This window comes from Adiantum capillus-veneris, chromosome 14, assembly GCF_014529385.1.
Source record: "Adiantum capillus-veneris isolate H3 chromosome 14, ASM1452938v2, whole genome shotgun sequence".
NCBI classification, from domain to species: domain Eukaryota; kingdom Viridiplantae; phylum Streptophyta; class Polypodiopsida; order Polypodiales; family Pteridaceae; genus Adiantum; species Adiantum capillus-veneris.
Genome location: NC_140944.1, coordinates 104,804,387 through 104,876,475, shown reverse-complemented (window position 1 = coordinate 104,876,475; position 72,089 = coordinate 104,804,387). Strand labels below are relative to the sequence as shown.

The following is a 72,089-nucleotide window of genomic DNA, read 5'->3' as shown; positions in this document are numbered from 1 at the left end:
CCTGGCCCCTTGTCCGAAAGTAGCTCCAGTGGCACCCCAAACTTGCAACATATTTCATCATACACAATTTTTTCCATATCCTTTGCAGTGATCTGTTTTACTACTATAGCCTCTGCCCATCTAGAGAGATAGTCCAGTGCAGTCAAAATATAGCTTTTGCCCCTGCTTGTGATAGGTAACGAGCCTATTGCACCAATCCCCCACTTTTCAAACATATCAAATGCCAGAATGGTTTTTCGTAGCTCTGGCTTCAACACTCTCTTCCCAAATGCTTCAAACCTATTGCAAGACCTACACCAATGGTGAACATCCTTATGCAAAGTACTAGGCCATACATACCCCTCTTGCAAGATCTTCTGCAAGGTGATCTTTAGATCAAAATGTCCGCCACATGCACCTTCATCATTCTCTTCTAGCACTATAAAGCTCCTCCCGCCAAGGTACACGTCTCAACATGAGATCAGACCTTTTCATGTACAAGACATCACCAATCAATTTGTACATGGATGCTCTACGCACAAAACTATACTTCTTAGACTTCTGAATGTCCTTTGGGATGATTCCTGTTAGCAAAAACTCCTCTTCTTGAGCCAAACGTTCTCGGCCATAATAAAGAGGTAAAGTGGTCCTCAACACAAGTAGCTCCCCAATCATGCTTTGAGCTGCTTCATGTGCCTCGCCATTTAGAACACGTTCAATGTGTCTGATTCTCCATGCTTCGAACTTTTTTAATAGGCCTTTAATTCTGAAACACATTTCCTTCAATGAGGTGTTCTTGCTTTTCCACACACCCAGCACTTGCTTCACAACTAAAAAGGCATCACCTTTTATGCTCATCCCTCTAATCCCATGCTTGAAACAAATGTGTAATCCAACTTCCAAAGTAGCATATTCAGTCTCATTGTTACTATGCGCATCCAATTTGAAGCCTCCCTTACATACTAGCTTCCCCTCTGGATCATAAAGTGTTATACCCCCTGAAGCCGCATCATGGCTCTTTTTGTATGAACCATCAAAGAACAACACATGTGCATTGATGATATGTGGCACTTCTTCAACTACCTTTCTCACCACCTCTTCTTTAACAAGAAGGGGATTCTCCTTGTAAGTCAACAAATCAGCTAGGGTAGCTCTTGTACTGACTTCCACTAGGAAAGAGAACTCAAACTCTTGCAGCTCAATTACCCATTTCTTGACCACATTTGACATGTTAGTGCCATTAATTAATTGTGGAAAAAAATCATAGCTCGTCAAGAAAACAAAAGGTCATGGTAACAAGTAATGACGAAATCATTGACAAGCAAATATTACACTGGCCATCACTAGCTCTACTTCCGAGAACTTTCTCTCTGCCACCAACTTCACTCGGCTTGCACAATACACTGGCCTCATATAATGGATGCCCTTCCCCTTTTTCAATAGCATGGCTCCAATGGCATCATCCCCTACTGATGGATTTACATAAAAAAAATTCTCCCAATCAGGAGCCTGCATGGTTGACAGCCCCCCTAACACCTCTTTCACCTCTTGAAACACGTCTTCACACTTGTCATCCCATAGCAATGGATCATGCTTTGCCACTTGTTGTAATGGATAAAGGAGCTGTGAAGACAATGGAATAAATCGTGCCATGTACTTTACTTTGTGTATAAAGGTTGCCAATTTCTTTGTACTTGTAGGTGATGGAAGAAGAAAAATAGACTTAACCTTGTCTAGATCAGCCTCAATGCCATTTTCTGACACCATGTGGCCCAATAACTTCACCCTTGGCTGTGCTAGATGACATTTCTTTGGATTTACTTGTCCTCCATATTCATCATATCGAGCCAATACCATCTGCAACTTCTCATGGTGTTCAGCCCTACTGTTGTAGCCACAGAAGTCATCCATAAAAGCTTTAACACAACTACCAATGAATGGTTCCAATACCCAATTTGCTCTCTCTTGATAGAAGGATGGTCCATTTGAAAACCCAAATGGCAATACTGTGTAGCAATAGCAACCCCATGGCGTAATAAAAGTTGTCTTTGTGCGGTCTTCAAGAGCAATCTTCAATTGAAAATAGACTGAAAAACCATCACACACACTGTACCTCTCATAACCTGCCACTGAATCCAAGATCTGATCAATGAATGGAAGAGGATATGGGTTCTTCTTAGTGGCTGCGTATAAGGGTTTAAAATCTACACAAATCCTCCACTTCCCATCCTTCTTTGGACTGACTAATACTGGACTCACCAATTATGTGGTCTCCACTGGGACTATGAACCCTGCCTTCGATAACTTGTCCACCTCTTCCCTCAAGGATTCCATCTGCTCATGACCCATCCTTCTTAGCCTTTGCTACACTGGCTTAGCACCTTCTTTCATCTCTATATGCATATCTTCGCCCTTGAACACTCTGATCTCTTCATATGAAGTAATGAACAAATCAGGGAGACTAGCCAACATGTGCAAATATATCTCCTCCACAGCTGAGGTCTCCACTGATCATTTGTGTCATCAATTCCTGCTTCTTTGAGAATTCAACCTTGGTTTGCATCAACCTTTCAATCACTTCATAAGGCCCTTCACTTTCATCTTCAACCTCATTTGAAAATGCGACTAAACCAGACTCATGGATTTCTTTGTCCATCAAAAGAAATGCAACATCAGCATCCTCATCACTGCTGGTAGTGCTATCACTGTCCTCATCAGTCATTGTAGAATAGTCTTCATCAGTAGACTCATCTTCATCTTCATAAAGCTCCTCCAATCGTTTCCTTGTGTCCATATTGTATAGCTTCTTGGCACCTGTCTTTCCATAGAGGCTAATTGTACCACTTCCTTCCTTGTCCTCTGTGGTCCGCTTCCCAATAGGCATCACTAATGTATCCTCTAGCTTTGATGCCTTCTCCAAGGTGACTACACTTATCACTTTTTTCTTTCCCTTTTCCTCCTGGGTTAATCCACTGGTTCCTTCTTCCCCCTTAATTTCAATGCCATAACCATTTGACCTAGTTAGCATCTGTCTTGGCAATGGATACATGTCTCCCCCCATCCTTGGTGGCTTATCACATTGCGGGCTGATGTGGCCCAACTCTCCACAATTATAACATGTGGGCGTCTGCCTCCAGAACCTACCATTGCTTTGTCAAACACCATTCCTAGGTCTTTCTTCACCTCCTGGCTGATTTGCAAACTTCCCTCAACCTCGATTATTTCCCACTTGACCTAGCATGTTTAGGCTGAGATTATTCATTAAATCTACCACTTGCCTCATGTCTTCCCTTAGCCCATCATCTTGAACTGTTGTAGTGACCACTGCTGGCATAACCTGAGAAGTAACAGAAACCAATGGTTCATGATGAACCCCTACCATGTGACCTTGTAAAGATTCCACAGGCTGAAATTCAAACCTCATGGGCAAAGACTCCACCCCTAACTGGCTCATTTTCCTCAGCTTCCACTCTTTGTTCCTTGCTACCTCTAATGCATCTTCATATGTTCAAGGCTCCTTTAGCTCCACTCTCCAACGTATATTCTCCCAAAGACCAGCCAAGAACGTGTCTTTCTTCATCATGTCAGACGGGGGTACTTGTGGTGCTAAGGCCTTGCACATCCTCTCCCATGCCAATGAAAACTTAGGTATGTACGCATCTACTGGGTCACCTTCCTTTTGCACCAAACCCTGGACTTCTTGCCACACTTTGTCAGGATCTTCTGTCTTCACAGACTCCACTTCTATTCCATGCCTTAGATTGTCCCAACTCAATCTTACGGGTGGATAAGCTGCACGCAACTCCTCTTCAAATGATTTGGACCAAACTCGTGCATCACTCTTCAAACAAATTTGGAGAACACGTAACATTTGCGCAGGGTCATGAATCTAGTTGCTAATGCAAGAAACCTCCATCTTTTCCAAAAAGTCTTCCACATCTTCATCACTTCTTCCATGAGATTCTGGATAAGATAAATCCATGGCTACCCAATTTTCAATGCTTTGAGACCCCTTTGAACACATGTGCAAGAACCCAAAACTTTTGATTGACTCAATCCCTAGAAACTTCAATGGATCTTGTCTTTAGATGAGGACAAACACATGCACATCAAATGACTTTTCATAGTTGATCATCGGAATTACAACAAGCAAAGGATATTCCAATATCTCTCTTAATCTTCATGGCCCAAACATAAAGACTATGCGTTGCTGGAAAAAAATCTTTTTGGACACATGAACATTTATCTGGATTCTTTGTGTTAAATGGAAAGGAGTGAATTGAGGGCCATTTTGATCATCCAATAAAGTCAACCATGCAGCTCCCAAGAAAGCACACCTATCTTATCCTCTGATTTTGCCAAAATTTCAGCAGCATAACAGGATAAATGGCTCAAAAGACCAAAAAACCAGCCATCACAACTTGGAAAAATTTTGGCAGAGTTTTCCCATAAGTAGAACAGTAAGAATCCAAAATATAGATTGTATATGTATGCATAAACTGCCAACAATAAAACCCGAGCATCAAGTAGGAATCACTAGTATATAGCCTATGGCGAGGTCACGAAAAGGGTGCTCCAGCTACCTGTATCACCGAAAGGATCTCACATTTGAGAATCCCCTAGCTCAATAAAACATCACGCTATCGACCCTCTCACGAAAGCTTATGCAAATCTCGTATAGTCAAGTCTCAGAAATGACTATCTTCCAGACCAAGTCTCAAAAATTGTTGGGACTGCCAAATAAAACCAAGTATGGCTCCACAAAGGCGTACAATGGCAATTTCCACAAGTAACGTACAATACCAACAGACAATGCGCTCAAATAGGCGCCAAATGATGCATACCCACGGCAACTGCAAGTGACTCCCACTTGCCAGTGTATCACTCTACTCCAACTACCTGTACCTATGTGAATCACCTATACCTGTACCTGTCCCAATAACCTGTAACCTGTAGTCTGCATCCTGTAATCCCGAATCTCGAAGCTTGAAGCTCGAAGCACAAGGTACTCGAAGAACACACTCTTGGGATGATATACACAAACACACTATGGGGCACCACTCAGCTTACACAACCCACCTGGCCGAGACAGGGAACACACCTATGGAGTGAGAGGAGAGAGACTACCCATTTACCCACTCCACACAGAGGGACACACACACACACACACCCAAAAACCTCAACTCAAAAGAGTATAATTTCTGATGTTTATATACAATTGAGCTTGGGCCAACACCAATGGGGCAAATAGCTCACACAAAATTGGTAAAATATGCCAAATACAATCACAAATAGGAGCAAAAGCTTCGCTCATAGGAGAAACTTACACAGCCAAAACAGCAAAAAAATAGTGAGGAATTTGGCAAAATGGACAGCTCCATCGCATCTTGAACGACCCAAAACCCCAGTCTACAATGTCAAAGTGCTCAAATCCGACCTCGGATGAGCAGTTTATGGCCAAAACAGGCTCCAAAAACAGCAAAAACACAGTTGCGGTTGTTCCTCCTCTTCTCTCCACTTTTTTTATGGTCTTCTCTCGGGTTTTTCATTTCCCACACTTAGCTTTGTTACTTGGTCACCCTTGGCCGTTTAGTTGACCTCAAACGGACCCCGAACAGGCCAAAAAGTAGCCTCGCAGTGCATAGTTGTCACCTTTTTGCGTCATCCGCGCATCTGGCACTTATCTTTTCTGAATAATGCATCCATCAACCACGTGAAGTGGCCCCAAATTATGGTCCTCATGATGACCTTTCTGCATAATTATCACAAGAAAACATCCACTTTGTGTCCGTACTTATCCACGTGCAGATATTGACCCCATTCGACCTCCTGATGCCACTAGATGCCATCTGAGGCACTTGCTTACCTCATGTCATCGGTTCGTGGATAGCTTCCTTGAGAATTTTTACAAGCTACCAACTCCTCATTATTATAGAAAAACACACTGGTACTGGTAATAGTGAAAATAGATGCACTATGTACATGTTGTCCTACCTGTACACATGTGGGTCCCACGTAACCGCCTGGCTCTGGAAAATGGGCAATTCTTTATTTTATGCACCATGCATGTGTATGTACATATGTGAAATCCCTTGTTCCAAAAAACTCCTAACAACGTTTATATTTTTGTTTTGTTTTAAGTACTAGGTCATGCATAGACCATGGATAATGGACCAAGAATAGAGGTTTTTCCCTTTCATTTCCCTCCACACATTAGAATAAACGTTGCAATTAGTAGGAAGATCCATTTTCAACGACGTATGGTGTTCATGTTTGGTGCCCAAAGAGTAGGAGAAATTCTTGCATCACCAAACCCTGTCATCTTGCCTCTTCTGATTATCATAGATCATTTGATGTGCATATTTTTATTTTGTTGTAGAACAGATTGCAATTTAGAAAACATTATTGTGTAAATCTTTTTTAATAAGAAAACGAAAAACGTGTTGTCACTTTGAAATTGATTCAATGGAGGCCCAACACCAAATGTCCGGATATCCTCTTTTCTTTGGAGAGCGGGAAGAGGATGCATAATTATTCTTAGCAAATTTCAAGATGACTTGCCGTATCAAGAGGATAGTAAGTGATCAAGAACGTGTAGAAATGTTTGAGGTGGCACTTGGTTTAACTCTTTGCTTGAGGAAGTTATGGGGGATTACACGGAAGTTGTAAATCGTTTCAAGCAATACTTCTTTGATCCTCAAAACACTCAAAAACTATGGCAAGACATTGTTTCTCATAAGAAAAAATACTTAGATGACTACTACTTGTACAAGCAAGAGTTTCTACATCTTTGGGATCTATGGATATGAAATGTTGCTAACCCTGGTGATGGTGCATAATTTCTAAAGAAGGAGAGCTTTATAGCTAGGCTCTTCCCTGATCTTAAGGTAAAGGTGGAGGCGGGTGTACCTGCTACTTATGATGCAGCTGAAACTAGGGTTGTTGAGAAGTATAGAAAACTCAAGTGCCTAAGGGGAGAGGTTTAGATAGAAGGTCTTAGACCCAAAGGTAAGTCCCAAGCATCAACATCTAGGGAGCTTCCTGAGGTAACGACAGAAGTGATTGAGAAGTTAAATGAATCTTTAAGCAGCTTGTCAATTCACCTTGCACAAGCTGTAGGTCCAAAGGGACAAACAAAGAAAGTCGAGGAGAGAGAGCCATGACCTGGGAGAGTCTTGCAATGTTGGAATTCACTACAAGAGGCTCTTCATATTAGCGACGCTCACACAGCGACGCTCAAAAAAAAAAATTCCCAGCGTCGCTATGAGCGTCGCTATAAGCGTCGCTATGAGCGTCGCAAATTTCTTTGTAAATTTGCGACGCTCATAGCGACGCTTATAGCGACGCTCATAGCGACGCCAGCTGGGGTAAAAAAAATAACCGAGCGTGCCCAAAAACTCAGATCTCAGATCTGAGTTTTTCGGCGCCCTCAAGCAAAGAGCAGGTAACGCTCTCCCTCACTCTCTCTCTCTCTCTCTCTCTCTCTCTTTTTCTTTTATACACACACACACACACACACACACACACACACGAGGAGAGGAAGGAGAGCCAGGTATGCTCCTTCCCTCTCCTCATTCTCATGTTCCCTTCCCCTCTTTCTCTCTCCCTCTCTCTCTCTCACACACACACACATACACACACACACATAGTGTTTTTGAGAGAGAGAGAGAGAGAGAGAGAGAGAGCGAGAGAGAGTGCAAAAACGCACACACATACATAAACAAAGAATGCACACACACATTGAGAGAGAAAAAGAGAGAGAGAGAGCATGCATAAACAAAAAACGCACGCATTGAGAGAGGAAAAGAGAGAGAGAACATGCATAAACAAAAAACGCACACATTGAGAGAGGAAAAGAGAAAGAAAACATGCATACGATCCAAAAAAACGGACACACATTGAGAGAGAAAGAAAGAGAAACTAAGGGAGCGTCGTAGGAAACTAATTAAAATTAAAAGACCTAAAGATCTAGCCGACGAGGAGTTGAACTGAAGACCTATTATTCAAGAGAGAAATGGCATAATCAATCTATCATACTTGGCATGGGTGATAGAAAGGTTATACCATTTATCTCTTTTTATTGGCACACACATCCACACACGCGCACACACACAGGAAGAAGAGAGTTATAACGTCGTAGGAAACTATCTTAAAAGACGTTAAAGATTAGGTTATATGTAGACTTACATTAAATTAGATTTAGGTTTATTTTTAACTAGATTTACGTTTATTTAAGCTAGATTTAGATTTACGTTATATTAGATTAGATGCGGGTCTCCATAGACTGCGATGCCTGCATGAAGCGGGTGAAGACAGCCCTCAATGGAATATAGGGTATTGCTGCCTTCACTCATGGTGGGCTCCGTCGATCCAAAAGTACTGGTGAAATGTCTTCAGAAGATAGGGAAGAAGGTGGATCTTCAGGGCGGCAAGAGTCACTACATCCCCGACACAATGACCATCTAGACAACCTCTAGTCATTAGACTTACGTTAAATTAGATTTAGCTTTATTTTTAGTTAGATTTACGTTTATTTAGATTTACGCTTATTTACGTTAGATCGAGTCCACGCAAGAATTACTTACGGTTTAGGGTTTAGAGTTAGACGAACAGTGAAAAGATCTACTGTGAAAAGATGTTAAGATGAAGTGAAGTGCTACAGCTAGAGAAGAGGCAAAGGGATTTTGTCCACTACATGCAGTATCATGTAGACGTGGGTGTCTAGATTTCTTGTACCCACAAATATAGGTATTGACCAATAAAGACGAGATTATAACCCGGTGGTTCTGATCTCCGTGCACCTCTAGACCGAGGTGTGCGGGGATTGGACATGACTAGAGAATGTGAGGTAAAGAGAGAGAGAGAGAGAGAGAGAGAGAGAGAGAGATAAGACGAAGAATGCCAATAGAATATTAAATTTGTTGTCCAGGTTATAAGTTTTTTATCCTCATTATGAGTAGCGACGAGGATGTGGGACCGTCCAACCGAAACACCTATCTCTCAACGAGGGTCTTATGTCCTTGTAATCAACGCAAGCATGCTGTGCGACGGACAAGACGTGTTTCTTTGCAGCACGTTCGCGAATTTGGCGAGTTCGATCCATCTATTATAGATCGAGTTGTTGCCAATTATAACTCGTCGGACTCTGACGCTGGCCAACAAGCAGCAATCTTGCAACCCAATAGACGTATTCGCAGGCGCTTTGGTCAAGCAGCATATGTGAGGCCACAAGATGTAGCCTCTGACAGCTCGGGGGATGATCATGCAGAGCACATTCCCAACGAGGCAATGTTTGAGCCCGAGATTGATGAAATGATCGAGACGATCATGGATTCAGAAAGGCTTATCTATGATGATATGAAAAGTGAATCCGATACATCATTGTATAATGGAGCACGTATGTCTAGATTGAAAGCACTCCTGGTTCTTCTCAACATGCAGGCAAAGTTTGGATGGAGTGACACTAGCGTCACAGCGCTTTTCAGGTGATCTATTACAATTAGTTTACTTTAATAGAACTCTAAATGTATAATGATCTGATAGATTTTTACACGACTGTATCATATTTTTATGTTGTGTAGATTGCTGAAAGAGCACATTCTACCAGCTGACAATGTGATGCCAGATTCCCGAGATGAAGCAAGAAAGATTTTGCGAAACTTGGGGATGGATTACAATTCTATCCACGCTTGTCCTAATGACTGCATTCTTTTCAGAGGGGAATACACAGACATGGAGAAGTGTCCGAAATGTGATTCCGAAAGATATCGAGTAGATCTCCACGGGACAAAAATTCCACAAAAGGTTTTGCGACATTTTCCTTTGCTTCCTCGCATCAAGCATTTCTTCGAATGTAAGTCCATGGCCGCCCTAGCATCATGGCATGAGGAGAATAAATCTTCGGATGGTGTGCTACGAATTCCTGCAGATTGCGCAGCCTGGAAACATATAGATGGAACATGGTCGGATTTTGCCAGGGAAGCTCGAAATTTGCGCTTAGGCCTGGCTATGGATGGCGTAAATCCATTTGGTCAAAGATCAACATCTTACAGTGTATGGCCCGTTGTCATCGTCAACTACAACATTCCCCCGTGGTTGACTACGAAGAAGGGGCACCTATGGCTAAGCTTGATTGTGCCAGGGCGATATAAAGTGGGGAATATGGATGTGTATCTTCGTCCACTATTGGAAGAGCTACAACAATTGTGGATTGGCATAGAGGTGGTGGATATGAGCCGACACACAGGACGACGGAATGCTTTGATCAGAGGTATTCTAATGTGGACCATGCATGACTATCCCGGGCTAACAGAATGCTCAGGTGATCTATTGACACTCCTCTCTCAGACACTGTAAATCTTGTTTTTCCCATAGTTGATCTATTATCATGTGTATACATGCAGGGCTTCAAACAAGCGGATACAGAGCATGTGTCACATGTGGACCTAGACTGAATGCACGTAAGGCACCCTCACTGAAGAAGCAAATCTACGAAGGTCATCAAGCGTATCTTCCGGAGAATCATGTGTTACGCGACGGCTTTTTGGGAAGAGAGCCACCAAGGATGTCTGCACAAGCATGGTTAGAGCAGAAGGAGATGTGCGATGACGGATTGCCTCCAGGGATGAAGAGACTATCTCTATGGTACGAGTTACCATACTGGCCCCGGCTCGTGATCAATCACTTGCTCGATCCAATGCACATATTCAAGAATGTGGGTAATCTACTATGGGACCATTTGACCGGCAAGAAAGATACTTTGGGAGCCAGAGTTGACCTTAGAAATGTGGATCGTATGGAGCAATATTGGCCGCAAACAGCGTCTGATGGATCGATAAAACTTCCTAAAGCACCATGGATTTTCACAGGAGCCCAAGAACGCAAAGTAAAAGAGGCCATTCGATCTTTGCGGACCCCCACTGGCGTAATGCACTCGCTCCGAACGTGTTTTACTAAAGAAGGAAAGCTTACCGGTTTGAAGTCACACGATTGGCATAAAATGTGTCAGGTACGTTCATAGTGGACTTTAATATCATTGCATAAAATGTGGACTTTAATATCATTGCTGCACATACTTTACAGTTTATTTTACCGGTTGCCATTGAGGGATGTTTGTCTCTCGACATCCGTAACACAATCTACAAACTTGCAAAGCTGGTGCAATGGATCTCACAAAAGGAGATCGACGTAGACTCCATACCATTCGCCAAACTAAATGCTGCGGAGCTTGTGTGCATGTTTGAGAAACATTTTCCTACTACAATACTAACCATTCAGGTGCATCTTCTTATTCACATAGTTGATGAGGTGGAAATAGCTGGCACAGTTCATTCCAGATGGATGTTCTTCTTAGAGCGTTTCATGAAAACGCTTAAGGGATATGTGCGTCAAAAGGCACGTCCGGAGGGTAGCATGGCAGAAGGTTGGTTGGTATCAGAGTCCCTAGTGTACATTGGAGAGTGGCTAGACAGATTTGATAAATCCCGGGACACGCTATGGCGAACCATAGATGATGAGCGCATATCTGGGATTGTCATGTGCAATCTCGGTGTTGAGAAGAAGATGACGGAAGATCTAGAGGCTAAAATCAACCGATTTTGCATGCTTCACAATCCAGTGATGCAAAAGTGGATTTCACAATATGAGGATGCAAAGCAAGAGCGACAAAGGGCACGAATCGAGTGGAGACGGGGAAGACGACCACCGATGCACTATCCAGCGGTTCTGGAGAGCCTACCAACCTTCATGAGCTTAAGATGGTTGCACAACCAATTGAAAAGCGCACAACAATGCGGTGACGAAGTGACTGAAGAAGAGTGGGAGTACTCTCGGGGTTGCGCGACCAAGGTAAGTTTGCAATGTACGACTAGCAAGTGACTTTATTTATAAACGTTTGAACGGCCACTCATAATCTTTGTTCGTTGTAGTATAAGTCATACACAGCAGCATGGTGTAAAGGTCGACATTTTAGGGTGGAACGAATCGACAAAAAGCGTTTTACTCAAGATTGTGGAATCATGGCAAAATTTGAACAGTCTAGTCGACGACGTTCCTCTGATGCAGATCCCGTGGTGGCGGAACTCACTTACTTCGGCACGCTGCAAGAGATTTTGAGGATCGATTACAGAGGATTTTTTGTCGACTTGTTCGACGTGCAATGGTTCAAGATAATCATGGAGGGTCGAAACGCCACTGTGCGTAGAGGAGACTCTGGTTTTCTTGAGGTGGATTCTACTAAGAAATGGACTGACCTAAGAGACACTTTCGTACTGTATTTGAACAATTTTGCTCCGTGCTGTAAAAGCTCTAGCTCTCTAAGTAGCTTCCATGGTGTGTAACGCTCTTTTCTACTCGCGCTCACATCTTTTGATTGAAAATTCTGAGTTTTCGACTTGCCTCTTCTATCACTCGATTCATTGCGTCATTGTATTTATATGCGTCATTACGTCATTGTATTTAATGGTCTTTGCGTCATTGTCTACTCTATTCATTCAATATTAAGTTTAAATATTCGTGTATTTAATGCAGGTATGGATGATGAGGAGTTTCTTTCTTCTTTGTCACCGCAGCAGAGACAGTGGTACGTGGAGCGTCATCGCTCTGGCGCATCATCGCGCGTTCCTACACCATCCGCATCTCCCTCTCTTTCGGAGCATTCGGCACGCTCCGAAGCTTCGGCGTCGACGAGACGAGCGTCACACTCGTCTAGACACCGGCGCTCTAGTGGTGGCGGTGGCGGTTGTTGTGGGGATTCCGCCACCGATGCCTCCACACCGCCTCGTGTTCGACGAGGCTCTTTACCCTCCCCTTCTTTGCCCGCCCCCACACCAGCCACAGCATCGCCGTCTACGCCAGGTTTTGCACGGCTGACTGTTCCTAGAAGCTACACACCTCTACCTACTCCGCCAGGAGCCACCCCACTCGACACTCCTCGCTTCGGCGCCCAGACGCCGATGGAGACACCTGACGTCCGTACCCCCATCGACACGCCGCTAGAGACCCCTGCCGGGACACCCAGGTTCACGCGTCACCGGCCAGAGGGCTTGCCTTACTCCGTCGACATCAGCGGCGGCATCATCATGGATGATGACGGCAAGAAGGTGATCTCGCACATGCGTGGTCTTTGCTCTCAGCTGTTTAGACACTATATACTAAACAAATGGAGTGAAGTACCAAGTGATTTAAAAAACAGAGTCATCAGCATACTTCATGATGAGTTTCCCGTTCCAACACGGGATCAGCGCTTCAATGAAGACCTGATGAAGATTCGAATGCGCGAATACTGCAAACACAAGCGTTCCGAAGTGCAAAAAGCAATCAAGAATGGGTGGAATAGGCCAGATTGGCTGGCCAAAGAAGATTGGAAGAATGCGAAGAAAGCAGCGCGCGAGAATCCCGACAAGTGGAAGCAACAAAAGGATGCAGCCAGAGCGCGAGTAGAGGCAGGGAGCTCGCACCACTTGGGGAGCGGTGGATGGGCATCATTTGAGGCCGATTTTGTAAGTCTTTTCACATTGCTCTTTATGCATGTTCGATAGTTTAGGGTTTATGAGTTTTTTAGTTCTAACATAATGAAATCTTTGTATGTTTTGACAGTGGTCGATGACAGGACGTGATCCCACACCGTACGAGCGCGAGTACGCAGGCAGGAAGGGCTTAAACGCCCTGATGGACATTCTCAGTTCTCGCGGCGGCATGGTTAGTATTAGGGTTTACTCTTTTTTATTTTTTGTATTGTTTTATAAATGTCGTTATATGTTTATATTTACTGAAAACTGTCTTATTGTCTTTTTTTGCAGAATCCGACAGATACGCCGCTTGGACGCGATGAGACGTCTGATTAAACGACGTCAGTTTAGCCGTAGCTAGATAGCATTAGTTTAGGGTTTCTCATAGCTTATGTATCATGAGACGGATTTTATACGTCTTTTTGAACCATGTATATTATTACATTTGTCACCGCAATTCTTTTGCCAATCAATTCTTTATGCCTATGATGTTGTACAATTGTCATTATTACATTTGCCAATCAATTCAGTTTGTCTATGATGTGTACAATTGTCAATTTTGCAAACAATGCGTCTTGTGGGTGACTATTTTGGGTCTATTATTTACCTTTGCACTTTTTTTAAAAAGTGAATCAAGTACAATATGGTTGATGGGTGGCAGGGCATTCAATGCCCTGCCACCAAAAAAATATTCTCTCAGGCGTCGCTATAAGCGTCGCTATTTATGGCTCTGTAGCGTCGCTATATGCGTCGCTATACTCTTCTGTGAGAGCGTCGCTATCTGCGTCGCTATAGGCGTCGCTATGAGCGTCGCTATATAGCGACGCAGATAGCGACGCTCTCGTAGCGACGCTTTTAGCGACGGTCATAGCGACGCCGGGGGTTATAAAAACCCAGTGTATTTCCGTCGCTAAGAGCGTCACAAGAGCACACAACCTCTTGTAGTGATTGTGGAGAGTCTTGACATGGGATGTATAATTGTCCTTGCCCTCATGGGAAGCCAGGGAGACCTATCTTGAATTATCCAGTGTTGAATGCAGGTGAAGGAACTGGTCAACAACCAAGTCTTCTACAAAGGCCAAATGGACCAAGACCACCTTCACAAGGGGTAGAAGGAGTTCCACCTTTGCCAGATCCAAATTTGCATGTGGTAGAGGTGACGAACTCAAATGAGGTTAGCATGGAAGTAAATGGCATTAAGTGTGGCCGAGGGAAAGGTAAGGAGAAAGAAGGAGTAACGTCATAAAGTGACAATGGACGAGAAAAGAAGGCGAAGGAGACCAAGGAATCTAAGAGGAATCGACGTCGTATCAACCTCCAAGACTTCCCTCTTAGACATGGTATGGATCCATATAACCTGTTGGAAGACATGAGAGGTAAGGGTCCTGATATCTCAAAGCCTCAATTTCTTGCATTATGCCCACAAGTTAGGAGGGATTTAACAAAGGCAGTTAGTACTAGGACAAAGGTAAAAGAGAGTGTGGCTATTGTAAAAATCATATAAGATAAAATGAATGAGGATATTACACCTATGCTAGATTGTTACATCAAAGGAAGATTGGTTAGGAAAGGTCTAGTGGATGGGGGTGCACAAATTTGCATCATGACAGAGGGACTCATGCAAAGACTAGGCATGCACATCCATGAGACACCTGAAATCAAAGTAAAAATGGCAAACAATAGCAAGGCTAGGTACGTAGGCATTTGTAAAAATATTTTTGTGGAGGCCTTTGGTATTAAGAAGGTAGTGGATTTCTATGCTATGTCTAGCAAAGGAAACAGTTACCCATTTATCCTAGGAAGACCATGGCTAATGAAAATGCAAGCTTTGCCAGATTGGGAGTGTGGAAAATTAATTTGCAGGAATGAAAATCATAAGAAGGTTGTCTTTGACATGAAGGAGCAACACCAAGAGGAGCTCCATGAAGAATCATCACAAAGTGAGACGGAGGAAGGATGGACCGATAGCACTTTAGAAGAAGAAAGAAGCGGCATCAAAGTCATGGGGGTAAGGTTTAATCCAAACAACCAAGAGACCTCTTGCCCAGGTTTGGAAGAGGTAGGTTCCCGAGAGAACCAAAATGTGGAAGATGAAGGAATGCTAGAAGGTATGTTGTCTACAACACTTACAAAGGATGAAAGAGAGGAGTTCAAAGGTGTGTTAAGGAAATTTCCTAGGATTTTTTCTAAAGACTACACCAATGTGCGTACAGTAGATGTTGTTCAACACAAGATTGAGTTGAAGCCAGAGGTCACACCTAAGGCTCAAAAGCTAAGAAGGCTAGGAGTCATCAAGGAGCAGGCTTTACTCAAGGAGGTAAGAAAGCTTCTAGTAGCAGGTTTCATTTATCCAGTGGAGAATTCAGAGTGGGTCTCTCACGTTGTTGTCACTCCTAAGAAAAACGGAAAGTGGAGGGTGTGTGTGGATTACCGTCCACTCAATGAGGCAACAAAAAGAGATCACTTTTCTTTTAGAGTCATGCCATTTGGCCTGACAAATGCTCCTGCAGCTTTGCAACGTTTCATGAACATGGATTTTCAAGCATTCTTTGGAAAGTCAATTAGGGTGTTCATTGATGATTTCTACATTTATAGCTCGAAATCATTGCATCTACAAAAGGTAGAAGAAGGTCTAAAAAAAATTTACGACATGGGAGGTCAGCTCAATCCCGACAAATTTCACATAAGTGAGGATGAAGTGATCTTGCTCGGTCACAAGGTTTTCTATAAAGGCATTGAGGTGGATCCTTCAAAGGCAAAGACTCTTATTGAGCTCCCATCACCCAAGAATCTCAAAGAGGTCATCTCATTCATTCAAAAGGTGAAGTATATGTCACGCTTCATTCACTTAGCTTTGGAGTTGCTTCACCCTTTGCAAAAGTTGACACAACAAGTAGAATTTGCATGGTCTAATGAGCTTGAAGAGTACTTTTGGAACATTAAAGTCATCCTGTCAGAGCTACCAACACTCATGCCTCTTATTGGGAGTACACATTCTTTGTTAGCTCTAGTGTTGGGAAAGAAACAATTGGTGCGGTTTTTCTACAACAAGCTCCCCATAGTACCCGGATGCGACCCATCTACTTTGCTAGTAGGGTCATGAATGCTTTGGAGAGAGGCTACACAGAGACGTAACTCATGATGCTTTCTCTCATGTTTGCGGTGAGAAAGTTTAGATCCTACTTGCTACCAAAACCTTTTGTAATTGTCACTGCATAAATTTTGTTTCCTTGGGTGTCATCTCAAATGAATCTTAGTACTAGGATCTCAAAGTGGATTATGGAGTTGCAAGAGTTCCAATACTCTTTCAAGGAAGAAGATAGTGTGTGTGCACAATTGGCAGGGATTCTCACTTATAGGGTACATGAGAAGGAAATTAAGGTGCTTGAAATAAAAACCCTACCATTGACACCACCAAAAGGTATTCCTAATGCCTTTACCTTGTTCTTTGATGGAGCTTTTCGACGAGCCACGGGAAAAGCAGGGGGAGGGCTAGTGTTGATCAACCCAAGTGGAGAGGTGGTCATGAAAGACAAGGTCAATCTACCAGGTTCAACTAGCAACAATGAAGCAGAATACGATACAATACTTCATGGTTTAAAGATATGCATTGTCCAAGGTATACAATGTCTCATGATAAAAGGAGATGCACTTCTCATTGTGAAGCAGATTTTAGCCATTTGGGCATGCAAGGATGAAAGCCTAAAGACAAAAGTTCATGCCATTCGTAGATTGTTTAAGAAGTGCAACTATATCATATTCCTAGGAAACAAAATGAAGATGTCGATTTACTTGCACAACAAGCAGTTATATGTGTTGAGAAAGAAGTACAAGTCATCATGGTGGCAGCAACTATCAAGAAACCGAGGTACCAGGGATTGGAGTCATTTACTCCCATTATTGGCTACATTTTGGAGGGTGAGTTTCCACAAGACTTCACAAAGGATCGGAAGACAAGACTCATGAAGATGGCAAGTGTGTATCTCTTCATAGAAGGATCCCTCTATCAAAGAGGGAAGGATCAAGTGTGCAGAAGAGTACAAATGTTGAGGAGATTCCATCCATTCTAAAAGGTTTGCATGAAGAGGCATGTGATGGTCATTTTGCCCAAGAGTTAACTGTGAAAAAGATTTTTCTTGCGGGGTATGTTTGGCCAAGTTTGCATGTGGATGTCCAACATTGGTATAAAAGTTGTCACAATTGTCAGGTAAATGGGAATAGAAGATTGTTTTATGCTCCAAGGCAAATCATGCTTGCAAATGGACCCTTTGAAAAGTGGGGCATTGATGCTATGGGTCCTCTCCCTAGGACAAAAAATGGTAAACTCTATATTCTAGTGGCTGTAGACTATATGACTAGGTGGGTGGAAGCACAAAGTGTGGCAAAGGTAAATGGGAAGACAGTGAGCAAATTCGTCTACACTCACATTTGTTGTAGATTTGGCACACCTTTGGAGATTGTTTCTGATAATGGCACAGGGTTTAGGAAGGGATTGCTCACAGAATTTTGTGAAGAACTTCACATTCTGCATTGTCACAGTACACCCTACTATCCCCAGTCAAATGGTTTGGTAGAAAAAGCTAATGGTGACATTGCAGGTATCATTAGAAAGATGGTGAAAAACAAGACAAAGTTGTGGGATGACTTCTTGGATGGTTCCTTGTGGGCGTATCGAAGCACTTATAGGGAAGCCACGGAGTTCACAACGTTTCACTTGGTCTATGGTCAAGAGGCTTTACAACCAATTGAGCTCAATGTTCCAACAATGCGACTTCATGGCAAAGCAGCTCAAGATGATCAAGAATCATGGATGGATCGACTTCGTACCTTAGTTGAGCTTGAGTGGAAAAGAGAAGTAGCATACTAGTGCTACAAGAGGAAAGCTACACAGGCAAAGGAGAAGCTTGACAAGAAACTGAAGAACAAAGGCATCAATCAAGGAGATCTTGTGCTAAGGTATGAAAATCGACTTGATAATTGTTTTGATGCCAAGTTTAAAACTAGATGGCAAGGGCCATACATAGTCAATAAGGCTTTCAATTCAAGTTACTACCAACTTATGGACTTGAATGGGAAAGAGCACTCCAGGAAGGTAAACGGGTATCGCTTGAAACCCTATTTGATTTGCCTTTTACCGAAGGATCTACCAAAGATTTGTCAAAAGGCAGCTCTCTCATGTAAGTATTGTTCCATAAAGCATGAGTGTAACTCGATCCAAAATACCAAGGGGCCAAACAATGAAGATCTTGTCAAGGACTCTGAAGCACTCTCTTTGGAAAAGATGTTTTATGATGGTGCATGAATATACCATCATCATGGGGGAGGGCTAATGATAGATGTTTTTCGGCTATTCAAAATTACCATAGTGAGCTACTTCACTCTATCAAATCACTCAAACATTGTGGTTATCACTACCATTCCACTGTACATAGATGTGTGTGAATTAGGGGACTTTCCCCATATCTTCTTAAAAACCCTCAATTAGCTAGTCACTGGGCTAGTTGAGCCAAAAAAAATAAAAAATAAAAAATTAAAGCATATTATAGCCTCTATGTGTAAATATTTCATTGTATATAGAGCCTAAATATAAGAATTTTTCATAATTATTTTGGTATCTATTTAAATATTAATACTTAGGTGTGCGTTATTTATGCCATGTATACTGACTCACCATTACCATATCTTTTCTTACCATTTTGCATACTCTTTATTCCATATAGAAATAATTTCATTTTGCAGGTTGTGAACAGATTCTTGACGATATTATACGCCATTTGTAGTCATGATGGAAGTTGGTGCTATCAATTTGAACAAAATGTTTAGGGAATTGTGGAAATATCGACAAATAATAGGTTCAATGAGTTGACATACACAAATTATCACAATCGATTGCTACTTTCATGAACATTGAAACAATTAGATGTGGAGAAGGATGTTTTTTCTTCTTCTGTAAGGATAATCTGAAGCATACATATGAATCTTTTGTTGCCACAAGGATTAGCTAGAGCTGATGTGGATCTTTCATCTTGTGCAAATTGGCATACATCATGCTTAGTTCTCTCCACCTCACAAAAATCGGCAAAGGAATTGTATGAGAGTGCACATAGACTTAGTCCTTGTCCTTGCCTTCAAATGATTGATAGAAAAGGCCTTTCTCTTAGTCCTCGCAAAAGGAAAAGAAGAGCTTTACAGAGTTGGGAGTTTTTGAGCTTGAAAAACTATTGGAATCTAGGAAACCTTTATCTTGAAGACATTTCTTATTCAAGGGTCCATATGCATGCGAACGGTACGAAGTAAATGATAATGTAATTGCCAATCTCTCTCCTGGTGCCAATACAAGTCTTAAATGTATATCAAGGGGTGTATGTAACATTCACAAAATCTTATCACATGAGCATAAAAGGAACATTGAGCTCTTCTTTCTCGGAGAGTTTATGAATGCAGGTTGTGCAATAGATGATCTCCAAGATGATAAAGTGACAGGAATAAAATTAATCAAGCACACAGAGTTTTTGAATAAGAGGTGGTGTTTATTGCCAACATACACAATTCTACACAAATGCTTCTTCCTACCTTTGAATAGCGCCGGCGATAAAGTGTTTTAAGAAATGAGTGACATTCACTTTCGTACACATTTATTAAAGTATGGATTTGCAGGATGTGCTTGGCCTTAGATGGAAAAGGGAGACATAGTGCTGGTTTCAAGGCCACACTGATGTTGAATCTAATTCATCTACTAGAAATGTTGTGGAAATTGATGTTAATGTGCAACAACATACCTTCAAAATAGGTTTTCTACATCAAGATCCTGAGAGTGAACACTGGAACATAGAGGGTGAAGTAAGCACACGACAAGATTGGAGCACATGTTTGGATATTTTACAACAAGGATGGTCTCCGATCTATTATTCAAATCTTGTAGATGGCATTCCTACTTGCTTCAAAGCAACAAATTAAACATTGACTTATTAAGAGAACTTCTAGATCTTTTTGAACAATGTTTGAAGACAATTTTTTTCTATTCAATAATATTATAAAGTGCACAGGAGGACAGGACCAAACACGGCTTGCCTCTTGCATCCGAGAGCAGCTCCTTATATTAACATGAGAGGTAGTTACAAGTAGGTTCATACTCGAGCCTTCCAGACACACACCAAACCTCCCCCCTTAGGGAGAAAAAAGATGGACATCTTTTTTACAATCTGGGCTGAGAATGGACTCGACGGGAAGGGATCAACTCCAACGCCTGATCCGGGGGGAGTGATCATGTAACAGCTTAAGGGCTAGGGACTGAATTTGGGGTCTAGACTCATCATCATGCCGAACATCATCAAGGCATGGAACTCGTACATCTCGCTTGCGTATCGACATTAGGTCGCTATCCCAATGTGAATGAGCAAGACGAGGAACACCTAGCTGAGGACTGGGGACTAGGGACTACATCATAACAACAAGTATGTGATCTTTTTGAGAAGTCATCTCTCCGAAAACGGGTTTGGTGTTAAAGGATTATTCAACAAAACTAGAGTGTGATGAATTGATGGGAAAAACTGACTATCACTAAACACATAAAGAAAGGATGAACTGCAAGGCTGCAACTTTGCATCATGACTATGGAAGCGAAAAGACTGGGCACCTCTACAACCAAGATGCAGCAACTCCCGTGTCTTTGATTATGCTGGAACCAAGGACCTTTGACAACCACTTGTAAACCAAGAGAACAAATTATCCCCAGAGGATGGGTTGCATAGAGTCCGTTGAGTGTAGGTTGTTGCAAAAAACACTCACAAAAATCCAAATGCATCAACATGTGTGCTAGTCCTTTGATCTGACTTTTTGCCTCTTTGCATAAAACTTCATTCTACTGCTTTGTTCAAGAAGGGTTCTGGTACAGGTTTGCATGACATGAGCATAGGGCGTACGGTGATGGTTGCTAATTCAACATACTGCATGATGGAAATGGTACATTGCAACATATTGGATTCTCTATTGAGTGTGCCGCATCAAATGTCGAGGTTTCCATGACCGTCTCTGCATCTGAACATGAGGTTGCGGCCTCTATGGAAGACCTCCTTGTTTTTGAAGAAGAGAAAAGATGCGACAAAGTGTAGCTGTGTTGGTGCATCCGCCGATGTAGGAGAGCAGAGGGGCTACGAGGCGAGGATAGGAGGACGGGTAGCAAAACCACAGGAGGGGAAGTGGCTACAAGCTCCACAAAGGTTAGAGACATGCCAGTGTGTGTGGCGACTTTTCTCTTCATGTCTTTCAAGGCCTCGCACAGGCGTCCTCAGGCAGAAGAGGAGTCACGACTCATAACGGAGTGTTCTGTTTAATGCTGTGTGTGAAGGACAATGCTTTGGCGATGAGAATGGAGTTTTCACATGAACCTGCTTTATCTTGCTTTTCTTGCCCGCCATCGAAATGCACCGTTCACAACATTGAATCAGCAAAAGAGAAGGGCTGATACGCACCGTTAGGAATTGGTGCTCCACACACCAGCAAAGTGAAAACGATCAGCAGGAGGAATCAGGGCTGGCGACATGGGTGAGAGAGTAGGGGTCTATGAAAATATACCCCACTTAGTCCTCTCTCTCTCTCTTTCTCTCTCTCTCTCTCTACCCAATATCAAGCAGGAAAGCCATCGCTGCCCTAGAGATCCGCCAAGAAAACCAAGAAAGGGTTGTTAAAACTAACCCTTGCTCGTCTCCTCCACCAATGTAAAGTGCACGGGAGGACATGACCAAACACGGCTTGCCTCTTGCATCATCCGAGAGCAGCTCCTTATATTAACACTAGAATGGTAACAGGACACTTTTATGTCCTTGGACACTTTTGTGTCCTGTTAAGTGACCATTTTGCTTGAATTATTTGAAGAGTATGAAAATGAATTTTTAGGTGCTATATATCCACAAAGTTGCCTTATGAGCTAAAAAAAACTTAGCATTTTTTTTTGAGTATCGATCTCACCATTAACCTTACTCTTGCACAACATTTTTGAACCTAAACTGTGTGAAAAAAAGGGTCATGTTTTTGGTTTTTTTTTTATTTTTGGCAACTATACCACTCTAAACTTCATGTTTGTGAGGTTTAGATGGCTAGAGGTTAGGCCTTCATAGTTATCAACATGTTTTGATGCTTGTAGGGAGAGCTAAGTGTTAAAATTGAAAGTTATGACCAATTTACAAGAATTGCATAATCCTGTTTTTTAACCAAAATTAGCACTTTTATGATTTTTTTGGTGGCTTTCTTGATATCCAAATTCAATTTTGATTGTGCAAGTGTAATGTATAACATAAAGCTAATCTTCCTTGAGTTTTGGGGGACCTAATATGCTATATAGCATAGTATATGATGATAGTTGAGTTTTTTGATTGCTAAAGAATGCGATACATTTTAGAGTAGCAAGTATAACTTTCTCAATATTGCTAGTTTCTTAGGCCAATTGTGTGTATTTTGTAGGTAGTAATCATATCTAATCATAGACTACAAACTTGGCTAGATATTGAGTAGTTTCTATGGGTTTCTAGAGGTCATAATGCTAAACCCAGTTTTTTCATGTTTGCTGTATTTAGCACTTTATCATTGCCCCCAAGGTTCCAATTGTAAGAGATCCATTATCATTTTGACATGCTCCATGGCTCCTTTTGAATCCAGAGGCCCAAAGGGAACTAAGAAAACATGTATATAGTATCTGTATTGAACATGACTATAGAAACTTTGATGATAGGTCAGCAGAATGGCAAAAATGCAACTTTTTTGTACCCATTTTTTTGGCCAAAAAAAACTTAGTGAGGTAAAAGCAACCATATGTTTTGGTCACCAACCCATTGAAGTTAACAGGGCATTTTATCTCATGTCCTACAAAAATCTCCACTCTTATTTATATGCAATCAACCGTAAGAAATTGCTGTTTTGGGCAAAATACACTAGTCCATCAACTTTGGAGGCTTGTAGTGACCAAGGGATGAGAAAAATTACAAGTTTCTCATTTTTTCCATATGTAGTAGTTATTGAACTATAAGCTCATGAAAGGATTTTTCAAAATGAGTGGATCTGCTGTGGTTTTGGAATTTTTTCCCAAAACCCTGAAAGGACACTTTTATGTCCTATTAGGTTACCATTCTAGTGTTAACATGAGAGGTAGTTACAAGTAGGTTCATACTCGAGCCGTCCGGCCACACACCACAATATTATTGTATTTTTTGCGACTATCACAGAATGAGATTCCTCTGAATCGATTATGTTGGTTATTGTGATTTTTAGTTCTTACATATTGCACATCATGAAGAGTACAATTTTAAAAAGCACAAATTTGATATTCTTTAATAATTAGTGATGCCAATTCGACATTCCTTAGTATTCGAATGAAGACATTCGTTTACACTACAAGTTTCAGACTTTTTCACTAGTTGAGAAAAAGGGCGTTTTCCCAACTCATTTTCACACTTCATCACAGAATTTTGCAGCGGGTAAAAAAAATTCACAATAATTTTTTTTAAAATCCATAGAAAAAATGATCTTTGGGTTGTGAATGCTATGACTAAGTATTAGAACAATCACGTCAATGCCGTGAGTATACGTAATGTTCCAAGAGTGAGAAATAATTGTTTTTGAATAGAAAAGTTGCTTTTCATTTTTGGAATGTATTGAATGTGGACTAATTTTCCGCTAAGTTTTGGAACAGTCAAGGCATTGTGAGTACTGTTCCAAGAGATAGAAACATAATTTTTTTCACTCGAAAAGTTACGTTTTACGCTCAAAATTCTCAAGGTCGCACGTGTGAACATGTCGTTTTCTCACTCACTAGGTGCGAATCTCGATTTTTCCACTAAATTTTGCAATTGGAGAAGGTTCTTGAACTTGTTGTGCGCGCATGTACGTTGGTTTGCGTGTAATATCTTACCATCATAGACATTATACGTGTGAAAATTTTTAAAGTGAAAAAAATTATGATCGAAAAGGACTTTTACTTTTTGTATGGAGAAATTTCTCGACAAAAAAATTATAGCAGAAAATTTAGAAGTTGCATGCTATATGTTGACAATATGTTAGATTGTAAAAGATTTATACTTGTATCACCTATAGAAATGTTTTCAATGTTGCAAAAATTATAGGTACCGTTAGAAATGAGTCATAAAGAAAAAATCTTAATGTAAAGTACAAGGGTATGAATAATATTTGAGAGTGAAAATATCAAATTTACATGGAGTTTTGGAACTTTAATTGATTAAAAAGAACATCAGTGTAAAATACGAGCATAAAAGTTAATACATAGAAGTGAAAACATGGCTTCTACATAAAAATTCATATTTTTTTGCTATAAAAATTGGGTTTCACAGCATAGGGTGTGAAAGCTGGAATTAATACCCACTTTTTATTGGTAAGAAGAAGTCTAAGACGGCGATTGACCACACACATTGTCCGCCCGAGTTAAAACGAGTGTTGGCATTGTGGCTGCCACGAAGGACGACGGACCTGCCCCAGCTGGGTCTTCGTTGCTCCTCTTTAAAATCGAGCGGGCCTTTGTTGGTTTGCCAATTTGACTCTCTTCTTCGTGGTGCCGCCAATTTCACGTCTTCGCCATCGCCGATCAGCAGGTATATCCACCGTCTTCTTATTCATGCCTTTCCATATATAGCTGCATGACTTGCAGATGCTGATCTCCTGTCGTGCCAGCAAGTCTGCCATAGCTGCCTATTTTCAACCTATCGCAATAATGAAGTGTTGCCCTTCCGTTCAAACTCAAATTAAAGCAAACATAGCTGATCACTTCTAAGCAGTGGCTCTACTTAGTTCTGTGCGAGCTTGTCTGCCATAGCCATACTGTTTCTGTGTATTTACTTCTCTGCAATTGTGCCAGGCAGCTTTAAACGATCCTAGCCATTCTCCTGTTTCGTTAGAGCATAGCCTGCTTCTCAGCGATTTAAATAAGCCCTTGGTTATTTTGATCGTCTGCTACGATTCCGACTTCTTAGCGTTAATGTAATGCTAGCATGCAATATAGTTCTTCTTCTACGATTTATTCGCTCTCTTCCAGCTAGCGTATATATAGTTTTATAGCCTTGCATATTGCATTGAAGAATTGCAAATCCATGAATGCATGTTGATTAATCTAGATCACATTAACCTGGTCAGCTCTCCTCTTTATTAAAACTCGTGATTCTGAGGAATCATCAAAGCAGGATAATCTGGCTCAGAAAGATCTGCAGCGAAAAGGTCTGGCGAGGAAGAAATCCACGAAAAAGGTAAACTAGGAGAGGCCTAGCTAAGTTGGTGCAAGCTCGAGGCCGTCACTGATCACCAGAACAGGGACAACATGGCGCTCCAAATGCAGGCTCAATATCTATATCGTCCCGTTGCTGGCTTCATCCTTATCTGCAATAATCAAACCAAGCACGAATGCTTTAGGGAGAAGGTCTTCGGTCTTCATAAGACCAAGCAGGAACTCGCAAAAAGAGTGAAGGAAGGGGCGAAACTTTTCTTGTTTAACCATGATCTGAAGACTGTGGAAGGAATATATGAAGCAATATCAGATGGTTACTTAAATCCGCGACCAGCTTACAATCAGCCCTTTGGCGGCCAATATCCAGTTCAGGTACTGAAAATTAGTATTCATGTTGTTGACCACGTCTGAATCTCATCTCACATTCGCTGTAATGATGGCAGATACGTTTTCGTTTTTACAAGGCCTACAATCTCCCACTGACGGAAAGTGAATTCGACGGTGCAGGCATCTCCTCGAACTATGATGCCGACTATCGAAGGGTGATCAATCAAAAATTATCTGACGGACAGGTCCTTACAAGCTGCTATCCTGTGATGCAACCTATTATATTATAATTTAGGCTAATTGCCAGCAGCGCTTGTTAATTATTTGATCAAGGTCGCTTTTGATTGGCATCGTTTTCCCCCTTCCTTACAATTACCGACTGATTAGAACTGCAGGTTCGGAAGTTGAGCGCGGCTCTTCGCACCAAGTATTTTGCTCAGCGTTCGCGTGTACAGCGCCCTCTGCGACCAGCTGCGAATCCATATACCCGGCCAGGCACAGCTAGTTCGATGGCAGGTCAGTTACATGCTGCATTTTTCTTAGGAGCCAGCTTTAATTTCCTTCTTGGAATTTGATCATCTTCGCCTAATTTTGACCCTCGAATTCCATATATTGACTCAGGCGCACGTCCCTCCCTTCGCAATATTCACTTCCAATTACTGCCATGACTTGCTGGTATGGCACCTCTGTTGTCACAACGGATATGATCAATTTAGGACATGAAGAGCATGCGGAGGCGGAGACTTATAAACGAAGAACAGAGATTTGCAGATCAGAGATGTACGAGTATCGAGTATCGTAACGTTTTGTGGACATCTAGATCTTCGCGGTCTCAAGAACATCAACTTTTAGGAAATGAGGATAGAGTTAAGACCTGAACATTGATTTGACATATTAGAAATTTACATGTGAAGATTAGCACTAGCTTTAATCTCCTTTTGTTTGCACTAGCTCATTATCATTTAATGTCATCCATTTTTTCATTCCAGCTGGTTAATTGAGACAACACCTGCAAACGACAACAGTTTACATAAGCTCTCAGCTCTCTCTCTCTCTCTCTCTCTCTCTCTCTCTCTCTCACACACACACACACACACACACACACAACTGTTAGAAGCAGATCCAGAGGAAACATTGTTGGCATGCCTATAATAACATTGTTGCTGATATCTTTAACGTCTGTTTTTGCCTATAATGAACATTATGAATTAACGTACCAGTAGAAACTTTTGTTACCATATTCACTAATTTAATGCGTAATTAATCAAGCTATTCTTTTATTTTTCTTTTTGAAAAAATAACTCAATTAAATGACACCTGCAGTAAAGCCCCCCAGAAATACCAAACTTTTTGACCTTAGCACATGCCCATAACCCCTAATGAAGGATTAACCACATGAGACAACTCTGCTTGATAAAGGGTAAGCCCACAAGCATTTGAATCTTGGTGGGAATTCCCATAAATATTCCGTTTGGAGTTTAATTTTGCTACCGCAGAGAGGTCCATACTCGTTTGAGACCCTGTTGAGTTGTAAACATTATCCCGAAAATGTAATCTCCATATCCTTTTGAAATTTGGTATCGTCCGAGAAATTCAGCCTTAGTTAGCCATTTTTCATCTTTGCAAACATCTTTCCAACTTCTAATCCCAACTTTGTAGCATCTGTGGCCCTTCTAGTGAGAGTAGCTTTAGCTAGCACAAGGAGTTTTAGACCAATTGCCACCTAGTAAATATCATCCCATGGCCGGTGCAACATTTCCTGCATAGTAATAATTGCTACACATTTGCTCTCTAGTAATTTAATGTAAGTGATTAGTATATAGTAACTCATAGCTACAAATTTTCTATCTAGTAATTTAGTGCAAATAGATCGATAGATATAGAAAAATGTGTTTTCTTATGAAATTTCTATGAGTTAAATGTTTTGCCATGTCTCTCTCTCTCTCTCTCTCTCTCTCTCATAGAGATTTCCATCATTGAGTGGGTTCACTTGTTTTCCTCATACACATGGGGCCGACAGAGTGGATTATGTTTTGGAAGCCCAGTTTTATACCCTCTATTCAAGAATTTACAGTTTGGCCCATGCATGTTGGGGTAGCAGCAGATCATGCTTTCCTCACCTTTATCGTCTCATTCCATTTCAGCACAGCTCGATTGGCACAAACACCTTCACATACCTGATACACTTTTACTTCAAAGACTGATTCTGTCTACATAGACGGTATCTACACACGCTTATGCATGTTGGAATTAGGGTTGCAGAGAAATGCACACATCTTGGAGAAGACGAAGGAAGCTCAAGGCACACAATAGAGAGTGTTACTTAGTGTGCAATGGAAAGATAGATAGCCCTAGAGTGATGGGCGTATATACAATTCACGGGGGAAAAAAACTCCTAAAGAGGAAAAAAATGCCCTGGCGGTCCTAGTGTGTTCACACACATCACTACCACATGTATATGCTAACGAATCCCCCTTGAAGTGATGCGGTGAATGAGAGTTGGCACATGAGTAAAGGGAAGTGCCATGTCGTGAGGACATGATCAGTCCACAAAGGGGAGTAAGGCCAACGCTTTGCGGAAAGCTTCAAGCTTCTCACGAGACAATGCCTTTGTTAAAAGATCTGCAAGGTTGTCCTGTGTTGGCATATAAGCCAAGCTGATCTCTCCTGCTGAGAGCCTCCCTGACATAGTGGTAATGGACCTCAATGTGCTTTGTGCGAGCATGAAAAACTGGGTTCCTCGCAACTGCCAATGCACTCTGACTGTCAGTGTAGATAGTGTTGGCAGTGTCCTGTCCAACACCCAAATCAGCCATAAGGCGTCTGAGCCATACACACTCAACCGTAGCTGTGAAAACTACCCTGTACTCAGCCTCACAACTCGAAGTGGCCACAGTAGGTTGTTTCTTGCTGAAATATGATATACATGAACTGCCAAGCATGAAACAAAAACCACTTGTGGACACTCGCGTGTCAAAACAACGAGCCCAATCTGAGTCCGAAAAAGCATGTAAGTCTGGTGGCAATGATCCCCCCTTGGGATAAAACAAGCCAAGCTGTAAAGTGCCACTAAGGTAGCGGAAAATCCTCTTGACAGCCTGCCAATGCTTAGACCTTGGGCTATGCATAAATCTGCTGACCTGTGAGACTGCAAACTGAATATCTGGCCTCGTGTTGCATACATAAATGAGGCAGCCAACAGCAATTTGTTAAAGAGTGACATCAGCAGGATCGCCAGCATCATGTAGACTTAACTTCAAACCTATTTCCATGGGAGAGGCAATAGGTATGCAATCCTCAAGTCCAAACTTACATAGCAATCTCTCTATGTAACTTTTCTGACACAAGGCAATACCACCATCACACTGCTTAAACTGTATACCCAAGTAATGATGCAACAGCCCCAAATCTTTCACCTTGAAAGTAGCATTCAAATCAGCCTTAAATTCAGCAATATGTCTCTCGTTTGGTCCAGTGATCATCAAATCATCAACATAAAGAACCACAATGAGAAGTACATCACCCTCACGCTTTACATACAATGTACTTTCTGTTCGACTGTTACGAAAGCCTCATTTAACCAAATGAGTGTCATCTTTCTCATACCAAGCACGAGGAGATTGCTTCAACCCATAAAAAGCCTTCTTACATCTGCAGACTTTGTGCTCTTGTCCTTTTATGACAAAACCGCGAGGCTGCGTTACATAAACTTCCTCAAATATGTCACCATTCAAGAAAGCAGTAACAATGTCTGATTGATGTACATCCCAACCAAAATGAGCTGCCAATGCACATAGAAAACCCATAATAGTCATACGACAAGTGGGAGAAAAAATCTCTTCATAATCTATGCCTTTTTGCTGTGCATAACCCTTTGCAACAAGTCGAGCCTTATGGCGATCGATCTCACCATCCGGTTGCGTTTCAACTTGTAAACCCACTTCGTACCAATGGCCTTTTTGTTAGGAGGCAAATCACATAAAGTCCATGTGTCATTTTCTATAATTGCATCATATTCCGATTGCATAGCAGCCATCCAATTTTCTGAATTCTGTGCTTCATCAAAAGATAGAGGTTCCTCAACATCATGTAAACTAGACACATCCAAAGCATAACAATCTGATGCATAAGATGCATGGCAAGAGCCTGAACAAGTACGACTAGACAAAGGTGCATCCAATTTACTGTCACGCAAAGTGTGCACCAGCCATTTTGGCATACCTCTAGCCTGCTCATTTTCAGCCCTTTCCTCATCAAGTACATCATGTACATATGCATCAGTAATAGGCTGATCTATAACATTTTCAGAAACCCCCATAGGCTGTACATTTGCCTCATTGGAACTTACATTCGTATTTCCACCACTGAAAAGAGGCAAAAAAGTGTCATAAATGTCCTGTGATCTTACATTACTGTCTCTAGTACATGACAGAAAGGGCTGAACAGAATCTTCCACAAACACTACATCCCGTGAAACTAGAATACGTTTTGTTTGCGGATGATACAACCTGTAACCTTTGCTTTCAGCACTATAACCAACAAAAATACATTTGACAGCCTTATCATCCAATTTTCTGCGCTGCACTTGTGGCACCAAAGCATATGCCAAACAGCCAAAAACACGCATGTGCTCAATAGAAGGCTTTCTATTGTCATTCTTCATAATGGAGTAATAGATTGCAAAGATTTTGTAGGACACCTGTTAAGTACAAGTGGCACACATGATGGCCTCAAGCCAAAAAGAATGCGGCAAAGCTTGACTTTTGACCATACATCGTGCCATTTTTGTAAGTGACCTGTTTTTCCTCTCAGCAACACCATTTTGCTGAGGTGTATAAGGCACTGTACATTGGTGTTTTATCCCACGACTAGCCAAAAATGCATTAAATTCATGAGACATATACTCCCCCCCTCGATCGGAACGGAGGGTGCCCATAGTACATTTCGAGACATTTTCAACCATAGCCAAAAATTGTTTGAAGCACATAAAAACTTCGGACTTCGCTTTAAGCGAAAATACCCATGCATGCCTGGAGTAATCATCAATGAAAGTCACAAAGTACAGGTAATTGCCCAAGGACGGAGTTTTCATGGACCCACAAACATCACTAGCACAAGCTGCAACCTGCATGTGGCCCAAACTGAGCCATCCTTTGGAAACCTAGAACGCTGCATCTTACCGAAAATACAACCTTCACAAACATGTTTGACAAGTGCTTCAAGAGGCGGCAAAGAAGCAACCATATCAGATTTCTGCAAACGCAGCAAACTGGCAAAATTCAGATGACCAAAACGTGCATGCCAATGAGATCATGAATTGTACATCTGTCATCCACAAATTTGAGTACAAGTCCAAGTCTAGCAAGTGCGGATACAGACAAGAGATTCTTCTTGATCCCAGGTACATAAAGTGCATCAACAAGTGGGAAGGAACTGGCATTTGCAGTAGTAAGCACAATCTTTCCAACTCCCTGAACTGGATAAGAGGCATTGTTGGCACAAGTGATAGAATTCGCATGAGGGACAGACTCGAGAGAGCTAAACAACTCACGATGTGAGGTAATGTGCTTTGTAGCACCACTGTCGAAATACCACACATGTGAGTCTGCAGCAACTGACAATCATGCATCATGGACAGCAGGATTGTAATTGTCCAGAGGTTCTTTCTAAAAATATTGATACCATAAGACCTCTTAATCATGCTAAACCTGATGGCAGCAACAAAAGTTTGTTTGGCTTCTCAACATGGATCGCGATCCATGTACCTCTGAGTCAGAACAGAGACAAAATTGTACCACACAAAGAGCTAGTCCACAGTAACCTGGTGGTTCTTTCAAAATTGAATTTGGACCCGAATTGTTGAGATTGTGTAAGGAATTGTGTGCTACTGAAAAAAAAACCTAGCTAAGTTTTGTCGATTAAAAGCAAGAATGAACAAGAACAGTTGTAAGCTCACAGGTATCAAGAAAATTCTTGACAGGTTGCACGTACTAGAGGATACTACCCAACAAGCAAGATCAAACGGGAGATTCAAACTATTGAATTAGGTAACTCGGTTTGGATTTTGTACTACCAATTCTTCATGAATTTGTGATCAAGAAGATTGTACCAGAATAGGAATCCCAGCATCTTTGATCAAAAGAGTAATGACTGGAAAAAAGAATGCGTGAATTAGAGACCACTGCCACCTTTGGAACCCATTTTAGAGGAGAGTTTCTCTGACACTTCGTCTGAGAGATCATACAACCTCATGACTGAAGATTCTAATAAGTCAAACCCTAAGGGAACAACTTCGATGGGTGCAGGTCCTTCTTAGCGTGCATTTGATGTAAAATTATTGTATATGAAGTTTCAATTTGAAAATGTGCTTAAGGCCAAAATCTATACGGATGGAATGGACCGCTACTAGGTTCAGTTGGAAAAGAAGCCGAGCAAGTTCAGAGACCTTATAGATGTTGACTATGACGGAGATAGATATTTAGATCGAGAGGGAATAATGTACCTGGTGGTTCATAACCCTTTTATTTTGGATAAATGGGGAATGACTGGCACCAAGGACAAGGTAGATAATGAGCTGGCTGATGAACCACCCAAAATGGAGAAACAAAACCCGGTACTCAGACGCACCAATGAGTCAGAGCGCCTTAATACAGACAACAGGTATGTGGGGATTTATAAGTTCAATAATGGAGAACAAACACTCTATTATAGATGTGACGAGCCCCGCATCAAAGAACCGACAGACCAAAAAAACTTGTATTTTTATACATACACGGAGGGGAGAAGTATTCAAGTGGTCATAATAGACAAGTATGGCCGAAACTACTATCAAATGTTTCGTAAGGAATTAGAGAGATATACATATTTTGGAGGACCACTCCACCGATACTATGTAAATCCTGAAGAGGTAAAAACCACGACTACTCACACCAGACCCGAGACTGTACATGTGAGCCCCTTGAGAACCAGGGTGGAGGATTCTTATGGACATGAACGAGTCCCAAAAACAAAACCTTTAGGATCAACTGCGTCTGGGGCTTCCATGAACACACATGGGGCAGTATTATTCCTGCCATCACTTACACCACTAGAATCCCTCCGACTATTACATGAGATCGACTTGACAAATGTATAGTGGATAGGATACCACTTGTAGTACCAAGAAGAGATTATAAACCTAGAGAAGTCACACCACGTGGACTAGGTGTTGTTAAAATGGTTGCAAAGGCCAGACGTATGACACCATCTCAGGTGGAAAAATGCGTACCCAAAAAGTATAATGGATTTGGAGATCCGTATGCCCATGTGTCAATCATCAAAGAAGTGTTAAGAGCAGAACAGGTAACTAATTTCCACACTCAATATGAAGGTTTTGGGTTGACATTAGAAGGTACCGCCTTGACTTGGTTCCAACCGTTAAACAACTTGAAATTCCCAAGTATTGAGAAACTTCTCCAATAATTTGCTGAGGAATTTTCAAAAAGGGGGATCAAGCATAACACTCTCCTAGATCTATGCATGTAGGCAAAAGGAAAAAGAGAAAGTGAAGGAAGCATCACTTTGTTTCAGGCAGTACATATAAAGATGCCCTCCTTGAGAACTACCTCAGGATGAAAGACTATCATTCCTTTTCATAGAAGGATTGCAAAATGACACGCTCAAAAAGGACGTGCACTTGAAGGCATGTGTAACTTTTGAGCAAGACACAAAAGAGGCGTTGTATCTGGTAGATAACTGTAAGGCATATGGGGAGGTGATTGAAGACATAGATCAGGGGACAAGTAGCACCTCTTCAACCACTAGTGAGTCCACGACAAAATTGGGAGGGCAAAACCCAACTGTGCCGGACGTTGATCAAATGATCGATGAAGTGATCAAGAGGATAAACAAAGGAAACAGGACGAACCCAAACACATGACAACCGCCCACCCAAAAATGCCACACTTGTGGAGGAGATCATCCAACCAAGTGGTGCAACCTTCAACAAAGGCTAGGAGTAAATGCACAGCGAATACTGAAGTGGTGTGCTAGCGAACAAAAATGGGCAAACCATGAAACTCACGGATGTTTCTATAATTGGAACTATGTTAGAGAGAGACAATATGGACCACATGGAGGACAACAACTTTCGCCCCCTCCAAGGTACCAAGTAGGGCCAAATAACGCAATCTTAGGGCATAAAAAAGCTCAACATGTGTTGGAACATCAACCTCTCTTACCCCAAGAAAATAGGGCTATGGTAAGGATTTCTCAACCAATAGAACCAACTTCTGATTAGAGTATGGCCAAGTAGTCTCATACCAGGAAGAATCAGACAATACTTATGAGAGGGGATTTGATGGGAATGCATATGCTCCAAAGGGACATAGTCCCTGGATAATTCTTGAGATATGTCCAAACCCTCATACATAGCACAACCTCTCCACCACCTGTAGAACCATACTATGAATGTGGTGGTGATCATTGGGCAAGAGTTTGTCCAAACAAAGGAGAATGGCTGAAACTTTTTGGATTCTGTGATGGATGCACGCTCGACCATCTCATTCCACATTGTGTCAAAAACCCTGAAAACAAAGGAAAAGCAACCATGAACAAAAAGGGGATTGTGCCAAGCTCACGTGGATCAGAAATAGAACTGAACATTACGATAAATGCAGACACTAGAGGTCAAGCACATGAGGCAGCAAGGATGTCTCAGCCAGCCAAACATAGATAAAAAACTTGTCTGTCCGAACCCCTAGGAAATCCTAGCAGGAAAAATGAGACAAGATGAAAGCCAAAAGAGAAAAGGAAAGAACGGCATTGGAAACCAAATTACTGAAAATAGAGGAAAAACTTTAAAGGGAAAGAGACCTTAAGGGAAACAACGAGATAAAAAAACCATCGGATCTACCATCAGGAGGGTCGATCTTGGTAGACAAGGTGTTCGAACCTTTGGATGCATTTTTAAAAGCTTACGAGGCAAGACTAAAACCTAACTAAACCCAAGAGGATAGGTGGTTAACGTACCCTCATCCAATCTATGAGAAAGAGAGGCTAAAGATGTGCAAGGAGCTCATCCAAGCCGCTCAAGCGCTTATGGAACCATCAGTTCCTATGGATCCAAAAATTGAGGTAATAATCTGAGAAAAGATTCAAGAGCTAGAGGGGCAAGGAATTGAAAAGAATAACCTACCAGATCCTGTAGACAAAACACCATTGGATACGAGGGTGATAGCCAATACAACTGATCAAACGTATTCTCAAGTACCACTGCCAGTTCCACAAGTAGAAGAACAATGGCTTCAAGAGCTATGGAAATAGATCAAGAATAGGAAAGATGTAAATGCCACACTTGTGTTAGCTCCCATTCCAAAAATCCACCTGGAGCATGAGCTCTACCCAAACGACATTAGATCATTGTATGGCGATGCAGGTACAATGATACTGGAAGACAGTAAAGTGCAGTCATTGAAGACTTTACCTTGATTTACTGGTAACCATGAAACTCGATCGGAGGTAAGGAAAGTACCATCTCAATGGAAAGCCAATCCTAAGATGATGGATACTAAAGCTCTTCACGAGCTGATGTCATTCCCTATCCATTTACATTGACTCTATCACAACTATTGCATGTCATATCGCATCTTTGGGATGAGGTCGGGAAAATTTTGGAAAAAATAGGGCCGGTAATTCCTAAAGACACAACCCTTGAAACAAACTAAACATGAGGTAGTACCGGTAAACAAGGTAGGGGATTATTGTGAAGGTAAAGAAGGAAATACTACCCTGCCGATGGAGTACAAAGAGGTCAAGTCGATAGCAATATTGGATAGTGGTGCTGGAATAGCCATAGCTACCAAAGCAATGTGGAAAAAATGGGAAAAACCTGATCTTCAAAAGCCAAGAATAAAACTTCAATTGGCAGAGGGGTATCTACAGAGACCCATTGGCATCTTGGAGCAGATTGTGGTAACCTCTTGTGGCATTGCATATGAACACACTTTTTCTATTATGAATTTCGATGAGAGCAGCAACTTTGACATCATATTGGGAAGACCATTTATGCACCAACTCAAAATGGTGCAAGATTGGGGTTACGACTATATCTATCTAAGAAAGAAGGATGTCACTACGAAAATTAGTGTCACAGATCATAGTTATGAGACATAGAAATAACCCCAGGAGAAGACTTGCATTCCACAACTGACCAGGAAGGAGGAATACTAGCTTGGCTACAGAACAAAGATCACTAGTGGGCAAGAGAAGCTTCAAAAGGTGGAAGTCTAAAAAGGGAAAATTGCACTTTTGATAGGATTGGACAAGACGAGGCATGCCTTTCCCAGAAGAGATGTTTGAACCTTTTGGATGGCAACAAATACTAGCCACTCTTGATGTTTGTGTAAACAAGGTGACCCTCACCAAATTCTGTGATGAGGAAGGGTATGATATCATTCCATTCCAGATGACGGGTGTCAGCCTAACTCCAAAGTCAAAGGGGGAAGTCCCTGACAACGACGGGGTTGCAGAGTGCCGACACATAGTGGATGAAATCTCTGTAAGAGATCTTGACCAAACGGATGAAGAAGATTTCCAAGACTCGACTGATAAGATGCTAGAGGCTAACATGGATGACGAGCTGTCTAGTAGCTCAAGTCAAAGCATCAAACAAAAGGATCGACGAGTAATCTACTATGATTTCCCAAACCAAAATCCTCGAAGATAATGTAGATATCAAGATAAACGCAAAAACAACCGAGACAAGCACAACAAGGACTCATTACTTCTGTTAACTGAAACAATGTAGTACTTAAGGTTAGTAGAAGCAATTGACTGCCTCAAGGACAGGATATCAAAGAGATACATGAAACCTAACCAAAACAAAATTGAAGAAGGCAAACACAAAAAAACCAAAAAAAGAAAGAAAAACAAAAAAATCCATTAAGTTGTCCAAAATAGAGCGCAAAATCAAACACAATGAACTGAAACGAGCCTTCAAGGAAGTCTGCCACATCAAGGGGCAACAAATCTCAAACGTCTACATAGATGGTGGCGCGCAAATATGCATCATGAGTGAAAAGATGATGCACCATCTAGGTCTAGAGGTAAGTAGGCCGGGACAACAAAGATGGAAACTGATGAGGAATCAAATGATGATAAATTCGATGCACCTTCCCACTATGAGAAGTATATCATTCAAGATAGGAAAATTGTGGTGCAAAAATCCAAATAAAATCCCAAGGAACCAGGAACTTCATATGATGGTCTTGAAAACGCTAAATGCATCAACTTAGTAGAGCTATCGAGGAACCAAAATTGACATACATTGCCACGAACCTTACTGATGAAGGAAAGCAAGTTCTCATAGATACGCTCAAACGATACAAAAATGTATTTACATGGTCATACAAAGATCTAAAGGGGATAGATCCTGAGATCTATCAACACACAATTTCCCTTAAGAGTGATACGAGACCACGTAGACAATGTCCTTACACGTACAATAAAACTTTTGCCAAGAAAATTAAGAAGGACATGAAAGAGAAGATCGATCTACCGAGATCAGCTAGCAACAATGAAGCAGAGTATGACACACTACTTCATGATTTAAAGATGTGCATTGGCCAAGGTATACAACGTCTCATGGTAAAGGGGGATGCACTTCTCTTTTTTTTTTCCGAGTGAAAGATCCTTCTATTAGTTACTAAAACTGCCCATAGGGCTACAACCACCTCTTCAAGAGAGGGATACAACAACCATGGTGGGAGACTCTCCCAATGAAAAACCCATCATATATACAATGGGGCTAAATCAAGAAATGGGGGGGAGGGAAAAGCCACACAGGTGGTCGGTAGTGCCATCGGAGTACACCCTAGACCATGGAGTAGAAAGGCCCAGGACGGTAGAGTCAAAGGAAAGCCTCTTTGCGCTCCCGCATGCGGTCGGAGCTGCCCTATAGTCCCTCGAACTGTCCTCTGAGAGTGTGGATCAGCTCTAGCCAGAAGTCACAAATAGTCTCTGCTGGTGGCACAGGGTGAGCCAGATTCGGAAGCAGTGGGCCCGCCAGATGAACCAGAGTGCCAGGCCACTGATGAGCTCCCAACACTCCTCTCTCTCACTACACCACTCCTATGGAGTAAGCTCTGTAGCAGGTTGGAGTGTAGGTCGCCCCTCCTGCATCACTATCATCCTGCTGGTGGAAGATAGCTCAAACTAAAGTGTCGGGCCTGAGAGGGTGGACCAAGCCGCTGCTCCCCAAGTGTACTGTCGAGCCGTGGAGAGAGCAGGCATGAGCCACATAACTTTGTAGCCACACGTGCTAGGCCGAGGGACAGTCCCAAAGACAGTGACGCTGACTCTCCATAAGGTGGTCACAAGCTGCACATGCGGCCGAGAGACCACTATGCACTAGCCAACTCCCAGCTGTTGTAGCTCTGTGTGTGACCAGCCACCGAAACAAGGTGACTCGCCTTGGCTGTCTGGAGTCCCACAACCTCTCCTAAAAAACTGCCAAGAACTCATCTGTGAGCCCCTCCTCCTACCAATGAGGTGTTGTAGCAGGGCGGGCCTCTCTCTGTGCTTCTAGTATATGACGTCCCAGTCGAACAGTGTACTGAAAGAACAGGACTCCTGGGTAGTCTGCAGAAGAGAAGGATCTCTCCATAACCACTCACGAGGTCCCACTGTACTCGTGAAAGTGGACAACACTCCAAAGCCCACAGCCTCCAGTGTCCAGTCTCAAGAGCTGCTGGGTCAGGGTCTATGACAACGGTCCTCCCAGAGATGCCCACTACTCGGATCCTCTAAAAAAAGCACTCTGCTACCTGTGGGGCCTCTACTGCAACTCGATGAAGGTGTCCCACACCCTGAAGCTTGAAGAAATGAGCTGGGACAATCTCTGAGCAGGCCCTGACTGAGATGAGAACCTCCAGTCGTGTGAAGGCTCCCATCCACCGGGGTGCTACTGGCTCGAGGGGCATGAGCCACTCAACTGGAACTGACTCTGTGATGTCCTGGCACATGCTCTGCACCCCTCTCATGCCCTGTACAGAAGGCCCTAGACCTCCTCTCACAAACCTGTGAACTCTAGCCAGTCACCTAAAGAGCACACTGGACCTGCTGCCATGGGACCCCAGGAAACATGAGGCCGACTACCAACCAAGTGGCCTCTCCGAGTGCTAACCATGGGGTTCCAGATGAGGGGATGCTGTAGGTTCTCCTTCGTGCACGTAGGTTGTCTCTGCTCTAGGCCGCGCCGCAAGTGCTCCCAAGATCGAAGCAGACTCACAGTGAAACAGTCCTCCAATCTCCTGCTCAGACCAACTTTGCGCATCTCTGTAAAGATCCATCTGGTCGAAGGCTGCCAAGGGCCTCCTGCCTGAGGCACCCTAGCACGTAGCCGTTGTAGCAAGAACTCCTTCTAGGGATCCTCACCTGGAAGAAGTCCTCTAACAATAAAACTTCCCAAGAAGGGCTCTGCTCTGTTGTGCTCGATCAATGATCTCAAGCCCTCCCTGTGAATAAGGACGAGTGATGACCTGCCAAGCCACCTTGGCTCGGGCTATCTGAGTGTCACGTCTTGACCAAAGGAAGTTCCTGATCAGCCTCTCTACCTGGCTGATACAAGAACTCGAGAAGATCCAGCAGGAAGTGATGTACCACATAGTCGCCAACAACACCTGGTTGGCAACTACTACTCCGTGAGCCAAAGAAAGTCGTGTTGAGCTCCAGTGTAACAACTTTCTCCTGATAGACAAGAGAAGGGGAGAAATTTGTTGCTCGGGAGACAAGTCTAGACCAACCTAACAACCCAAGTACGGAACTGCAGTCCTTGGGGGAATCCACCTGAAACCCTCTCCTGGCATCCAATCTGGCACAGGAGCACTACCAACCGAGAAATCCACTATCTTTCTCTAGTTGATCAATGCGCCCAATGCACAACAAAAGGTCTCCAGAGCCTGCTCACACCTGTGGAGGTTGGCCTCCTGGCCATCTAAGTACAAGGCTGAGTCATCGGCAAACTCAGTGTCCAGTAGCTCATCTCCCCGAATAGGGAGTGCTAAGCCCCGTAGACCAACCTGCTGTGACACCAAAAACCTGTTCATCACCTCGGCATAGAACAAAAAGAGGAAAGGGGCAAGAGGACAGCCTTGTTTGACTGAACGTGTAAGCATGAAGCAATCACCTCTCCCTCCTGCCAAGAGTACCTGACTATGAGCCTGTATGTACGAAGCTAACACCCCTCTGATCCAAGCATCTGAGAAGCCCATCCTACGTAGAGTGCCCTCTAGAAAGTCCCAGACAACTTTGTCGTATGCCTTCTCAAAATTGAGAAGAAGGATCACGAGGTCCTCACCACGGAGTCATGCCAGGGCAGAGGCCTCCCAAAAGGTAAAGATGTTGTCAAGGATACTACGTTCCTTGACAAAACCTATCTGAGTCCCATGTATCAGACTCTCCAGAAGTGGTTGAATCCTCACACTCAGAGCCTTGTCAAGAATTTTGTAGGCTGAGTTGAGGATGGTGATGGGGTGCCACTGTCGAATCTCATCCAAGGAGCCACCCTCCTTGGGAATGAGGTAGATCAAGCCGTCACTCATGCTGTCAGGCATCTCTCCTGTGTGCAAAATGTACTGAAAAGCACTACAGAGATCTAGGCCAAGTAGGTCCTAGTACTCCAAGAAAAAACTGGGAGAGCCCATCCTCACGTGGACAACTACCACGGGGGAGGGCCCTAAGAGCCGTGTGCAGCTCCTCAAGATAAAGTGGCAGCTCAAGCCTCTGACGCATCTCCTCAGTCACAAGACAAGGCATCTGTCCCCAAACCTGCTCCCTGCATGCATCTTGACGTGCTGACTAGGACTCTGCAGACAGTAACTCATGGTAAAAGTTAGTAGCAATTGCACGCATATCTTCGGAATCACAAGCAACTAACCCATCGGGCCTCCCTAACTGACTGACCTTGGCATGCGAGTGCCGAGGTCCCACTGCCTCAAAGAAAGAACCAGTCACTTTGTTGCCCACTTGGGTCCACTGAGATGCCTGTCGGTGGAAGCAAACTCATGTCGCCTCTTCTCTGTGCTAGCAAGCTCCTATCGAGCCTACTGTAACTACTACTCTAACCAAGGGCTGTCTGGATGCTGCTCTTGCATCCTCTGTAACAAAGCAATGCCCCGTTTGAGACGCTGCTCCTCCTCTCGCGCTGCAGCCCGGCAAGTCAAAGACTCCTGGAGAAAAAAATGACTAATCTGTGGTAGGCCTGCGGCCACTTTGTCAGCAAGAGAGTCCTGCCTATCCAAGCCCTCTGTCTAGAAAGCCTATGCTCTCTCTCTAAGTGTTGAGTCCAACAAGACCCTCTCTGGGATGAGAATCATCGTGCTCCCACTCCTCTACTTATCTTCTACTGTGAGGATCACTGGTGCATGGTCCGAGAAGGAGGTCCCTGCCAGGATGCCCACTGTCCCTCCCAAGTCACTGAAGTGGTCACTAGTGTAGAAGCGATCTATCCACGATAGATTCACTCCTCCCACTCTGCGGTCCGATCGAGAGAAGGCAAAGCTGTTTGGGGGACTCACAAAACTAGAGTGCTACCATGCATCCAAGACCCTCAAAGTCATACAAAGCCTCTCCCAAGCTGCCAACTCAACTCCATGCACAGTAGCATGGCTACCACCAATCCTGTCAGAAGGGTCCTCCAGCATGTTGAAGTCCCCTCCATGCACCAATGCTCTACCTGCGGTAGAGACTCAACTATCTGTGACCAAAACGTTGCACGAGCACTCACCACATTGGACGCATAGATGTTCAGGAAACCCACAAGGCTACCCTGAACCTGCATAGTAATCCATTGAGCCGTGCCTGGCACAATGATCCCTCTGCCCACTATGGATTGCTGCAATGATTCCACAATAGTCATACATATCCCACCCTGGATGCCTCCAGGTCCAAAAGCAGCTGACCAAAAAGTATCATATCATCCATGCAAGAGCTGACCACAATGTCTGATGCGGATCTCACACAGATGGTGCTCATGAAGCATAAGGAGATCAATACCTCCTCCCACAAGACAACGTTGGAGCTCTTGACGCAGTCGGCCCCGCTGGCGCTGAAACTAGGCCCCACCTAGTCCCTGTACATTTCATGAGACTATCCTCATGGAGAACGAGAGAGAATAGATGCTGCCGCAGGAGCTAGATGGGCTATCTTCGAGGCTGGCTTGGATGGGGAGTAATCCACATCTGAGATTCCTTTAGATAGGCATGACTGCAACGAGTGCCTGGCCCAAGCCCAAGTAGAGCGAGCCATACGTAAAGCAACCTCCTCTGTCCAGGAGTCCTCATGAATGTATACATAGCATGACAAGCACTATGTATCTGCAAAGAAGTAAACCACAATGTTTCTACATCTTGTTCAGTTTGGAGGTGTCACCGCAAACTGGCCAATGGCCACAAAGTCTGGAGAAAATCTGTAACTTAGTTCTCCCATGTGGTGAGAGAACTCTAGTACCTGTGTGTGCAACCATCCCAACACTGAGCCAAGAGTCCACTCTGCCTGGTCTGTGCTGCAGAGGGGGAAGGAGAAGCCAACTGCTAAGTCCAAGGCCTCTGTCCCCCTAGCGGTAAGGAACAGAACATGGATCATGAAGCAGGTTGCCTCATGGTCTGCTTAGAGGTCGCCAAGAAAACGAGTAAAGCCGTAGTCGAAGAAGTCCCATCGGCTCCGGATGTCAATGCTTGTCAGACCACGAGGGATAGCTGCAAGGGAAGATGTCTGTGCCTGCAGAGGGGGCCGTAGGAAAGGATGTTCCTCTCTCGCTAAGCGACTCATGGAAAAGGTGCTACCAAGAGATCTCCTAGCCACAGGAGAAGGCCCTGCCCCCTGGGTCGAATGTGGAACTGTAGTAGGAGGGGGGGGAGAAGGATATGGGGAGAGTGGTGGAGAAGAGGGGAGGGGAGGAGCGACACAGGAAGAAGGGCATGGGGAAGAGGAAGGGTGGCGGGAGCAGGAGGCGGGGGGGAGGATGAGGAAGATGGAGGGAACTCTGGGGGGGGAGGGGCTATCGAAGGTGAAATTGGGGAAGGGGCTGGGGTAGGGACCTCGTCCTGCTCTAGAGGACCAAAACGGTTCCTCGTGGGAACCCAGTACTGCTGAGTAGGTGCTTGAGGACCACTCTGAGTGCCAGTCTGATGCTGTGGCCCTTGTCGATGTCTACCACGGACCTCCTGCCATCCCTCCTCCACTGGAGCCCCAGACTCAGAGGGTGGATCTGCCTGTGAGTGTTGTGTCTCTCGCTGTGTCTGCTGGCCAGACCTTGCAGGCTGGGGCTGAGGCTGTGGTGTAGGTGGAGGCCTCCTCCGTGGACAGGCCTTCGCTAGATGGCCCATCTATCGACAAATAAAGCATTGGTGCGGGAGGCCCGAATACTCCACACTCTGTCTGAACCAACCCCCACTCACCCAAGGAGAAGGATAACCTTCGGGAGCGTGTGAGTGTCTCTGACCAAAACGCGAACTGAGGGAATGCCAACCGCCTTGGCAACTGCTAAGGCTGTCGTACGAGGTGTCTCCAGGACAGTCCCAATAGCTAAGTCTGTCCTGGATAGAAGTTCTAAGTACTCCCTCCGCAAACCCGGAAAGCAGACAAAGATGGCGATGTTTGCCTCCTCTACTAGAACATCCGAAGCAAGGTCAAAACCATGTCTCCACTGTCGAAAGTGGGCACGTGCTGCTCGGATGGTCAGTGGACTCATGGCGATGACCTTGGACGCCATGTCGGAAGTCTCAAAATCGATCTGGTAGTAACCGCGTCTAAGTATTTGTACGTCCAAGATCCTGCCCACCTCTGCAAGAAGGCGGGCCTGGAGAAGGTCACGTAGCTCTCCTCTGCTAGGTCGGGTGCCGAGGATCTTCCAGATGATAGAAGTCTCCTGCAAGCGCTCTACCTCTGCGGCTAGGCTCGCTTGCTCTGTCGGCGAAAGAGAAAGTCTAATGGTGGGCTCAGCGAGGTCGGGCGAGGGGGCTTCGGGTGAGTCCCTCTGTGGCGGAGCTGGAGCCTCCATCTGAGTCTACTACTGAGTCGAAGAAGCGGATGGTGAAGAAAATTTGCAACCGAGTACACCGAGCCCTGGTCCAAAGAAGAAATGTTGTAGAGCTAGGTACAGAAGACCTTCCAGAACAATGAGGACGGGAGGGGGAGAGGGGGGGGATGGAAAAAGCGACGAGCAAGAATTCAAGAGGCTGTGGGGGAGGGGGGGGGGGGGGGGGGCAGCGGACGGGCTGGGGGGCAGCACAGGGCGAGGACGACAGGCATCATCACACAAGGGGGGGCGGGCTGGGCTGGGCAGCGCAAGGGAGAGGGAGGCAGTGCGAGGGCGGAAGGGGGGGAGGGAGGGGCAGCAATGGCGTAGCAGGGGGGGAGCGTGCAGCAGTAGCGAGCGCTGAGAACTTCCTAGTTGACAATGGTTGTTAGGGATGCACTTCTCATTGTGAAGCAGATTTTAGGCATCTGGGCATGTAAGAATGAAAGCCTAAGGACAAAATCTCATGCCATTTGTAGGTTTTTTAATCAGTTTGAAGAGGTGCAACTATATCATATCCCTAGGAAACAAAATGAAGATGAAGATTTACTTGCACAACAAGTAATTACATGTGTTGAGAAAGAAGTGTAGGTCATCATGATGGTAGCATCTGTCAAGCAACCGAGATACCAGGGTTGGAGTCATTGGCTACCATTATTGGCTACATTTTGGAGGGTGAGTTTCCATTAGATTTCACAAAAGCTCAAAACAGGAGACTCATGACCTTCTTCCCATGGCATTATGTTCCAAGTTGTAACTGCTTCCTCCGTAGGCATGATGGGTTTCTGCCCATGCATCAATTCGAATGGCATAAATCCTGTAACTGAACTGTGATTAGTGCGATCAACCCACAAAGCAAATGGCAAGAGTTTAGGCCAATCACCAATATGTCCTTCACACGCCTTTGCTAAAGCTTTAACAATAGGCGGATGTCCCCTTTCACTCTTCCCATTACCTTCTGGATTATATGTTGTGGTGAGGGCGAGTTTAATGCCCATACGAGCAAAAAACTCTAGAGCTTCATCTGCATCCAGTTCTCCTCTATCTGCATTAATTCTTCCAACACATCCATACCTAGAGATAACATCTTCAAGCAAGAACTTGCATACTGAACTAGTAGCTTTGGTACGCAAAGCTCTTCCTTCCACTTGATTAGTAAGATCTTCCCTGGCAAGAACAATATATATCATCTACCACACTCCTACTGGCATTGTAATAAGGTCCACCACCCACTTGTAGTGCATAGCCAATGGATAGGTGGGATGCAACCCATCTCTATGTCGCACATTAGAGTACTGTTGACATATTAAGCATGATTCCACAAATTGAACCACATCTTTATACATACCTCTCCAGCAATATCGGTCTTTAATTTTGACAAAGGTTGCCCAGACTCCTCTGTGTCCAGCCCATAGACTTTCATGAAAATCTTTAATCACTTGCTGTTGGGTTGCTTTGTCGCAAATAACTCGTTGTGGTACCCCTCCTGGGTGCTTTGATTGCTTCCATAAATGTCCGTCTTTCAGGAAATAGCCATAGGCCTTTTTCCTGATCTTCCTGAATTCTTGATCACTCCATCCTTCTTGTCTAGTGAGAGTACTTAGGTAGCGGCCAATCATAAGCCACTCTCCATCATAAAACTCTTCAGAAAAGACTTCAAAAACATGAGCAATACTACCGCAGTTGGCATGTAGATAAGAAGACGTGTAGAACTTCAAGCCAACATCATCACTCGTGGTCAGCATCTCTTCTTCATTTTCAAGTCTGGCTCTTGATAACATATCTGCAACAGGGTTATCTCTACCTGCAATATGACAAAATTCAGGGTTAAGAGACTTAATATACGCTATCCATCGTAGCATGGCAATGTCCGGAGTAGAGCAATTTGCAATCATTCCTATTAGTGGCAAGCATTCTGTCTCTACCACAACGGTAGCTCCAATAAAGTATTCTTTATCGGTCCTTAGAGAAGTAGCAACGCCCCAAAGTTCCCTCTTAACCTGTGGATATCCTCGTTGACGAGCGTTGAGCACCTTGGCTCCAAATCTCACTGCATACCTGTGTCCTTCATCATCATCTTGACCTATAGCCCATCCAATTCCTGTCGGGCTAGTGTCAACTGTTAAAATAACTAGCCTGTCGCATTTATAATCAACTTTCCTCAAGGTCAGAGCCTCAAGAAGCATCTTCTTTAATTTCTTAATAGCTTGTGTGTGACTTCTTCCCAAACAAACCTCTTACCTTTTCGTAGCAATTGATACGGCACCTCTGCAACATGGGCCAAGTGTGGCAGCCAAATACGATAGAACACACATGCGCCTAAGAATCGACGAACCTCAGTAACTGAAGCACATGTGTCCTTCATCTTTTGGATTGCTTCAACTTTTGCAGGACTTGGCCTTCTTCCTTCAGAATTGCACATGTGTCCCACAATTAAGACCTCCTTAGCTCCAAAAGTCGATTTTTGACCTGAAAGTGTTAAGTTAACTTCTTCAAGCCTTGATAATATAGCATCACAGTCAGCAATATGTCGAGCAACAAACTGTCTGCACCCCACTACAAGAGGTTGTGTGCTCTTGTGACGCTGTTAGCGACAGAAATACACTGGGTTTTTATAACCCCCGGCGTCGCTAAAGGCGTCGCTAATAGCGTCGCTAAGAGAGCGTCGTTATGAGCGTCGCTATATAGCGACGCTCATAGCGACGTTTACATAGAAGTCTATAGCGACGCTCATAGCGACGCTACAGAGCCATAAATAGTGACGGTTATAGCGACGCCCGAGAGAAATTTTTTTTGGTGACAGGGCATTGAATGCCCTGCCACCCATCAACCATATTGTACTTGATTCACTTTTTTTAAAAAGTGCAAGGGTAGATAATAGACCCAAAATAGTCACCCACAAGACGCATTGTTTGTAAAATTGACAAGCGTAAAATTGACAATTGTACACATCATAGGCAAAATGAATTGATTGGCAAATGTAATAATGACAATTGTACAACATCATAGGCATAAAGAATTGATTGGCAAAATGAACTGCGGTGACAAATGTAATAATATACATGGTTCAAAAAGACGTATTGATGTCGTCTCATGATACATAAGCTATGAGAAACCCTAAACTAATGCTATCTAGCTACGGCTAAACTGACATCGTCTAGTCAGACGTCTCATCGCGTCCAAGCGGCGTATCTGTCGGATTCTGCAAAAAAAGACAATAAGATAGCTTTCAGTAAGTATAAACATATAACGACATTTATAAACAATACAAAAAATAGAAAAGAGTAAACCCTAATACTAACCATGCCGCCGCGAGAACTGAGAATGTCCATCAGGGCGTTTAAGCCCTTCCTGCCTGCGTACTCGCGCTCGTACGGTGTGGGATCACGTCCTGTCATCGACCACTGTCAAAGCATACAAAGATTTCATTATGTTAGAATTAAAAAACTCATAAACCCTAAACTATCGAACATAAAGAGCAATGTGAAAACACTTACAAAATAGGCCTCAAATGATGCCCATCCACCGCTCCCCAAGTGGTGCGAGCTGCCTGCCTCTACTCGCGCTCTGGCTGCATCCTTTTGTTGCTTCCACTTGTCGGGATTCTTGCAAGCTGCTTTCTTCGCATTCTTCCAATCTTCTTTGGCCAGCCAATCTGGCCTGTTCCACCCATGCTTGATTGCTTTTTGCACTTCAGAACGCTTGTGTTTGCAGTATTCGCGCATTCGAATCTTCATCAGGTCTTCATTGAAGTGCTGATCCCGTGTTGGAACGGGAAACTCATCATGAAGTATGCTGATGACTCTGGCTTTTAAATCACTTGGTACTTCACTCCATTTGTTTAGTATGTAGTGTCTAAACAGCTGAGAGCAAAGACCACGCATGTGCGAGATCACCTTCTTGCCGTCATCATCCATGATGATGCCGCCGCTAAAGTCGACGGAGTAAGGCAAGCCCTCTGGCCGGTGACGCGTGAACCTGGGTGTCCCGGCAGGGGTCTCTAGCGGCGTGTCGATGGGGGTACGGACGTCAGGTGTCTCCACCGGCGTCTGGGCTCCGAAGCGAGGACTGTCAAGTGGGGTGGCTCCTGGCGGAGTAGGTGGAGGTGTGTAACTGCTAGGAACAGTCAGCCGCGCAAAACCTGGCGTAGATGGCGATGTTGTGGCTGGTGTGGGGGCGGGCAAAGAAGGGGAGGGTAAAGAGCCTCGTCGAACACGAGGCGGTGTGGAGGCATCGGCGGCGGAACCCCCACAACAACCGCCACCGCCACCACTAGAGCGCCGGTGTCTAGACGAGTGTGAAGATCGTCTCGTCGACACCGAAGTTTCGGAGCGCGCCGAATGCTCCGAAAGAGAGGGAGATGCGGATGGAGTAGGAATGCGCGATGATGCGCCAGAGCGATGACGCTCCACGTACCACTGTCTCTGCTGCGGTGACAAAGAAGAAAGAAACTCCTCATCATCCATACCTACATTAAACACACGAATATTTAAACTTAATATTGAATGAATAGAGTAGAAAATGATGCAAAGACCATTAAATACAATGACGTAATGACGCATATAAATACAATGACGCAATGAATTGAGTGATAGAAGAGGCAAGTCGAAAACTCAGAATTTTCAATCAAAAGATGTGAGCGCGAGTAGAAAAGAGCGTTATACACCATGGAAGGTACTTAGAGAGAAAGAGCTTTTACAACACGGAGCAAAATTGTTCAAATACAATATTTGTGGCTTTAAGAGATCTCTCTCTCATCCTCGCATAACTCAGCATAACTTCCTATATCTATATAGAGCTCTCCGTTTAAACACATATCCTCTGTTTCATTTTGTAGCTCCTCTGCATGCACCCCATATAGAGTAGTAGCATCTTGATGCTCGTCTGGCACCACCGCAGCGGGTTCTGATTGAGCATCTTCTCTGATCTCCTCCATTGATGCCATTGTGATTGGCACATGGTAGCCTTCATACGTCCTTGCACTACGAGGGGCTACTTCTATGACGTACCACCAGTTTGATGTAGACTTTGAAGGATGAAATATTACCTGCCAGAGCCACATAACTTACATGAGAGCTTTCAAGCACATAACTTGTAAACGGGGGATGTTAACTATTTACATACTTACTTGTTCACAATGCTCGGGTAGTACGAAAGTGTCTCTTAGGTCAGTCCATTTCTTAGTAGAATCCACCTCAAGAAAACCAGACTCTCCTCTACGCACAGTAGCGTTGCGACCCTCCATGATTATCTTGAACCATTGCACGTCGAACAAGTCGCAAAAAATCCTCTGTAATCGATCCTCAAAATCTCTTGTAGCGTGCCGAAGTAAGTGAGTTCCGCCACCACAGGATCTGCATCAGAGGAACGTCGTCGACTAGACTGTTCAAATTTTGCCATGATTCCACAGTCCTGAGTAAAACGCTTTTTGTCGATCCGTTCCACCCTAAAATGTCGACCTTTACACCATGCTGCTGTGTATGACTTATACTACAACGAACAAAGATTATGAGTGGCCGTTCAAACGTTTAGAAATAAAGTCACTAGCTAGTCGTACATTGCAAACTTACCTTGGTCGCGCAACCCCGAGAGTACTCCCACTCTTCCTCAGTCACTTCGTCACCGCATTATTGTGCGCTTTTCAATTGGTTGTGCAACCATCTTAAGCTCATGAATGTTGGTAGGCTCTCCAGACCCGTCGGATAGTGCATCGGTGGTCGTCTTCCCCGTCTCCACTCCATTCGTGCCCTTTGTCGCTCTTGCTTTGCATCCTCATATTGTGAAATCCACTTTTGCATCACCGGATTGTGAAGCATGCAAAATCAGTTGATTTTAGCCTCTAGATCTTCTGTCATCTTCTTCTCAACACCGAGATTGCACATGACAATCCCAGATATGCGCTCATCATCTATGGTTCGCCATAGCGTGTCCCGGGCTTTATCACATCCGTCTAGCCACTCTCCAATGTACACTAGGGACTCTGATACCAACCAACCTTCTGCCATGCTACCCTCTGGACGTGCCTTTTGACGCACATATCCCTTAAGCGTTTTCATGAAACGTTCTAAGAAGAACATCCATCTGGAATGAGCTGTGCCAGCTATTTCCACCTCATCAACTATGTGAACAAGAAGATGCACCTGAATGGTTACTGTCTTCACCAACCTTCAGCTGCTGCAGTGTCTCCTTAGTAAATTTATGCCCTATGTTCTTCGGATCTCTGAGTATAGGCTGTCGAGAAGCCTCCTTGATCATCCCATCACTTCCTTCTGGCAGCGGTGTAGCCACTGTCCTCACTTTCTTTGCAACAGATTTGTATTTGGTCTCTACCTGTGCTTCAACAGTGTCACTTGATTCATCTTCAATATGCATAAGTGCTTCATATGAACTTAACTCATCATACATGTCCATTGAATGAACCTTGACTACTTCAGTTACACTTTGTAACCTGTTTTGCCTGATCTCTTCAAGCACTGACATAGTATCTTCATAAGATACCTCTTCAAAGACTCTTGAAATCACATCATCAGATTCAAGCACATCACAACCCTGCAATTCACTTTGAATACCTGAGACATACTGTTTTTCCCACTTCGGCAAATCATTAAATTTTTTGAAAGAGATTGAACCTTCAGATGTTAACCCCAAAAACCCCGAAGAGAGATCTTCTCTTTGCAAGAACTTCTCCTCATTTGTACCACCATAGTCCCGCTTTATAATGGCACTCTGAGAAAATCCTGTGCAAACCTGTGTTCTCTAAACTCCTTGCGTATCTTCGGCATTGGATGATCCCGTAGACTGTCCTTATTCCTAGCATGGTCAACACATACAGTCAAGAATTGCACTGCTTTCTTACCATCACGGGTCCGACGAACCCTGGCATAGGCCGAGCCACCATCCAGCACTTTGGTTTCCATTCGCACAGCCGTAATGTATGGTTGCCCCAAAATTAAAGGATAAGAGGAATGCTCCTATATAAAGAAATTTTGCTCATCACAGACACCCCCTAAAATTACCTTAACATTGACACATGCACCATAGAGGTCGCCTGGAAGCATATTGGCAACTCGAATCCGCCAACCATGGTCCACATCAATAGGCCATTTACCCTTTCTGTGCAAGCTTTTAGCCATCAAATTGATCTCCGATCCATGATCTATGAGTGCTAAGACCAGTTCTTCGATGTCGCCAAGCTTTACAACAGTTTCTGTTGTTGCTCTCGCCCAATGAGTCCTTGAAAAGTCACTCCTTGGTATGGTTTCACTATCTTCATCTTCGTTGAAATGAACATGCCTTACCTCAGGTACGGTTGGATTTGACACCACCACAGACCTCGACTCTTCTTCTTCTTCAAGATTCGCCAAATACTCTTCATAATCATCTAGAATTGCTTCAATGTGGCGTACCGCCTGGCTTTTCACTGACCCTGGCTCCTGTTCACTTGGTATCTTCCGCTTCCTTTTGATGATATCTATTATCTCCTCATGAAACTCACGTTTGGAAATCCCCAATATATCACCCCATGTGAGCTCCACCTTGCTATTCAGAATTCGCTCTTCAAAGACTTTCTTTAAATCTATAGCTAATTCAATGTCAGACTTGAGCTTATAAGAGGGTCCCTTGGGTTTACCTTGTTTTTTGTCCTTAGGTGCTTCCTCCATCACCACTTCAGGAGCGGGCTTTGGAGCAGGACTTTCTTCTTTCTTGCTATTGAACCTCGTTGTCCTCTTCGATGTCCCAGGAGCTTCTTCATCTCTTTTCCGCTTCTCCTCCACCATAGCCTCATTATCTTGAGACTTTGCAATGAATGCATATACTGAGAGGGAATCCACTGGATCAGTCCACCCTGTGGTTTCTCGAATTGAGTTCCCTACTTGCCGCAGCTCCCATAAGTTACCTGTCCAGTTTCTGTTGTCTTCAAAGCATAAGGCCATAATTGACCCTTGGTACCTGCACCATCTTCATCACCCTTCCCGCAGACTTGCAGCCCATAAGTAGCTACCTCCACAAGAGCAACATTATGCTGAATCTCATCAACTATCTTCTTCATGCCGCCCCTACCGAAGTTCAGGCGAAGCATCTCACCTGTTGTATTAAGGTGTATCTTCTTGTCCTTCCAGAACACCACATTCTTTTTATATGCTTTGTCAAACTCATCACATTCCTTAACATACTTGTGGTCTTCACTGTCACACCACATGCATCGGTCCCAGCCTTTGCGTGGTGGCTGCTGCCTAGCCTCCGATGTAGACCCTTTTGTAGCTAGACCATCAAATTTAACATCTTTTAAATTCAAATTCAATTCTTGAATACCTTTCACCAATTCGTCAAGAACTGGCTCCTCCACTCTGGGTATTGCTGAGGTTGTTTTCTCTTTAGGTTCCTCCTCCGCAACATCCATGATGTCAGCCACGATCATCTTGTCAACTCTCATCTGTCGTTTCACAATCATGTTGACTGCTTCGGTGACTACCTTCCAGTCGGATGTTAAGCCCAATTATCCACTTGGATCCTCTAGAAACTGCACTAAACTCTTTTGAAGTCGAGGATCAGCAGCCTAAATGAACAAGTCAACCTTCTGATCCCTCATTGAACGTTGCTCTGTCGAAGACAGTTGCTCAAATTTCTTCTCAAATTCCCGCATTAACTCTCGTGGAGATAGATTTTTGTTCTTCTTTTGCACCCACTTCATGAAACTTTGCCTGCTTACTCTTTGAGAATCCTCCAGGAAGTACTCCTTCTGAAGCGCCTTCTTGAAATCCTTCCAATTTGCGCCTTGAAGCACCTGAATTTCTTTAATTCGACTCCTAAGTTCCGGCTCAACAATCAAATGGAACCCTTCTACTGCGTTCTGATCATCAATTCCATTCTCTTCCATTGCCTGTTCATAGATATTGCATAATTTGCTAATATCCCAGCCTTCAAATCGATGTAATTTCTCGGTAACTGTGTGCCGAGCTTTACGGATCCTCTCCTGCAAGTTGTATTGTTGTTGAGCAGCCTGCTATTGTTGCATGTAAGCAGCAAATTACTGCATCATTTTCTGCATGGCAGCCTCTTGCGGTGTCGACATCCTTCTTCACCACACTGCTCGCCCCGGCTCGTTTCGCGTCGGGTTCACCAAAAAATGTCGGGGAATAATTGTGCGAAAGGTGAGCGAGGAAGGCACCGGGCCCCTGGCTGTGAGAGGTGCGGAAAACAAGGTGTAGTAGAAACAATTTACCGATATCAGTATTTAAAACAGGCAGTCCATTTAATCCCCAGTTAATTGACAAAATCCATGATTAATCGATCACTAATAGAACTTAAACGCTCTTTACAAGAAGAAATCCTGGCTAAAACCAGGTGCTAAACAGAAAATTGATGGAATCCTGCTTACTCTGCCTTTTGCTTCCTGATTCGAATGGACATTGTTAACAATTTGAGATTAGGCTTCGTTCCGGCTATGGAGGCTCGGATATGGAGATTATGAGGATGTATTAAGAGCTTAAGAGTATTCCCCAATTTTTCTTCCCATGAGGAAGAAGAGAGCTTAAATTGATCTCGATTATGAAGGATTAAGGCTATGGAGCTTAAGCATATAGACTAAGAACTTGATTATGAAGGCTTAAGGCTATGGAGCTTAAGCATATAGAGAAGAAGAACTCAATTATGAAGCTTTTAAGGCTATGGAGCTTATCCCTCTCAAGAGCTTAAGAGCGTAGAGCTTAAAAGAGTAGCATAAGATTATGAGGAGGATTAGCCTAGCTTATGAAGAGGAGAGAGCTCAAGAGCTTCCGGATTAAGAGCTTGTGAGCTTATGAGAGTAGTCTAAGATTGTGAGGAGGAGGAGGAGAAAAGCTTTTTCCCCTCCCCGCTTTTGAGCCACACGTCCTTCCCCCTTTTTGCATGGCCCGCTTCTTCCTAAAAAAGGCGAGGCACCCATTAGCGATGTCGCTAATGGGTCCTCCCCCTTGTGACATGGCAAATGGTTTTTCGACTAGCGCCGTTTGCGGCGCCCTCAATCTCGGCTTGTATAACGCGGCACGAGCGTTTCTTCCTCCTACTGCGTCTTCTGTGCACTGCCGCCATGTCTCATCCTTTGTTTTTCACACCTCCTTAAGGTTTAGGTGAGCCCCAATTTACAATGGGCGGCCACTCTTTGGTTGACTTGGGCGGGCGGTTTTAAAGCTTAGGCTTGGAGGGTTTTATTGCCCTTGTAGGGCACCACATTTGGCATACTTATCGGCAAAGGCGGCCGACCTTCGTAAGGGCATCACTTTTGGCATAATTATTGGCAAAGGCGGACGACCTTTGTAAAGGCATCACATTTGGCATACTTATCGGCAAAGGTGGCCGAACTTCGTAAGGGCATCACATTTGGCATACTTACCAATTAAAGCATTGCCAAGCACGTTCATTGGGCGGCTTTGCTTTGGGTTGACACCCCATTAAGCATACATATTGGCTAAGCATTTCTAGGCACCGCATTGCCAAGCACACAACTGGTTTTTAATGACAATTTCATCATGAATTTTATTGCTCAGGATGCAAAAACCCTTGACTTCGTATCTGCTTAAGCCATAGCTGTGTTGGAAATTTCCTGCTATAAGCAAACTCCAGTAAATAATTCTTGTCAGGCTCAATATATCAAGAAAACCATTGCAGTGTTGACACTCCAACCGAGTGGACCGGCTAATGTGGACTCGGCCCCCGGTAAATCTTAAACAATTAATAATTTGGTAACCATAAGTCCAATCTCTGATCTGAAAAGACTGACATGCTCCACAAAGTGAGCACTTCAGCCTGATGCATTTACTTCATTTTTATCCCCTCAGCTGCTATTGCCCAACCCGACACGGATCTGCAATTGACTTAAACTTCGAACTGCCATAACTTCTTTACCGTAGCTCCAATCGACGAGCCGTAAAGACAGGTCGGTAGAGCACATCGAGCACTGCAGTTCTATGGCACAATACCCTATCCGTGTTCACTTCTAGCATAACACGTTTTAGCATCATTAAAGCATGTTTTGGCTCTTTCAGTCGCATTTGACATACATTCTACATTGAACTCGGCCTGCAACCAGCCCTTAATCACTGTTCATTAAACATATAATCTTCAAACAAAATTAATGTGCATTTTCCTGGCATCTTTCTTTGCATGGGAGCGGAGCTGCACGACACCACAGACTCTGCATCTGTTCTTTGGGCCTTGTGATTGCCAAGTCAAATGCTACCGTAGCTGCTTCTTCTCTTGAGTAACCAGCAGCTAGTAGATCAAGGAATGTGCTAAACTTTGCTTCCTCTGGCTCTGGCTACTCATTTTTGGGCTTAGCTTCTTCTTGTTGCTCTTGCTCTTGGCTCTTTTCTTGCTGAAAATCTTCTTGTTCCTCCTCCTTTTGTTGGGTTTGTGAAGGGCTACGAGGAGGTGGTGATGGCAGTGGGCTGGACTATGGGCTTGATGGTGGAGTTGGTGGCTTCTTCTTGAAGTCCTAGTCCGCCTTGGTCTTCCGCTCTCTTTCCTGGCCTTCCTGCTCTTCTAGTAGTTTCCGTCGTACTTCATCCACTTCTTCTTCTATAAATGGGATGTTAGGGATGTTTTTTGTCGTAGCATCTAGGATCTCAAAATTTTTGATATAATCTTCAAACCTATCTCTGTGTACCCTTCGGGATGACCCCGACATGGCTTCCAGGGACGGCTTCCATAGCTCGCTCAAATCTCCCTTGCGTGCTCTTTCGGCTCTAAATCTTTCCATTAATCTTTTGAGCCGTGCCGCTTTCTATGATTTGGTCTCTTTGACCGGCACCTTTATAGTTTCCTTCTTTCCTTTCTTCAACTCTGGCTGCTCCTCTTGCACAGTCTCTAACCGACGCTTCAATCTTGTGGAAGCTCTGGGTGCTTTGGGCGGTTCCTCTTCTTTATCTTCTTTGAGCCTTAGCCAGTCATTCTGTGATGGAGGGTCAGGCCATCTTCCCTTGGCGTGCAATGCCCCATAAACCAATTTCATTATCAGCTCACCCAACACAATGTAGGTGGGGTTCTGTTGCCCATCTTCACTAGATTGTCATGGATATAGGCAGCATAGTTGATCACCTTTGTCTTGCTCTTTTGCATCGCCCAGGTGAAGGTGGTGGTGTCAATGGCTCCAGGCGGCATTCTGTACTTTTGTGGGCGCTTTGTACACCCGTGGAAGTACTGGTTATAAAGTTGGCTCATGATATCGACTTTAGGGTTTGCTATATCTTCAAAGGTGTAGTTGCTCTTCTTTTCAGAGTATACCTTGACTTCATCTCTTCTTTTGGTTTCACTATCCCCTTCGTTGGAGAGGTCTAGTGTTGCTGCTACCACTCTCTCTGTGATTGCAATCGGAGTGTCTGGCTTGCCCTGCAGATCAGTGACTCTGGCCACTCCATCTTCTTTGATTGTAGTTACAAACTCCCAAACTCTTTTGATGTCGATTCCTCCTGGCGGCAAAGCTTCAAAATAGTTATGGAGATCTATCTTCTCCAAGTACTCTACCATCTTGCTTCTGACAAACTCATTGAGCTCCCGAGGTAACATGGGTAGCTCTATTGCATTTCCCTCAGTATCTTTGAACACGCCTTGGTAGATCTTCAAGTCATTAGACTCTAGCAAGTCCTCCTGAATCCATGTGTTGGTTGGCTTCAGAGTTCCTTTTAGGATGAAAAACGGCTCTACTTCTTCCAAGAAATCTTTTATGGTCATCCTCTTCTTCTTTGCCGGTGATTTTGCGGCTGCCATAGATCCTGTTGCACTCAATAGTCCGAAGTTAGCGTTTTTTCCATATTAGCTGAGAAACTGAGTTTTAACTATCCAAATGACTTGAAAATTGAAAATAAAACTTAAAAGGAACTAGGGAAACCCTACATGTGCTCACAGTATCATTCTGGCTAAAATTTATCATTTAGACATCCTACGCGTAGGATGTCTTTTTTTCATTAGTTTTTGGTGAAACTTGACAGGCTGGTGGTCCTAGGCCTGTGCAACATGGCTATGTGATTGGAATTGGGTTTGGGCATCAAAAAGTGAATTTTTGGGCAGATTCAGGCTTTAGGCTCACAAATTGGTAGGATGTCCACAACAGGTGGCAAATGATATTCAAATGGGTTGAAATTTGGTATATGAGCTTCTTGCACCATGGTAACTGCTCCTATGAAGTCAGTTTTTGCACAATAACTCAAAATCATGCTGGAGACATCCTACGTGTAGGATGTCTTTTTCATCAAAATTGCTTGAGATTTGTTTTGTGGATAGCTCTTGGCATGTGGAAGATGGCCCTGCTCTTGGATTTTGATTTGGACAAGATTTGGTGTTGGTAAGACCATGTGTAGTGTTTTTGGGCTCAAATAGTGTATCTTGAAGGTGTTGGGGACCAAAAGTGATGGGAATGGCTTGAAACTTGATATATGAACTCTTGAAGGTGATATGAAGAGATCTGGAATTGAAAAACACCATCTGTGGGCCAAAAATTTCATTAGACATCCTACACGTAGGATGTCTATTTCATCATTTTTTTGCATGTGACCACACAGATAGCTTGGCAATGTGCCCATGAATGTATTGTGCAAGTTTCATGTGATTTGGACAAGTTTTGGTAGGTCTATGCCCCATTATTGCCTCTATTCCCTTACTTTGCGTTTTTTCATGCATATGAGGTCAATTTTTGTCCATATGTGATGAAACTTGGTGGCTAGCATGTAAAGGCTATTCAGAAACTTTGTGTGATGAGTGATGTTGGGGTTGGTGCCCATAAATGTCCTTGAGACATCCTACGCGTAGGATGTCTCCTGATGAAATTTTTATGGAGACTGCTACTAGTGCCTGCCCTTAGTGCCCCTGGGTCCCTTTTAAGCCCTATTTCAGTAAAAAAGTCAAATAGATAGAAAGTAATTCCCTGTGTGGATTTCAAAGACTCCCAGCCGTTTTCTGACTTTTGGAGTGCTTTTTGGCGATGAAATTTCTTGATGTTGGTCTCCATAGCTTCCCGATCCCTTGGGGATCCTTGCCATATGGTTTTTGTCGACTTTGGCTTCACCGGAGCTTCGTTTGGCAATTTGTCGCTCCAGAAGCACCCATGGTTGCGTTTACATGTCGTTGATGACTTGTGGTAGTCTACCACCATAGGACTTGGTTGTTGATGGTCTAGGAAAGCTACTCGTGAAGTTTGGTGGCAATTGCAGATCCGTGTCGGGTTGGGCAATAGCTATTTCACGCTTTGTGTGTCTGATGCCGTTTTTGAAGTTTAGTGTCGCTTTGGGTCACCTTTTGGCCATGTGGGCTATATAGACTTGTCGAGCATGTTGAGATGCTCCTACCCATGAATTTTGGTAGCATTTGGGTGCCTTTCTGCAGATTTCCCATTTGGTGGCCTCTTGCGGAGCTCTAGGAATTAGGGTTTTTTCCGATGGTTTTCTACTTCCTTTGGGCATCCAAGACTGGTCTCCTATGCTAGGGTAAGCTACCGATGAAGTCTCATTACTTTTGGGTTAGCCGTTAGGTGGACACTTCTACTTGTAGGTCTCTACTGCACGCTTTCTGTGTGAACCCTACGCTAGTTTTCGCGACAAAACGACAAACATGCACAAAAATCTCATGGTGGTGAGCATACCTCTCATGTATAGAGCCTGTCGGGTAGTCATGCGCATCGTAGAATTTGCTGGAAGTTCCATTCGCTCTAGGTGGCAGAAGCTCTCTCTCAAAAGTCAATAGTGGAAATGAGTTGAAAATGAAGTGAGAATTTCTTATAATGTGGGTCCCCGAACCACTTTTCATGAAATTTGACATGTGCTCCCAACTTCTTGTGAGATGCAGTTTAGGCTCAAAATTTCTTAATTTGGACTCCATTTGCGTAGTTTACGAGAAATTTGACGTTTCGGTCAAAATCTAGCCAAATCACGCTTTCCGCTCCATTCACATAATTGCACCCCCACTATACCATACTTGTCCTATAGTCACTGATCATCCCCATATTTTTTGTTTTTCATTACGACCGTTTTTCACCTGCTTTTTGTATTTTTGAAGTTTTTCTGCCAAAAATTAGTAAAATTAAAAGAAAAATAGAAAATCAAACCCAAAAAAACCCCAAAAATCATAATAAATCAAAAAAATCAACCACAAAACATTATATACTCTCACATGCAAATTTTATGGCCGGATTTCTCCGTTTTACCAATATTTTGCCCGAAAAATAGCTATTTTTACTTATATATATGCACCTAGGGGCTTGATTTGGCGTTTGGCCCCATATACTTGTAGATTCATGCTGTATAAGGGCATATGTACTTGGGTTAGTCCAGAAAATTTTGCAATCAAACGACAACCCTTAAAATAGTCAAAAAACATGCCCTTTTTTGCTCTTTTTGCCATTGGGTCCGCATTTGAGAATGCCTCCACCCCTCCTAGTTGGAGTCCTCCCAGACGACAAGGTATCGCCGCGGTGTATGTGCTGTGCATGGGTGAAAACTCGTGCTAATTCTTGGCCGTGTAATGTGGCCCTATATTATGCATACTCGGTCAATGCATGGAAAAATTAATGTTGTGCAAGAGAAGGGTATAGCAAGATGCTTATTGGCATTCACCGTCGAGGTTTCCTGTTTGTTCTTGATTTGGTCGGTAGATTTTCTTTGCAAGAAAAAGTTGTAACTCTACTGCTCTTTGCTTGATCGTTTTCCTTGCAACAGTCGCGAGGTTTGCCGCTATTGTCGATATGGCCGTAGTCGTCTCCTTGGAGAGATTTTTCGTGGTGGAATTGGCCATAGACTATCTCTTTTGCTTTCCATTTGTAGCTTTACCTTGCCGATTTTTGTAGGTTTATTGCTACTTCCACGGTTGTCATTCTTTTGCTGCTGATTGGCACCCACATATATCGGTTTACCGGTTTCGTATATTGTGTGTCTCTGCTTTCCGATGTTGCTTGTACTGAAGGAAGTTCCTTTTGTTTTGGTTTTGGGATCCAAATGCGAGTCGAATTTACGTTGTTGCTGAGAATTTTCTTTGGGATCCATATCTTTTTTATTCCCTTGGTTTTTGGTTGAACTGTCTGCCTCCGGTGACTTCTTCTATTGTATTGTTGTTTGTCTGCCCTGTCACCTCTATCCTTCCGCACCCATACTTGTTTGTCGCGTTTTGGTGACCTTGATCTTTTCACTGTGTTTGGTGAATTTTTTTGCTTGTAGTAAACATGGTTGTCAGTTCCTTGTTTGTTAGCCTTGGGTATCATGTGCTTCTTTAGTGGCACCCTTCCTTTTGGCTCTTTATCCAGTGATTGCATTGCTAGCAGCTGATTCTTCTGTGGTTGTTGATCAAAGGCTATCACCTGTTGTTCTTGTGCATGTTGAATTTTGACTGCATCCGCATTCCAATTTATCTGCACATTATACTCTTTTTGCCAAGGTTGTCCCAACGACATGGGGTGTTGTGTGCTTTCATCCTCGACCACATAAAACTTGTGTGGGTAAATATATTGATGTATTTGTACATGCAATATAATCTAGCCCAATGATTTCAGCGAATGTGATGTACTACTTTCTAGCACTTGTGGAGTAGGATGTAGTTGACCTTTGGGCTTGATCTACTTGTATAATTTGTAAGAGATTAGATTTTCTTGAGCTCCAGAATCAAGAAATGCCGTCGATTCAGCTTGATTGCTACCCACTTTCACTGCAATTATTGGCTCCACTGTGTCTTCATCAAAATTCATTAGTCAAATAGCATTTATTCACAATGGTGATCCACACTATTGTTGTTGTCGTAGAAGCCGTCTTTTTGCAATGCGTTCTTTTGCTTCTACTTGAGCTTCTTCTCGTACCCTCTGTTTCTCCTTCATCCATTGTTTTTCTTGATGGATTTGTTGAAGCATATCCTATGTTAGTGGTAAATGATATTTCTTTAATCGACACCCACTAATCCAATTTGGCATTTCTTCCCCTGCTAATGTAGCAAGCTTGACAGCTCCGCTTTGTGATAGGTCACTAATCACAAAGGGTCCCATCCCTCACTTTTTAAGTTTCTTGGCATGTTTTTTCAAGGTATAAACAAGTACATAATCACTTGTTTTGAACTCTTTCGTGCGCACATGCTTGTCAAAAAACTCTTTTTGTCTTCTCTTTTTAGCATAGATCGAGGCTACAACTCGTAAGCGAAGTTCATCTAGCTTTTCAAGATCATCTATTCTTGAAGAGATCTCATGCCGTGTCCATTCTAAGCTTTTCGATACTCGTAGAATTGGAATTAAAAACTCTATGGGTAATATAGCATTTAGGCCAAACACCATGTTGTACGGTGTTGTTCCTATTGATGTTTTGTAAGCTACCCTGTATGCCCATAGTGTTGAGTGTAACTGCTGATCCCAGTCTGTTCTTGACTCTGATACAATTTTAGTGAGAATCGTGCATAGTGTTTTATTTGTGGCCTCAGCTTGTCCATTAGCGTGTGGATGATATGGAGCAGATTTTCTATGTATGACCATGAATTCCTCTAGCAGATATTCAATGACTTCATTATGAAAATGTGTCCCTTGATCACTGACAATTTCTATTGGTAATCCGTATCGTACAAAGACATTCTCATACAAAAATTGTGCAGTGGTTCGTGTATCTGCTTTTTGTGTTGCCTTGGCTTCTGCTCATTTTGTGAGATAGTCCGTAGCCACAATGATATACTGGGTATGGGTGCAATATGCAGGGGGTGAAATAGGTCCCACAAAATCAATGCCGCATTTTGCAAATGCCCTTGCTCCCATCATTGGCCGTAGTGGCATCTCATCTCTCTTTATCGGCACCTTGGTGCGTTGACAAGCATCACAATGCTTTACAAACTCTTCAGTATCCATATGCAATGTAGGCCACCATATTCCTACGGTTAAGACAATTTTTATCGTCTTATCGCCTGAAAAATGGCCTCCACTTATTCCGCCATGAGCGTGTTCTAGAATCAGCAGGTATTCACTTTCACTTGCACAGATTCTAAGTTGATTGTCCTTTCCTCGCTTATAGAGTTGGTTCCCAATTAAACTAAAGTCGCGAGCCTCCAGCTCTATAGCCCTTGTCCGTGCTCTTGTTATGTATTCGGGAAACATCCTTGTGGTTAAGAAATCAATGATATATTGACTCCATGCAGGTGCAATGTTTACCTGAAATAATATCACGTGATCCACTGGTCGTTTGGCACTACATATAGTACAATTGTTAACATAAGTGTGTGTCAGCGTACATAGCTGGCCAATATACCCTCAATTGTTTTAGTTTCTGGTGTGTTTTCATTGTTGAACAATGAACTACACAAACTTGGACATGTGCTTCTTCAAGATAACACTCGAATTCCTCCGGATTTATACACAATCGTAGAATTTGGTCCGATCCTAGATGATACAGCCGTCCTGCAATTAACTGGAAGTTTTTTGTTTGTCGAATTGTTTGTTGTTTGGGTATGTCTTCCTTGTCATCAAACCTACTTCCTTGTCATCAAACCTACTTCCAAAGGAAAGAATGCTAACAATTTCCTGAGACCATTTGGGTATCATTATTGAAAAGATACGCATCTGGTATGTCATCATCTACTCCTTCAGGAGCTTCCCTGTTTTGTATCCTTGAAAGATGATCCGCCCGTAGATGAGTTTTACCCTTTTTGACCACCACTGTGAAATCAGACTCTAGAAACATAATAAATCAGCGTACAATTCTCCTAGTATTGCACGGTTTATTTACTTTGAGCGGCTAGGATGCAAACCACGATGGTATGAACACCGCAAACTTGCACACCGAGAGAGAGAGAGAGAGAGAGAGAGAGAGAGAGAGAGAGAGAGAGAGAGAGAGAGAGAGAGAGAGAGAGAGAGAGAGAGAGAGAAAGAGAGATTTGCAAATGATGAAAACCCTCGGGGGTGTGAGGGAGAATTATTTCTGCAGTATTTACAAATGGCACAGTGTGGTGGTAGAGAGGTAGGGAGAGGAGGTGGTGCAACCTACTTGGTGCGTTCTCTAAGACGACTCAATGATTGTGAAACTTGCTACCAAGAGCATTTATACGTGTCTGCATCGACCATTGGAGTTGAGAGATGGATGTGGTTCCCTTCGCATGGTGCAATTCCCAAGGAAAACCCAACACACAAGCCCCCTCCCCGTGATGGTGATAGTGTCAATCCTTCCCACTACACTCTACCAAATGCTTGACTCCTCATGAACTGCCCCCCCATTAGTGACCTCTCAGTGCCAATTTATAGGTGTTTGCTGCTTGGATTATGGTAATCCCAGTGTGATTAGGGTAAGCTTAATCGGGGAGACAAAGCAAGTGGTGGGCCCAGTTTGGTTGACCCTTGCTTTGTTTTCGGAGGTTATTAAAAGATGGGAATCTCTAGGTGGGCCTTTGTGACCATCACCTAGAGAGAGGATATTTACAAAAAAAAAGAAGGGAATTTTACAATGGCTCGGGTGAAAACTGAAGAAAATGATGAAAATAACCTATAAATTAATGGAATGGCATCATGGTTGCGTGCTGCCGGCGAATGGTGTATTGTCGATGTGTCAGTGTCGAGCGTATTTCTTTTCGGGGTCGGACGGGGCATGCCTTCGGCGCATTTCCTCTTTTTGTTGTTGGCGGCGCGTGCTTTGGATCCTTCTTCTTTTTCTGTGGTTGTCGTAGTTGTGAAGTCCTTTGTTTTTTCTGTATTTGTGGTGCGTATACGCGTGTGTGTGTGTGTACATATGTGCATGTGGGCGGATGTGTATATATATATGTATATGGGTGTGCGTGCGTGAGTGCATGTGTGTATTTGTATGTGTGCGCGAGCCTGCGGTGGCAACGGGGGGCTTATGTACATAATGTATATATGTTTTTATATTTATTTTTTTTATTTTTATTTTTTCTGTTCGGTGGCCAGCGGCAGCTACGCATGCTTGGGGTGGGGGGGGTGATGTGTGTGTGTGTGTGTGTGTGTGTGTGTGTGTGAGTGGGGTGTGTGTGTGTGTGTTGAGAGAGGGAGAAATGCGTTGCACCTGTACAGGCCGAGAGGGAGAGAGAGGGAGATGGTGGGCGGCTGCTGCCGAAATAGAGCGCGAGAGAGGGAGAGGGGATTGGGGTGTGTGTGTGAGTGTGAGGATGAGGGAGAGGATGAGGATGAGGGTGAGTGTGTGGTGTGGGAAAGCGTGGGCTCCATGGCTCCGCGCGCTGCGCCTTCGGGCTGAAACGAAAGAGAGAGAGAGAGAGAGAGAGAGAGAGAGAGAGAGAGAGAGAGAGAGAGAGAGAGAGAGAGAGAGAGAGAGAGAGGATGAGGTGGCGCTAGAGGGAGGGGGAATCTCATAGGGTGGGTGCCCACCGTGGGGGAGGGGGAAGAGAGTGCGTGAGAAGGGGGGGGGGGGTGTTGTCTTATCCTCCGTTTTGCATATTGTCTCAAGGATGAGAGGGGTGGGTAGAAGTCAATGGTTGGGGGGGGGGGGGGGGGGGGGGGGGGGGGGGGGGGGGGGGGGGATAGTGGGGATAGCGGGCCAAGGGAAGGGTGAGTGAAGTTGAGGGGAGGGTGAGGCGAGCGGGTGGGGAAGAGGAGGGGGGGGCGGGCGGGGGGGGGGGGGCGGTAATGAGAGTGGGGGGAAAAGAGTGTGAGGGTGGGGGAGCGGGTGAGTGTAAGAATACGAGAGATCCGGGGGGGGGGGGTTACATGCGGCTCAACACAGAGGGAGCACGAGAGAGGGGTCGGGGTGAGTGCTCAAGGCTTGCGCCTGGCCGGGGGGGTGGTAAATTTGGGAGAGAGGGAGAGAGGATATAAGAGAGAGGTATGTAGGGAAAATGAGAGAGAGAGGGGGGGGTGCTATTTCATCCAATGCCCATCGGGCGGGGGGGAATATACTACGGGGGAAGAGAGAAAGGGTATTTGAAGCCGAGGGCGGTCGGCTAGGCTGGGGTATAGACCAACGGGGCCTGAGGGTGATAAGGCCGGTCGATCGAAGGGGGGGGGGGGGGGGGGGGGGGGTGCCATGCCCGTAGAGGTGTTAGGAGGATTGACCAGGCGGTGCTGAGCCTTCCAACAGTGTCGCCAAGGCTCCAACAGAGGAAAAATAAGTTTGTTTTTCTTCTTTTTCTTTGATTTTCAAAAATCGGATATCATTAGCCCTCTCCCTTTGGCTAGAGGCATTCATGCTTCCAGCCCTTCTTCTGCTTCTTCAGTTGTAGAGTTAGAGGGTTCTCCCTCCTCTGGAATGTCTAGCATGAATTCTGGGTCAAACCTAAGAAAATACCTTTTCAGTTCCATCCATTGACCCTAGTCTTGTGAATTCTTCCATCTGCTTCCATCAGCTTATAGATGCCGTTGTCATTGCGTTTCTTGATGATGAATGTCCCTTTCCATCTGGGTTGAAATTTTTTATCCTTCCTAGTGTCAAATCTGTTGTTGTATCGCAGTACTAACATGCCTTTTTTCAATCCCTTTTCTTTAAGCCCTTGGTTGAAAGTGAGCCGGCGTCATTCTACCTGTGTTGCATAGTGATTGATTGCTTCTTCCCTATCCAGTTGGAGTCTCTCCAGATCCAAGATGTGGTTTTGGAGGTTTACAATCAGACGATGTATCTGGCTAGCCAAAACTCGTAAGCTGGCTATCTGTACCTCAATGGGTAGAATTGCCTCCTTCCCATAAACTAGATGGAAAGGGGTGAAACCTAGTGATGTTCGGAACGTTGTTCTGTAGGCCCAAAGATCTGCCATGAGATGTTTATCCCAGTCCCCTATGTTATTGTTCACCTGTTTTGTGATGATTTTGCAAATCATTCCATTTACCTTCTCTACCAAACCATTGCATTGTGGATAGTATGGTGTGGAATTCCAACGTGTGATGCCTAACTTCTTCATCAGTTCTCCCACCAAATCACCTCTCAATCTTGGTCCTCTATCTGATATTATCTCAAGAGGAGTGCCAAAACGGCAAACGATATGCTCAAAAATGAACTTTGCCACCTCTTGGGCTGTAATGCGGGTGGTGGATGTTGCTTTTGCCCATCGAGTCATGTAGTCTACACCCACTATGATGTACAGTTTACCTGATTGGGCCCTTGGTAAAGGACCGATCACATCTATTCCCCATTTCTCAAAAGGACCATATGAGATGATATGAGTTTGTGGCTCGTAGGTTAACGTACGATCACTGGCCACTTGACAAGCCTTGCATGTTTTACACCAATGGTGTACATCCCTGTTCAAACTAGGCCAAAAGTATCCTGCTTGTAGAATCTTCCTACTGGTGATATCTAGAGCAAAATGACCGCTGCAGACGCCATCATGGCAACTTGAAATTACCTCTGTGATTTCATTGGAGGTTGGCACCCGCCTGAGAATTTGATCCTTTCCCTTACAATACAAGTGGTCGTTTACAAGGCGGTACCTAGTAGCCTTCCTTACCAGCCACTGTTTTTGGCCTTTGGTGTGTCCTCCTGGACATTCTCCTGTATCTAGAAAGTTGATGACATCAGGCATAGCATCACTAACTTGGAAGAGGGGTAGCTTTAATTTGATCGCCCCTACGGGAACGTCTTGTATTCTTTCTTTAGCTAGAGCATCTGTCTCTTGATTTTTTGCTTTGGGAACATGGAATAGTTTCACTGCTTCAAACTTCTTTAGAAGGTCCTTAACTTGGCGAAGTTGACTAAGTAAAACCTGATTTTTACAATCCCAGGTGCCATTTATCTGCCTTATCAAAAGCAAAGCATTGCCGAACACATCTAGGCATTGAACTCTTTGTGAAATACATTGTTCCTACCCAAGAATTAGGGCTGCATATTCTGCTTCATTGTTGGAGTGGGAGTGTAATAACTGCCCAATGGAGAATACTCTTTCTTGTCGTTCATTGAAAATGACTATGCCTGCTGCAGACTGATCCATTGTTCTCTTGTATGCTCCGTCAAAGAAAAGAGAGTGAGCTCTTTCTAGCTTAGGAATTTCTACCATTGGTGTTTCTTCCTTTGCTTCCATGTTGACCTTCAGCTTCTTCTCATAATGGCGATGAGTGAGAATTCCCGCTAAATTAGCCCTGGTGGAGTTTTCTACTTGCATGGTGTAGTCAAACTCTTGTAGTCTAATTAACCACTTTGAGATCCTAGATGAGACATCCATGTGTCACATTATATATGGGAAAAACTCCTCCATTGTCATGATTACAAAGGGTCTAGGCAGGAGATAGGAGCAGAACTTTGTGGTAGCAAACATTAGTGCCAGAACCATGTGTTCTGTTGGCTAAATCCCTTTTCTGATGGGGTCATGACACGACTAGAGAAGTAAATAGGACGCATGAAAGAAGTTTTGGGATCCTTTTTCATTAGCACTGCTCTGAGTGTATCACTTCCCACACTAGGGTTCACATAAAATGGCTCGTCCCACTTAGGAGGTGAAATAGTGGGAAGCTTAGCTAGGATTTTCTTTACCTCAGTAAACTGTTGCTCATTCTCTTCAATCCATGAGAAGACATCCCTTTGGGTGAGCTGTTGTAGGGGAAGGACCACTTGAGATAGCAGGTGAATGAACCTGCTTAAGTATCTTACCTTGTGAAGGAAAGAAACCAGCTGCTTGGCGGTGGTGGGTGACAATAAAGACACCAGGGCCTGAATCTTGTTAGGGTCAGCCTCGATCCCTTTTGCTGAAATTACATGAACAAGGAGAGTGACTTTTCTTTCACCAATGTGACACTTGTCCACGTTGAGTTGGCCACCCAAGTTTTGCAGCCTAGTTAATCCATCATAGACTTTGCTTAAACAAAGGGCTCGTGAGCTATAAATGCAAAAATCATCTATGAGAACCCGTATTGATGTTCTAAAGTAGGGTTGGAAAACAAAAGTCACATAGCATTGAAATGTGGCCGGGGTGTTAGTGAGGCCAAACAGCATCACTGTGTAAACACCCCCAAGGTGTGATGAAGGTTGTCTTCTTCTTATCCTCCTCCACAATGCTAATCTGGAAGTATCCTGAGTAGCCATCACATACTGTGTATCGCTCGTGACCTGCCACTTCATTGAGTATTTCATCTGGAATGGGAGGGGAAAGTGGTCCCTCTTCGTGGCTGCATTGAGAGGTTTATAATCCACACAGACTCTCCACTTACCATTTTTTTTTTGTGACTACTATTGGGGAGACCCATTCTGAGTCTTCGACAGGGTAGATGAAACCTGCTTGTAGCTTCTCACTTCTTTAAGCAATGCCTCTTGTTGGATTACTCCAAGTCTTCTGAGCTTTTGTACTACAGGTTTATTGCCTTCCTTGAGCTTTATGTGGTGTTGTACTATTGTAATTCCTATGATCTTATCATAGCCATCAATGAAAAAAGTAGTGAAGTTACCCAGCATGGAGACGTACTCCTTCCTTTCTTCATTGGTTAACTCATTTGAGAGCATTTTTTGTAGCTTACCTACATCCTCCAAGGACTGCATACCTGATGATCCCTCTTGGTTTGTCGAGGTTGTTTCAGATTGTGTCAATTTTTTTGGGTCTTTAAGAATGACCCCCATTACTTCGATGCTATTGTCACTTCCGTCGGTGGTGGTCGTCTCTTCTCCTGAGGTAGACGAGTAGTCACTCGTGGACTCAACTTCTGAAGCCTCCAAGATCATGTTGCGCTGTTTTCCAGTTCTCATGTCGTAGAATATGGACTTCCCTTTAGCATCCTTCATCTGGATCATCCTGGTGCTCCAGTCTTGTTTAGCTTCCGTAGCCATAAGCCAAGGCCTCCCAAGAATGATGGGGTAGCCCTCCCCTTTGTGTGGCATGAAGAAGATGTCTACCTCCACTTCTGTATTGAAAGCTTTTACTTTGACCGCATTTACAATTCCCACGCATTTCACTCTTACATTGTTTTCCGTCTTGGCTCGGCAGGGTGCCGGCCTACTTACCTCTAGACCTAGATGGTGCATCATCTTTTCACTCATGACGCATATTTGCGCGCCACCATCTATGTAGACGTTTGAAATTTGTTGCCCCTTGATGTGAGCGTCCATGGTTGGCAGGATGTCATTGAGATCCCTTCCAGAGATAGCCCCAGCTATCCTGGGCCTTGATTTCCTGGTACTTACCATTTTTGTCCATTGCCTCCTCATTCTAGGTGCAAGGTGGAGTAATTGGGGCCAAGTTATCTTCGGGCCCTGCATTAACACATCCTGAACTAAGTCATAGGGTTTTGCATACTCACCTAGTGAGAAGTCCGCGATGTCTATCTTCCGCCGCGGTTTAGCTGCTTGCTTGCTAGACTCGGCCTTTCCTTTCATATTCTCTTCTCTTTGAGATGCTTCCTCGTGCCTCGCACGCTTCACTCCCATAGCATCCACTTCTTCTACCTTCGCTTTTCCTTTGTGCTTCTCTCGAGCTGATTCTTCTACCTTCGCCTTCCCTTTAGCCTCCAAGCTAATAACACTCATCGCTTGGTTCACAACAGGTGGTGGGGGTAGTGGCGGAATGAGAGGTTGGGGTGCTGGTTGCTGTTGTAGAGGTGGTCGAAGGATTTGGACCGGTGGGATTGGTCTTGGTTGCCTAGGTGGTGGTGGTCTTGCTCTTGGCGGAGAGATCTGATTCTGTCTCCCCCCTCTATTGAAATTTTGCCTCCTCGGGTGTGGGCAGTAGTACATTCCATGGCCATCTTTCCCGCAGTTGTAACAATGGTACTCCGGGTTTTGCCTTCGTTGTCCTCTTCCTTGTTCTGGGTTCCTGCCACGTGCATGCCCTTGCTACACCAGATGCACATATAAACTCTCTAGTTGGGTGGTGATGTGACTCAATAGGTCTTGCTGCTCTTCTGATGCCCCCTGCGGTTGGACTCTATGATTGGCTGTTGAAGTCACTGGGGTTGGTCGGGCCGAGCTTGTTTCCCCTGACTCATTTACTCTTGCTTGCATGCGCAGCTTCTTGTCTTTAAGGCGGGCTACTTCGACTGCCAACTCATATGTTGCAGGAAACCTTCCCTTCACCTTCTCTCTAAGCGGCGACCATAGACCAACAATGAAACGGTCCTTCTTTAGGAAATTAGGCGCTCCTTCACCTTCCTCCAGTGAGGCAACCCATCTCTCCCATAAGTCCACAAATTTGGACTCGTAGGTGGCATACTCCAGCAAGCCTCCCTGCTTTAATTCTGTCAGTAGTTGCCATAGCTTCTCCGAGGTTGTGCCTCCACCAAACCTCTTTACAAAAGCATCCCTTAACACATCCCATGCATTCTTGGTGGCCTGGGGCAATCCATTATACTAGGACTTGGCCTCTACTTTCATCAGTAGAGGAAAAATTCTAAGTCGTGAAACGTCGTCATCTTTGTTGTAGACGACACAAGCAATGTCGAAATCATCCAAAAAGTCAGTGGTGAGATCCTCTCCCTTCTTTCCACTGAACGTGGGGAAAGAAACACTTGCCATGGTAGTGACTCAGGAAATTACAAACCTCTTTTTCTTTTTTTTCTTTTTTTTACATTACATTAATAGTAGCAGCTCATAGCGGCTTTTTACAGGGGTGGGTGTATAGGTTAAAACAGGATAAAGATAGAAACATTAAAGGAATGATGGTAATCTAATATGGGGAGAATGATAGGGTTCGGGGAATTGAGGATTTCTCCTAGTACCACCGCACCGAATAGGTGTACGATCTTCTGTTGGTAGAAGACTTTCCTATCTACATAGATATTCACATGCATATGCTGCAGGAATCTGAACGGGAATGCCGTCGGCCCGTTTTCCATCATGCACAGAGGGTGGAATACTTACTTATACTATAATTATCGTGCCAGTGTTGATGAGTCGGCACATCCACAAGAGGTCGTCGCCTTTCATGGGCTCTACCTTTCCTTCGTTGCTCAGCACGTACAGGGTGATGGCGATGCGTCTGACCACTCCCAGCCTCTTGGCTAGCAGCAATTGCAGGTAATTTCCGTAGTCGGCGTGTTGCATGAATTCTACTCCATTTAGTTGCAACTCGTCCCCAGCCCACTGGGTTTCTCCCGTGGTAGAGAGCTTCTTCAGGATAAGTTGTACAGGGAGAGGAGGAAGATCCTCCACTCGCTTTCCAAAACAGCGAGAGTAGTAGCCGAACCTCTCTTCTCTAGGACATGGGAATCTTCTTACCACTTCTTCTTCCGGATTGTCGAAGTGGATTGGTAGCACTCGCATGCGTTGTGCAAATCGGTTGGCGACCTTCCGCCGCTTAGCTTCGGATGACTTCTTCTTTGGCAAACTGGGTACAACCCGGCTTTTTGAGCTTGAAGCACTTGCTTGGCCAGATGCTTCTCCCTTCGGGGTCATGTGTTTCCAGACTGCCTTATCTTCTCCTTGCCTTTGGTTCGAGCAACCCCTTTAGGCCACTTTGGAGTTATAACTTTGACTGCAGTTTCCTTAGGGAAAAAAGAGGTCTCACCGTTCGCTTCCCTTCCTTGATGTGAATGACTTCTTCGCGATGAATGTTGATGTAGATGACTTCAGCCCTTTCACTGCCTTCGTTACTGGCACTCATTGACAGTGTGCCTTGGTTGACAACAGTGATGGCACTTCACCGACCTCCCACCTGATGCTCTCAATTTATAGTTAGAACGAGCAACACGAGATGGAGAATTTACCTCTTGAATGTTGACGACACTGCAGCCTGGCAGTAGCACCTCAATGAAGGCGGCTAGTGCCTCCTTCGTCTCCTCTTCTTCCGTCCTCCAGTTAGAAAATTCCTTGTGTCATTCGTCCATGATTGATAGTGGGCGTCACTTTCAGCATTGTAAACTGAAGGGTCTTAGAAAGCCGTCCTCAGTGGGGGCACCAAATGACGGACGCAAAGCAGACCCCGAACCTCGAAGGCATCTAAAACGTCGGGGGCCAAATGGCGCGCCTCGAGCCTGCCACGATAAAGCGAATAGGTGGCACCACCTAGCTTTGAGCGGCTAGGACGCAAACCACAATGATATGAACACCGCAAACTTACACAACGAGCGAGCGAGAGAGAGAGAGAGAGAGAGAGAGAGAGAGAGAGAGAAAGAGAGATTTGCAAATGATGAAAACCCTCGGGGGTGTGA

The 72,089-nt window shown here is 44.0% G+C and overlaps 1 protein-coding gene across 1 annotated transcript; it reads left to right on the top strand.

The window, feature by feature from the left end:
- The first annotated feature begins 21,515 nt into the window (after positions 1–21,515).
- On the top strand, positions 21,516–26,961 carry LOC147442886 (uncharacterized). Its single transcript, XM_086529733.1, has 7 exons — positions 21,516–21,706; positions 24,953–25,084; positions 25,670–25,732; positions 25,797–26,082; positions 26,154–26,282; positions 26,433–26,553; positions 26,659–26,961. Exons 1-7 carry the CDS (start codon positions 21,531–21,533, stop codon positions 26,703–26,705), a joined length of 954 nt encoding a protein of 317 aa, XP_086385859.1. The 5' UTR covers positions 21,516–21,530; the 3' UTR covers positions 26,706–26,961.
- Positions 26,962–72,089: the final 45,128 nt, after the last annotated feature.

Coding starts and splice junctions, on each gene's coding strand:
- LOC147442886 (XM_086529733.1), top strand. CDS start 21,531: ATGAGGTTGCGGCCTCTATGGAAGACCTCCTTGTTTTTGAAGAAGAGA. Junction 26,283..26,432: donor AAAAATTATCTGACGGACAG/GTCCTTACAAGC, acceptor TTAGAACTGCAG/GTTCGGAAGTTGAGCGCGGC. Junction 26,554..26,658: donor CACAGCTAGTTCGATGGCAG/GTCAGTTACATG, acceptor ATATTGACTCAG/GCGCACGTCCCTCCCTTCGC.